The 72,089-nt window shown below is 34.7% G+C and overlaps 2 protein-coding genes across 2 annotated transcripts in view; both read right to left on the bottom strand.

Annotated features, from left to right (window-relative positions):
* LOC123006616 (hemicentin-2-like) overlaps positions 1–13,895 on the bottom strand; it is a 191,327-nt gene extending 177,432 nt beyond the window's left edge. Inside the window, exons 1-2 of the mRNA XM_044401230.1 lie at positions 13,686–13,895; positions 12,533–13,094 (exon numbers count right to left, since the gene is read on the bottom strand). Coding sequence (XP_044257165.1) covers positions 12,533–12,620 — 88 coding nt within the window. The 5' untranslated portion in view covers positions 12,621–13,094; positions 13,686–13,895. The remainder of the gene's footprint in view (positions 1–12,532; positions 13,095–13,685) is intronic.
* A 7,817-nt stretch (positions 13,896–21,712) lies between these two features.
* Positions 21,713–55,628, bottom strand: LOC123006170 (PDZ domain-containing RING finger protein 4). Its single transcript, XM_044400445.1, has 7 exons — positions 55,450–55,628; positions 25,571–25,798; positions 23,570–23,836; positions 22,778–23,424; positions 22,373–22,730; positions 22,123–22,314; positions 21,713–22,073 (listed from the first exon to the last, which is right to left on the bottom strand). Exons 1-7 carry the CDS (start codon positions 55,468–55,470, stop codon positions 21,747–21,749), a joined length of 2,040 nt encoding a protein of 679 aa, XP_044256380.1. The 5' UTR covers positions 55,471–55,628; the 3' UTR covers positions 21,713–21,746.
* Positions 55,629–72,089: the final 16,461 nt, after the last annotated feature.

Genomic DNA, 72,089 nt, shown 5'->3' with positions numbered 1-72,089 from the left:
ACAATTTAATGCCTATCACCCTTTCACAATACCAACTTTAGTGTAATGAGCAGAAATGGTGGATGTGCCGGATAGGTGATCCAAGTCAAATAAAAGCATCATCGATCTCAGCATAGAACAAGATGGAATTTCATTTGGTTGTAGATTTATTGCTTAGGACAGCAAATAAACAGAATAAATAACGATTAAGCTTTGAAAAACGTGTAATTGATTTATTTCCCTATTAATTTAAGGAAACTGTTTATTGAGTTTGCGCTTGGCTTGTTTACCGAATTCCTTAAGATTTTAAGCATGTACCGTAAGCGTACAAAGTGTTTTTTAGAGGAGCTTATCAAAATTGAGTTTTTCACGATTATGGTTTTGTTATAAATTGGGGAAGTGTAAACGAATTAATATTAAGTACGTAATTATGCAGAGCTTTGTCAGGGAATTATCTCAGTTTACGTTTAAAGCGATGCATGTACACGTAAATATGAATGATTTGCAAATAGGGGAGCTAATGAGGCACGTGATAGCATTTAGCAGGTCTTAGAGAAGTACGCCGTAATAAGTGGTGCCTTCAAAAGCATTACAGCGAAAGCCGTGAACAAGTTAACAGTACCAATACGTGACAACTTATAACGAACTACACGTGCGTTACAAGGGCACGTCCACAACTCTCCCCCGATAAAAATTAAACACACTCATTCATCGATTATATTATTTTTGTATCATTCATCTTATTCAAGCACACTCGCCGTACTTGTCATTAATTATAATTAAAAAGTCGTTGTTTCAAATCTTGTGCAACAAACCCACACCAAAAATAAACAAATAAAATAAAAAGCGGCTTAATGCAGTGTTCGTTTTTATTTAAGTGAAATATTTATCAGTGATTAAAATGATTCATGAAAAGGAGTTTGATAAATCAGCGCCAATAAGTTTTATCAGGTTGGGCGAAAGTGAGGGGTCGGAGGCGGCGGCTATGTAATGATAAATTCGATGCATTAATCTCTGGGCCTTGTCTAGAATCTAGCATGTCCCTTAACTCGGCACCACTACATTTTAATTAATCCAACAGCAGCTTGGAAAAAGTAATTAGTAGATCGAGATATGTATCTGCTGGCCTGGGGTTGAGCTAGTCGAACACTTAGTCGCTGCTTCACGGTATAGGCATGATTTATTCGTGAACATTTGGTGCCATGTTCTTTTTAGCTCCCCAAAAGACAAAGGAAAAGAATTGTCCGATGGCGCGATCATTTCACCCAAGATATATTTAAAATTACGGCTCCCGAAGGAACGCATCTCTTCTCATAATATGCATGTTTATAATTTGTCATAAATAAAAGTCTTCTAAACTTTTTGCGCTTTGCATTTTCCCATTTATTAAGCCAGTCCTCGCGACCCACTCTGCTAAAAATTGCAAAAACAACTCTTTTAAAAATTTTATTTTATTCATCATACGTCAAAGTCTAACTTAAAGACGTCCTAAGACCATTTAGTACTCTTCCCTAACTTCTTAAATAACTTCACAAACTTCGTTAATATGAAAGACCTTTTAATTGTAAGTCAGTTAAAATGATTAATTTTTTTCTATATTTTGCTGTTTAATCAAACTTAGACAAGTCTTCAAGCAAATACAAAATCTCAACTTCGATTTGGCTTGTTTGAATTTTTTCAAATGTAAATTATAAGGCAACAGTCTTAGCTCAGCAAATTTATGGAGACTTGCCCTTTTAAACCACAAGAGGGAAAGAGTTCACTTTTTGCTCTTTTCAGCTCATCTAATTAATACGTCAACAATACGCAGCTAATTTACGGTTGTTATAATTAAAGCAAACACAATTTCTTATCAAAGTCATTTATTAATGAACATAATAATAATTAAAATCAAAAAATTTATTACATTCTGTATTACATTGCCACATTCTCTAGACGCTAATAACTTAATTGCCACTTTTTTATAGCAAGTAAGTAAATTTTGTCTTAATAACATACCGTGTGGCCTGAAACGGAAATCATACATAAACACACACTTAATTAGCACAGTTTTCCAACGTAATTAGTCATTTAACTACAATTACTAAATTAACGCTGGCGTGTCACATCGCAATTATCATAAATATTTATGCCCCTTATGTTTAAATACAGTAAACACTTTAACTAGAGGTGATTTCAAGCAAAGCATATTGAAAAACAATGCTATTATTATCCTATTTAAAACTATTCTAAGTCAATTAAACGATAAAATTGTTAATGTAGCGTGAATCGAGACCAAGGCCAAAAGTCTAATATCGACCCGCAAAAATCCTCATAAACCTAAATACAATAAAATAGTAGAAACAAAATGCATGGAAACTCTTTTGTATGTCTTGCATTTTTTATTCAAACCATTACTTATTTCCAATAAAAAGAAATAATAGAATTCATATAATATTTAATTTAAAAATGTCACGGACTCTTGATACGTCACAAACCAAAACCTACATCTCATTCAAAATAAATCTTTTTGTACTCAACGATTTCACATTAATTCATGTTCGTGTAGATAATACTTTTCACAAATTAAATGACTTTAAAAGAGGAGGTATTTTGTTTGCGTGAGTGTTTTATCATTTACAGAAATCACTTGCGTCAACTCAAGTGCATGATATTAATTTAAAATAGACAAATCACAAACTTTTCAAAAAAAATAAACAATTTGTCCGCTTCGTAATATTTCGCAAAAAGTAAAGCAAAGCACAGATGATTAATTGATAGTACAATAATCAGTGACTGAGTAATCACGTCCTTACTAGCGTCAAAGCTTTAATTGTGTTGACACAATTTTAAGTTTCTTGTATTTTATTACGATATCTGCTACTTGCAGTTGTTGTTTACAAGCAATTACTGTAATTGAGATTAATGGATAAAGTTTCATTTATTGTTCCAGCAAGTATACTACAATCAATCCTTCAACCGAAAGAAAAAAACTCGTATTCAGTCTTTAAAATTTTAATTAATAATAAAGACAAATAACCCGTATAGTACAACTACTGATCACAAGTCACAAGAGTTAATTATGAGTAAAAAATAAAACATTAAAAATGCTTTAAACTCACATTGTGGACACATTTAATTCGCTTCAATTCTCCAGTTTCTGCAAAGTAATGTAGGTATTATAAATTGTAACTTATTCGGAAAAATATAACAATACAAGCTCGTAACATTCAAATAGTCTGATGAGTTGGGGAATCGAACCAAATTAATTGTTTCCAATATCCGACTATCGTAGTTGTGCTATTTGTTGTTCATCATTTTCAAATGTTTATTATTAGTTAATTATAGAGTACTGATCAGTGGATATACAATAACTCCAGTGTGTTATGCATGACTCGAAACCCGCTATGAAACCAGAGGTTTGTTTGTGTTGTATGCAGCACTACTAATTACATAAAATCAAACCCTTTGCAATTGTCTCTATGTATAGTACAAACAAAAAATACATCGATTAATTAGTAGAAATTGGATATTCAGAAACTCAAAAGATTTATGCATTGTATCTTTGTATAAAACACAATGATACTGATAATTAAAGTTGTAATTTGCAGCAGTGCTTTCGTTACTTATAAATAAAACAAACATTAAATTTTCATTACTAAACAAAATTTACTAAAAATGAGTACCTTGCATTTTATATAAAAAAAAAACTATCAAAACACTAGTATTATTACGATTAGTATTATTATTAGTTACTTTTTCCTACAATTGTCTCGGCTGTTTTGGTGTTATGAAGTATAGTTTTTGATTAGTCTAAAACATATGAGCCATTTTAGGTGGGTATTTGTGGGCAAATAAAAAACATTATAGTTCCAAAATAGAATATTTTCAGAGAAAAAATATTATACTTAAAGTAATAAGAAAAATTTATTAATAGAAATATTAATAAAGATGTTTTTCTGCGAAAATTTCTTACAAGTCCGCAAACTTTCCAAAGTAATTTTCAAATAAATGTAAAAATCGTAATCAAATCTCCTAGTAAAGTTAATAAAACTTGTAATTTTGTCCTCTATTAATAAACAAGATACAAACCTGGAGAGTTTCAGTCAAGCCATCCTGTGTACTAAAAAAAGGAGATGAAATGTATTCCCTGTGCAACTATTGTATTGAATTGTTTATTAGCGAATCTGTAATTACATTACCTAGTGCAGATATCGAAAACAGATATTGTGGCAGTTATAGAGCTTCTCTGCGGTAAATAATTCCTAGTGATTGATAATTGATCTGAGTGTTTTATTTGAAGTGGCTTGGGTTTTAGGGTGAAAGAGTGGGTTTGGTATAGCAAATGGCAGATGAAGGCGACTATGTGTTAGCGTGTTAGTTCAGATAAAGCACGGCAAGTACTAGGTCAGAACATCAAGGCAAGCAGAGCAGGATATTGCGATTGAATATGAATGAGCCCCTACCTAGTTCCGCACGGGCGCGACACTGAACCTGCGTAACACGATTCATCTCCGGCAATACAGCACTCTCACCTCCACTTGATATCTTATAATGCAAGATACATTTAATCTACGCCGAAATTATACTATTGCAAACGTGCAATCGACAGTTTAAATTGATTCCGCATATCAATGAGGCCTTGCTTGTAAATGCTTCTACAATTCGAATCATTAGTTATGATCCATGAATACTTGAATTTCAGGAAGGGTCGCCGTATTCAAAAGCCGACTACTCCAGTGACCTTTGTCCCTCTCTCAAATAAACTAAAACCATCCACATCTCGCCCCATCTACTCGAAACAATCCGTTCAGCTTCAGACCTTCTCATATGAATTTTGGCAACGAACCAACATGTCCATTGCTCAAAAGAAAACAAAGATTAATACATATAATGATAATAAACCACTCACACATCCCATACACATTTAAATTTCCAATACAGCTACTCAAGAAATTGAAAATCAACATTTACAATAAACTATGCAAACAACTCTCTACATTATTCTATATTCAAATTCCATGCATACTTTTTCACGTTTTTATTACTGCGAACCCGACTATAAAACTCAATTCGAATCTTTCCAAAAGCATATTTTTCATTTTTACCCGACAATCAAGAGACCAAATTTTACGACCAGAAAAAATTTGACCCTACTAGATTATTTTTAAACTAACAAATAACACAACTTATTGTCAACCTTTATTGTAACTTAAAGAAAATAAAAAATAAAATAAAGTTTGTTTGAAAATGGTAGATGCGCCGGGCGAGAGTGCAAAACAACCAAGGATTAAGTAAGTTTTATTTCGAAATAATTTCTGGAATTTTGTGTTTAACAATCGTAGCGTTTAATTCGTCTTGCATTCCGGGCACTGAGAGCAAACAATTAGTGCAACTGGTGTTGGGAGATAATGTCAAAGGTGCGCCGGTGGCTGTATCTATTTTTGCGATGGATTATTTTTTACCGTTTCCATGCCTCAAGTATGAGTTTAGAGAGATGTGGGAGCACTGCTAAAGCGACATTCAGTGACTTTGCCCGTATCACAATAGCCCGAGAGACAAACATTTGATAATGGGAGTAAAAGAAATCCCTTTGTGACTGCGCGTCATCTGCAACAAAACCTGCAAAACGCAACCGGGCGTTGAATATCCGAACAAACTGTTAAAAATCGCTTGCGCAAAGTTAGCGCAACTTCCTGGGGGCTTTTCAGATGTTGTACGTTGTACAAGTTTCCGAATAGATCACTAACTCTGCGCGCAAAAATAAATAATTTTTTGAAACAGATAAAGTCGCGAAGTTTTATTGGATCGAGTTAATCATAGTAGAAATGGATATGGAAATACGTAGTTTACGGCGACCTCAAAATTCCCCAATCCCACCGCTATGGAAAACCTTGGGGACTTCCGGAGATCCGGAAATGGTATGAGGATACATGCCTTAGGAATACAGTAATAATGCAATAAACAGGGCACAAGAGTACACTCAACTCGAACGAAACGGTCACCTCTGTCTTACACAAATTTCGACACAATTACAACTAATTTTTCCTAATAGCTGAGAACAGTTGGAGATTACGTGGTTTGGCAAAACAATCAAAAGGAAAAAAAAAACGTAGACTTTACCGTAAATAACGAATCTAGTTTATTTACTACCCCTGTGAAAAAAGTTTATAGCTCATGAAATGGCTATACAGAAATCAGTTTTAGTATACTTTACAAGTTTAATAACTTATGAACGTATTCTTTTCGTTTTTTATTCTTATGATCAATGTTTAAAAAAGACACTGAATAGACTTTTGAAAAGTTTGCAAGTCATCTCTTTCAACATACCACTGTGTAAAGAAAGTTACAGAATCTTTTAAGAAGTTCAACTAATCCTGTGATGGTCAACACAATAGATGTGTCCCTTTAATATACGAATGCTTGAATAGACACAACAGTCAAATCCCTGAATGTTCTTTGAAGTTTAAAAATTCCTAAAACTGATGGTCTAGACAAGAAACAACGATATATTCCCTTATCAGTTTTGTAAAGTATTACAAATTTATCGACAACATACATTCATGAAAAAGCTATCAATATAAAGGATTTGTTGACTCAGCCCTTCTTGCTGACGTTTTAATTTTGCTTACAATGCGTTTTTTTCCTTTTATCTAACGTAGCGTAAGTAAACAACAATCTATACAAATTTTGTACACAAAACATCAAACAAAATCCACTCAAATTTCAAAAACAAAAATAGACTTTTTATATATTGTTCGTTTACATATAAATACCAAGCAAATTTTATCTATTAGTAGCTAAAAAAACAACTTGCGTAGTTCACGCCTATTACTTTGAATACGGCGGGCGGTGAAAAAATAAGACGTAATAAAATTTCGACCTGTAGAAAAGAAATATGGAAATAAAATTACTTTTTAAAGCAAAACTAATTGCATAAAATTCGTCGATATCCGTTTATTGAATTCTAAAGTCCCTAATATTAAATCATTGGAATGTCAAAAGTTCGTCGTAATTAGCATTTATTTAAAAGAAAAAGTTCGGAAATAAATTTATCTGCTTGAAGATTCAGTGTATGGGTGAATGCAGAGCTTGGAAGGATAGCTACATATCAAAGCCCGAATTTATAGGGGTGAATATTAATTCATAACGGGGGTGTCTACACGTGTAATTCGGTTTGTTCAACTGCACTCCAGACCCGACAGGGTAGAAAGAAAAAATTATTGCAGACAGGCGTTTAATATTATCTCATTTCTCCTAACACAAACCCTCGTAATGTATTTATTAGATTAATTATTTACAGAAATTATAATAACACGTGCACGCAAATGCTTCGATGAATTTCTCTATTCCAAGGATTACAGAAATTGTTCCACTATATAATGGAAATTACTTAATAATGAAAATTAGACAGTTATTTTACAAACAAAAAAAGGAAATTATATGAATTAAACAAAGAGGTGATCGATTTTGACACACTGGACAAATTTCCGAAAACCATAACTTTCCTATCTTTTTAGTATTCTGACCGCTAGAATAATTATTAACATAGTGTCACACCGCCGCCATTGTAATGTGGAATTATCCAACGAAGCCAATATAATTTCATAACTAGGGTCACATTACAAAGTAGTTTACTATCCGTAATTAATCGGCATTATTTTGAAAAATACTACAAATACACATACAGGGTCGCTAAAAAGTATGGATATAGCTAAACAGTTTATTTATTTTTTGGTCAAAGTTCAGGCTGCAAAAAGCCAACGATCGGTAAAGACAACGTTTCCAAGGCCAAAAAAAAATAACATTTTTCAAAATTTAATTAGCTCAATAATTTTCGATTAAAATAGGGTATGCATGGTGTTACATCAAAGACTCAGAAAAAATGCTCTTTTTAAAAATATTAAATTTGGCCCTTCTTGCCATTAAAAAAAAAGTTAGCCTTGTACCTTTTAAGCATACACCAAATTTCAATAAGTTTTGATGAATAGTTTTTATAATGTGTAACTGTATCCATACTTTTTTCGCAACCCTGTATATGTAGATCAATACCAGGGACAAAAAGCTGCTTTGTAATTCAATATCAAATAAAAAACCAAAAGCCTTTCTTTTGAGAAAGCAGAAAGTTTCAGGTTGCAGGAACGCTGATTTTAAAATTCAGTGTACTACGATAGGTAATACGTAACGTACACATAGTTGATATGTACATACATAATTGTATTTCCTGCACTAATTTGGTCTTGAAACCAAATACTTGGTAATTGCGGTGCAATTATCACACATAACTCGCACAGAGTGAAGGTAATTTTAGCATTAACTTGTAAGTAATCCTAGAACTTTGCTAGTTTTAGCTTAAAGACAATCGTCAGGGTTCTGATGACGAAGCAGTTTGAATAGTTTGGCAATCCTGTTAGTTTGAAAGAAAATGTTCAATTTTGAATGAGTAACTGCCCTCATTTTGTATGGTAATACCTAAAATTGAATGAATTTTCCCCCTAATTTGCATACATATCTGCTCTTCTGAAAATGTTTGATTATACATCATTTTGAGTAAACGATTTTCTCGGCTTCTTCTATAACAATTCCTAAATTATCAAAGAAATTTAGATACGAATTTAGGAGTTGTTCGAAAATATGAACATTGTTTACCTACATGCTAACAAATTGAATTTATAACGCCAAATAGAAAGTAAATGTAATATTAGCCTTCCTTTTTTCGGATAATTTGCAATTCTTCACCTCGATATTAAATTTTTTTAAGGGTTCGTCAATTAAAACTTTTCCACATTTTCACGTTTTCTTAATAACTCAAAAAAGCTAACTGAACAGTAGAAATTAAGAAAATAATGTTCCATTTCCAAGTTTAGAAACTTGACTAAAATATTTTATGTTACTCTTTCAGACAGTTTTTATAAAAACATTCCCAAGTCAAGATATTTTATGCCTTAAAACATTGTAAGAAAAATAATTGATAAATTTTGTGTGTAAAAATGGTGAATGCGCCGGGTTAAAGTACTATCAAAACCATGTAACAAAATTTAAAAATTTGAGTTTCGATTAAAATGATTTACTTTTGTGCACTTAAATGGTAACAAATGGCTTGCAAAATTCATTTTTCCAAAATAGCTTCTTAAGTAAATGGCGGCAACTGAATAGTATAATAGAAATTAAAGCGAAAAGCTGAAAGTTTTGGCATTGTAAGCTGGCTGTAGTTTTATCGCTGCAACTTAGTCAAACAATTCTTTTTAAGTAATTTGTTATCGCTCGTCTCAACTCGGTAAAAACTTGTTTTAATCATATTTCAAGTAAATTCCACTTACAGTTTTGAGTAATACAAGATGATGAATTGCGATCTTATCAAAGTTGCCGCAGAAAGAATAGACGTTTAGGTATCTCAGTTGGTAAGAAGAATTCAAGTTTTGTTAATTGGCGCAAGTTGAAAAGAAAGTCTTGTTTAACTGAGTCTTCAATGCCATTTATAAATGGCTATTAAAAGAAGAAGTTCAAGACTTACAAATACGTTTGTATATCTTTATAAGTTTGTTTTAAAAATATGGTAAATATTTCGGTGTTTCTCCAATTAAAGTTTTATCGAACTGACACTGATTAAGTTCAAATACATTTTTGTGACTACTAAGTTTTTATGATTTTGTTTTATGGAGAAGATTTTATTGTGATGGTCCATTCGATTTAATAATGAGAATCTGAAAGTTTATTGAGATGGCTGTTAACATGTTATAAGAACCCTGATAAATAAGTTTAGCAAGTAAAGACCTTTTTAGACGCAGTTTAAGTGTTGGCAATAAATGAACGTCAAATCGATTTTTATCGGAAAGTAGGTGCCATTTGTACGAGATTTCGCAAGGAAATGAAGAAAAATGAGTACAGTTCGCAGCAATTATTCCAACAAATCCATTATTCGATTCTTAGTCGTACTTGTTAACTTACTGTCAACGCTCATTCGGAAATTCTTTTGTTGATGAATAGTTTTCTTCCTCTTGAAATCTAAAAGCATTCACTCCATTGGTCTATTCCTTTCAATCCAATTTCAGAAATTGACACCTTTACAGTCACTGAATACGTAATTATCTACACTTACGGCAATTTAACAAAATCAATTTAATCCTTTGCGAAGCTTCCAACTCAACATTTTAAATTTCACAGAACGATGAATGAAACAACATCTTGCTAATCACTCTTGCATCATACTTTGTCCCACCTAATAAACAACTTTAGCCTTTCTTTACAACGAATTAAAAGCGTGTTCTACAAATTATCTTTCAAAAAGGATTTCCTACAGCATAAATCTCCTAACAAGCACACCAACAATAAAGAAAAGAAAATCTGCTACAAAAACACAGGAAATAAGATATTACTTTAAAAAAAGCCACTCTGAATGAATAATTAGTATTCAGGAACCGGCAACTCTTGCGCGCAGACAGAAAATCGCGACTTATAATTACTTGAAATTGATGAAATTGATGAAGTGTATATAACTAAAATGAAATTTGGTTGATTAATAATTAATTACTGGAATTGTCTCAAATCGCTGCTTAATTATTGACAATGCATGTTTCTCAATTTAATTAAAAAAAATTAAAGCTGGAACTGGAATTATCATCGTGTGTAAACAAGACATTAAGTGTAGCGTGGTAATTATAAAATCAACATTTATCATAAATGCGTGTTTATTATATGCTAAAAAATGAAAGCACCGAAATGAATTAGTTCTTAACACAACAAGAAAAAATATGATTCACTCCATTAACACAGGTCACGACCAAGGGTAAAGCAAGGGTTGCTGTACACCTAATAGCCCTCGTTTAAAAAAAAAAATTACCAAGTACATAATTTCATCACTTTCGCCACTTTAACATTTTATATATTAGAGCGAATCGACAAGCGCAAACATTTCGCTAAATTTCATCCTCCGGTTTGCATAAAGTGGCTTGACTTAATAATGTTTGTGCAAGTTTTATGCACCGGAGATCACGACGCATTTTCAATTTTCGTTACAACAGATCGGCTGAAAAGTCATAAAATTATAATTGGTTCGTGAAAATGTTACACGAATTTTACAACATTTCACATTTTATCGAAAAATATTCTTTTCTGATACGTTTACTCAATGGCTAGATGGCAGTTTTCGATTGGTTTTATCCATCATCTCATATGTCATATTAGTAAGAGAATATGCATCCCTTCTTTAGTTCCCAGATTTATCTGTACAAAGAAAGGTCAACAGAATCGATACGGCTATCGGACTAACTGACAAGAATATTCATCAAACTTAAAACCTTGACATTTACGTGTAAATATTTTTATATATTCCAAACTTATTCAAGCTATTTATTTAAGAGCTCAATACTTACCACCTCCCCCTGAACTCTATTTACACTAATGCACACCACACTATTTATAAACGTTGGCAAATAAATTGTAAAATATTTTTACCACGATTTGTTATCGCTGTCAAAATCAACTGCAATATAAAACTTACATACGTGTACCTTCAACAATTTGATAGATAATTATTTTAGGCACCATTTAGAAAATTGTGGTGATAAATAAATAACAGAGTATACAAAATAGCCAAAATAAACGAATCTGGAAGTTTTACTAGACAGTTAGAATGACTTTTTTCTTTCTAACCATTTGCTAAAGCAATTTTCCGTCTTTAGCTACCAAATACGCATTTTAAAAATTTGCTCTCTATTTGATTTGAAATAAAATACATATATCGTTGATAAATATTTTAAATATTCAAATACTAATTTAATCAACTAAATATATTACCTATTGATTTTTTTGAAACTAGTTAATTTTAATAGAGGTACAACTGCATTTAAATTCATAATATGCTTTGTTATTTCCCATTTAATAAATATTGAATCAAATTTTTTAAGTTTTATATAATATTTTGTACGTAGGTGTTTATTAAAAGATGCTTATTAAAAAAAAAGATGCTATTAAAATAAGTATAGACAGCAGTAATAAAGACAAATTAAGTCAAAATGTGCGTAGCTTGCGATAAAAATAAAATTTAAGGGCCTCTTTTTTCGTATTACAAATTCTGAGAAGTGAGTTTTTATATAAATCTCAATATTTTAACAATAATCAATAAAATTAATTTATGAGAAAGCATCAGTAAGTCTGTAAATGTCATTATAAATAATAATAATAATGAAGATAAAATATTTTTTTGTAAAATAAGCGTACGGGCGGTTTCTCTCAATTAAGCCGTCGTTTGTGGAACCTTTATAGCGTTGTAATTGGAGGCGATTGAAGTGGATGTACGAGGTTAAGTTAAAAAGTCAGAGTATCGTTTTAAATTTAAGGTGGTAATAGGGTATTTAATTAAGGATCAGTGACATTCATTACATAAACGTAATTTAATTTTGGATGCTAGAAGTGAGTTTAACGCGGGGGTTATTGCTGGAACACTAGTGTGTTTGTGTTAGGGAAGAATCCAGGAAAAGGTCGGGAAAATTTGGGTAATTTGTAGTAGCGGGCAGTCATTTCGTTAACGAAGGGTGACACTGAGATGTGGTGAAAGAAAGTAAAAGAGACAAACCTGTGCAAAGTTCTAGGAGGATGAGGATCCACGATGTCAGCACAAGCAGTCCTGAAGAGGTCCTCGGCGATGGAGTGAGAGTTTTCATGTTGATGTTGACCGTATCGAAAAACACTACAAAATCACTGCACCACACACGACTCGGATAATTTAGACATTTTAATCTTATCGCCCGAGGTTATCAACTTACATGTCCACAATTATTAAAGCTTTTCTCCGCTCAACCACTTTAATGCCTCGGTATCTGGGGCATTAAATATCTATCCAGATACCAGCGCTGTAGTGCGCGGAGTTAGTCTTTTTAAATCGAGAAAACCGATCCTCTTTTAGCGCAGTTATGACGAACCATGCTAGAATAGCGAACGATCTTCTCGCTTATTAAATTACACTAGCGGAACAGAATTAAATTAAGTTCACAATCATAAAGGAAATGTTCACACCTTAACTGTGGAGCAAAGCTAATGTTATTTGCTGCTGGGAACGCAATAACGTCTTCCAGAAACAACTTACGTAAAGTTCACTTTCAATTAAAACACCCTGATTCCAAATCCGTCAGTTCAACCTGAAACAAATCGAACCGGTAGTAGGTAGACATACTCATCTACAACAAACACTTGTCAACACTTCAACTTCTATAACAACCTACTTCAAACCTTTAAAACCCTTCCTTCTACACACGAAATTATTAATATACCAATCATATATTTTTATAACAAGAATTAATCACAAGCTACAATCGATTTAGTATTAACAAAACTAATCGCTTTGCTTTCCGATCCTTGTACTGGTAACCGTTTGACAGTAACACGACATTCAGGTTTTTAAACCGTTGATTGGAAAAGTTTAATATAGCTTCAATTTTTCCTCAGTCGTAAAAACACGAACCCAAACATTTTTCATTCAACATATTTTTTAGTAGAAAACAAGAAAAATAAAATTTAAATCTTTTATCAAAAATATCCGGAAAAATGTCGGAAATCTTATCAATTAGCTTGAACAAGCGAAATAGGGGTAGATCTGAGAATTGGAAAATCCGACTTTGTAACAAGAGAGAAAAACAAATAATGTTCCAATGAAATTTTGTTTTGAGCGGTAAATTATTTTTGCGCAAAATTTGGTTTGATGATAGAGTCGTTGGTCTAATTCATATTACCTGCGGTTTCGCGGATTGTTGAAATCCGGAAATGACAACACTTAATAATTAAGGAAGATGTAAAGTATCCGAGAAGAGCAAACGTGAGGTAATATTAGGCGGCAAATCCACAGCGCCAACTGACACTTGTCATATGACAAATGAATAAAGACAGTCGCGTCACATGCCAGCACGCGCCGTTTGCACAGACAGTGTGTTCGTGGCTTAACTTGTGCGAAGACACTGTACTACTGGCCCGGCTTGAATCCGGCGACACGGCGCAGACGCTTTAAGGGCGCAAGCGTCGCGGTGCATTTTCTCATCCATTATTTTAATGTGATTGCTATAGAATGCTAAATGCCCTTCGATAATCATCTTCAAAGTGTCGACAAGAGGAGTGATATCTCAGTTTTTTCGCGAAACACCTCCGCTAATTTAAAGCATAGCGACTAATTGCTGGGATCAGCTTCCACATCCGCCCTTATAATTTAATCCTTTATCAAAGTCGCGATTGCAATTAGTGCCTTCAAAAATAAACGGCCAGCCCTCCTAATTCTAATGCCAATTCTAATTTCAACACCGCTTTCAAGCCGGCGAACTAATTCAAAGAGGGACGACACAAAATAATTCCCGTTACATAATTAACTAAAGATATTTGGAAAGGCGCATATATGTGCAAAAGTCGCATTTGAATAAACAAAAGAATAAATATAAAACAACAAAATGCATACGAGAACAATTTTATTAAGCAAATCCATTAAACTATCTGTAAACTATCATGTATTTTTATTTCACATTGCACATAATTACAGCTCTTGGACTTTTACTAAGTCTTTGAGGGAATGAAAGGCGATCTCAAACTAATTCAAAATTTCTCAAGACTGACCTTTCATTTACATTTCAAAGGGTCTCAAAGAGCAAGCGAAGTTAAACTGTCATAAACAAACTATCAGAAAGCCGATGTTTTGTGTAAACTGGTAACAATGCTACAATTTGTCAGATAATGCAAAAAATTCGGTCAAAATTTGTTTTTCTTTTCTAATTAATAACATTAGTTTCACAACCAATTGTTACGTCGTCTTGGTTTGTACTATGGACGTGAATCCCATTAATCACACGTGACCTTTGTTCAACTGAAACAATGAATTTTTTAGGAGCCACTACGAGCATGTTGCATTTCTCATTCATATGGAGAGATGTAAACGTGCAAGCCCGACATGGGCACACATGTTAACCGCATTTTAACTTAAAAACTATATCTCTGGGTATTAATTTGAATAAAGTCGCTTTTATTCAGAGCTGAAAACTAGTTAACTGCTAGTGTTTAAATAGCTTTTTTCCGATGTAAATAAACCTATTCATAAGTTTTGCACACTTTATTGCACCATAATTACAAGCGCAAATGCGAACCCAAATTGTTTTCAGAAAAACACGTTCAATTTTTGTCTCTTATAACAAATGTATGTTCAATAAAACAATTTTCTGGTTAAGTTGATAGAAAAACATTTTTTGCGATGTAAACAAAGCTTAAAGTTTGAAACAACCTTCACTATTAAACTACTAAAGTTGCTTCCACTGTCTGATCGAGACTAAAAATAAAAGTTGAAAAAACTTTAAATTAAATTTTCCTTCATTTCGCTTCTTTTAATATTTTAATAAATTTTCTTCTATAAAACGCCTAATCAAATAATGAATTGTTTTTATGTGGGAAATACTCATGATTTTAAAACTATGTAAGTTGGTATTTCTTTGATGTACACTGAATATTGTGTAGCATTATTAATTGAACGACCTTCAAAAGCTTAATCAAAATTTGCTATAATGAAAATTCTCTACGAAGATATAAGAAAATTAATAAACCGGCATATTGCTATAATTACTTCTATAGTGATTTTTTATTGTTGGCATTAATAAACGTGACACAAGATCAAATTCTATAAATATGAGTATTAATATAATAATTTGTACATATTTGATGTAAACACGAAAATATGTTTTTAATTTATTTAAGCTTGTGCTTTCCGGCTTTCGTGTGTCTCCCGACTCCAACCCTAACTTTGTTTCAAATCCTACAAAACGTAATTTTTTTATTCAAATATTTATACAAATATAAATATTTCACATTGTTTATTCAACTCAAAACCACCTTCTATATACATTTTCTCCTTGTTTTCGGTTGAAAATGCCTGACATATTCGGTTTTAAAAAGAAAACAAGCGTTATTGACATTTAATTTTTTTCAGTACATCACTATCATATCTGGACATATCGCATTTATGCTTTCTGCTTTTTTCATTTCTCAGTCTGCTAATATGCTCCTAATCTCTACCTTATATTTAAATTCAGCTCTTAAACAAGCCTATCGTCATGGATCTTTGCTTCCCTTTCATATGTGTGTCTTTTACTGCCACTTACACAATTCTGAAGGCACATCCAACTACACAAAAGCAACAAAGTGCCTGAAAATGTTGGCGTCTTCAGATGGAGTTCGCTAATCCTCCATTTTGTTTCTCTGTAGTCACATTAACATTATAGAAATATTCAACAAAGTAACAGTAGTCTAGTATTTAGTGGAATTAATAATATAACCGTTGATATTTTTGCCAAAATCTGTTCTAAGGACAAATGGGGAGAAAGTGAGCTACAAATATTCCGCTAGAGTTGCCGCCTGGCGTAGGTAATTACCTGTAAGTAGTTCCAGGATGGATTCAGTCCTCCTTAATGGAGATTTTCACATAAACCTGGAGCAGAAACTTCTCTGCCAAAGTTTGAAACAAATTGTGTATGAAGCAATTTATAATTTGATAAAAAAGCACACTTTTCACACATAGCTTTAGTAGGCAAAGACCGATTTTATCCAAGCCGTTACTCCATTTATCCGAGATTAAGAATTATTTCCATAGTAAATGGAGGATTTTCCAGATATTTTACTGGATATTTTACAGAAAGTAAATTCGCTAATCGACAGGAATTTAATAAGTTCAACTTGGATGACGTTGCAACAAATTCTTATAAACGAGTGCATTTTCTCTTGCAGTTTTACTGCAAATGTATCTTCTAGAATAAACGGAACAAAATATCCACTTTGTCTCAAACATTACTCTTTCACTCGATCTTTACTGCACTCTACTATACCAGACTTAATCATAATTATTCAAATACTCTAAAATCAGAGACTCCATTAAAACTATTGATTTTAAAAGTGAAGTAGGGTCAGGTTATAACATCACACGGTACTCGTAAAGAGAGGATCCTTTCCTGATTATCTTGTGAGTAGGTGTAATTAATTTTAATAAGTTGTGGGAGAAGTATCGATTAAATTTGAGCTTGAAAAAGTAGTTTATAATTTTCGAAATTTATAATAAAGTACTTTAGTTAGAGAATTCTGTTATTATAGAAAAGCAATAGTATTATCGGTAAAATAATATTTTTACATTGGTAGTTTTTTCGCTTTTGAAATCAACAATAAATAATAAATTAAATATTTTTTTAACACACGAGTATTACTTTAATCTTCACTTTAATGCTAAAACTCAATTTCCTAAAATTATAGTAGAAAATAAAATAGTATCATAAACATAATTACATATAATAGTCAGGTCTGCCTTTAATATTTGCTGTATCATTATTTTTTATCAAATGTTTAAGGGCTGACAGTAAAACCGAAACACGTAGTATAATAAAAGTAAATATAAAATGTAAATATAAAAAATATTCTTTTTTTTGTAACTACAAATTAAAGATTACCTACATGTAATTAAAAAATAAAAAACAAAATAAAAAAACATGTTTTTTTCTGTCAAAATTGGAATCGGGAAAGGAAGTTGCGAAACAGGGGTATAATAACAAAACAATACCTCAGTGTGAATACTTTGCAAAGATTCTTATTGTAATTAAATGTTGTCAACAATTTTGGCGTAACGGAATTTGAAGTGGTATGCGCAAGATAAATACATAAATCTACCCTCGGCTATCGTTAAAGTTGAATAATAAGGGACGGTTCTTAGATTTCATGGTTGAGATCACACACGTTAAAGTTACTTTGTTTCCAAATATTTACTACCTTAAACGCTCCAAGCGGAGATGCCTCGGGCTCAACTCAAAGAAGGGAAGCGCTTTACATAGCGCCATCTTACGACATGTTTGAAACATATTTAGTGTAGTGTATACGAACAAAAAGTATCACCTTGAATCCCGAATTTTGAGCTTACTTTCGGCAAACTGTGTTGTAGCGGTTTATTTTTGGTTGTGGTACATTGTGTTGGTGTCAAAAATTAATATTGCGCGAGTACATACAATGGCTTAGTTTGGACGTGTTTTCATTTAAACATGTTCTCTGTATTTTATATTTTAAAGTTGTAAAGTTAAGTAACGTAGGAAAGGAAGTTAGCAGTTCCGCAACAAGTATTCCAAATGCACAGCAAGTTTACGTTAATTTCTAAAAGTTGACGAGCTTAACTAATCTATGCATAGCACGGCTAGAACCCTACCCTTGAGACGTTTTTTCATGGATGCGACTGAAAAGTTGCGGAAATATCAAGGGAGTGGGAATTAACAATTAAGAAATTAAATTATTGTTAATGTAGAGTAAATAAAATTATCAATTACCGCAATTCGGTATTCGGTTCGTGGCTAGGTACCCTGGAAATATGCTTCACCCTGAGGCCCAGCACTTTGCGCTGAAAATAAAATACTGGACAATGTTTGCCGCCTTTACGTTCAATTTGTATGTTGGACACGGATATTTTGGGTCAAGGGGTAAAAAGAGAAAGGATTGCTTGAAATGTTTTTTCTATTTTTGTTATACTATGCAGTTTTTTATTGGTCACTCTGACCAGTACTTTGCATTTTGGGGATACGGACGCGCTTCGTCCTCATGAGATTATTCGAGCTCGTTGGATTTGTTCGTGTTGTTTCTGGATTTACGAATACTACAATTTGTTTTTACGAACGTCTCTTCATATTATTCCATCAAAACTTTTACAATTACGCGTTTATACAAACAACATTTATTCTTCCTTTTATCAACAACTCCAATTTTTAACTAGCCAACAAAAGTCACTACCGGGAACACTGCTCCAAATTATGCGACACAACATCTAACTAATTCACTACCACCACCTAACACTGATTACAAAATAACACAAACCAAACACGTATCAAAAGATTAACAAAGATTACGCCAGCATTGACAATTTTGTTACATTATTAACGTCACAAAATTCTACCAACCGCACTTGGCCAAGTCTCAATATTTTCATTTTTTACGAATTAGTCAAAAAAATATATATTTTTTTTTTTCTAAAAATTAATGTTTTTTTTATGATCTAAAAGCACAATCTTTCTTTTTTGCAATGCGATTTAAGATTTAAGCAAGCTTTCAATAGTTTCAATGTTTGCAATGCGTTTTAACAATAAAAATGTGGCATTTTTACAATGTGCCGATTATAGTAAATCCGCATAAACTACATAACTGACATCATAATCAGTTAAACTTTTATGAGTTCGTGCGTTAATAAAAACGTTTACTTTGTTGTTTGACTATGTATCGGGGGTTTATATCAGAATTTACATTGAGGCCAACAATTTTAAATGAAAAGGTTTGCGTGAAATAGATTTGGTGGGACGCAGTCTTGTGTATTTCCAATTTTTACAATAGGTTGATTTTTGAGAAACTGTTAGATTTGACGTATATATGCAATATTTTATCGGTATGGCATGCGATATATGACATGTACGTGTATATCGATTTTACACTTGACTAGGCTTTCAACACGCGGCATTAGCTTCGAGAGCCCCTCAAAATGTTTTCCAAAAAACCTCTAATTACACTCTCCTGTTGATAAAAAAAATCACTTAACAATATCTTATTAATTAACCAAGGACAAACACAGAAATAATCTAAAATCATCAACCTTTAATTATGGTGCGGAAAATGGGGAATATTTTAGTTGAGTCAGATTTGTGAGGATTTGTTTTATTTCTGTCAGAATTAGTTTTGATTTCCATTGCGTGATATTCAACAATATGACGTGAAAAGCTAAATATTTATGAGTAATTCCTACATACTCGTGTTGTCGAAATTTCGATTAGTTCATACCTTTTGCATAAAACATATTTACATAATATGAGAAAACATAAAAGGGTGGTGCAGGGATACTTGGTTGTTGAATTGAGTAAGATTAAATTTAAACAAAATAAAATGGTTCAATATTTCCGGTTGTCAGTGCAATAAATTGTCTTGGCCATCTTTGAAATATTTCTCATTGTAGGTATATATATTTATATATTGATTTGTGCGGTATAGAGGCTTCGCCTATCATTTGAAAATTTCTATGACGTCATATATCAATATAATGTTAGCCAAGTCTATTACACAATGACATTACCATCAACTTTCATAACAACCTATTTAACATTTGAATAACTTTTGGATCATTTCACAAACTTTTATAGTTCATGTATTCGGCTTGGAGAATTTGCTGTATTAACGACCCATTAATAAGCCTAAAAAGGGGTTTCTCTTGGAAACCAGTTATGTAATATACCCTACAAGATATTTTGATGATGAAGCTTGTACTTTCCAAAGTTGTTAACTTCTTCTGAAGCAGCAGGGATCAAATAGTTTACAATTAATTGCTTTCACTCTTCGCTGAGCTTATAAACTTCATTGAAAGTATTCATACCAGAACGCGTGTGTTTTTCGTAGACAAAAAACATCAGATAAGCTCTAATTAATCCACAAATAGATACACTTTTAACAAAACTCCGTGTGTGGCTTCACTAAATGAACAAGAAAGCCTCTTCATGTAGTATTTGTGATCCGAATGACAGAGATCTGCAATACGATATCTACCACGGTGTCGGAATGGAACTATTGTTCACACACTAATCGCACAAAAGCTGTCTTATGTGCTGCTATTACAGATGTCTGAGCACAAACAACTCTTTTCTCTTAGACGCTTTAATGGACTTTTATAACTTTCCAAATGAATTGGTCAAAGACATACTGTCTTTACATCAAATGAAATGTATTGTCGAAAATATTTAGTTATTTGCTGTTTTGTTTCGTATAATGGAAACCGAGAAAACACAAACAACCTGTCTTTCATTTATAGTCTTTGCAGCTGTTAATTTTCGTATATGGATCGAAATTGCTCCCGATTGCCGGAGATTACAAGAAATTGGGACAAACGGTCGCTTGGTTATAATTATATCGATTTAATTTTCGGAGTTCTCGGCTATACTCTTCCTTCTAGCCAAACTATTTACATTCGATATTGTAACATTCTTACATTCATTAATAAATTATTAAAAGATTATTATCTCCCTAGCAAAAAGTGTTAGTTATAGTAGACATTATTAAGACCTAGCAAATTACTCCTAATGATAGATCATTTATCAAATCGTTCATTCGTTTTTTACCGAGCTGCTTCAGCGGATTGGAATGAAATAAATTTCTCTGGAAACTCAATGGAGCTGCCACCTACCAGCCAGGGGAAGATTCACTAGTAACTCTGCTAGAAATTTCTTTATTTAAGACACTTGAAAAAGGTGTGGGTGTAGTCGAAGTTCTAAAGTGTAGTACAATCGCGATTCGGGATAGCTCTTATGATTCGATTTTAGAATCGATATATTAACAGTTCCGGGTATTAGGAGAGCAGAGGGCGGAGTTAATTCTTTTGCCTAGAGTTGTTCATTAGTATTGTGATTATTGCTACTATTGTTAAGTTTTTATTCATAATTCATACGCTCCTGTTACTTTGTGTGTGGATAGGATTGAGGATAAAAGAGACAGCATTTAACGTTGGTTATAATAATATTTATTTACACACACGTATTTAAACATTCTAAACATCTAAATAGGTAATAGTTATGAAATATATTTGTTGTAATTTATTTGATATGTACACTAAATTAGAAACATCACAATGGGATACTATAGGCAACAAATTTCTCACATAAAATCATCGAATTGATTCACTCATTATTTGGTAAATATTTGAAAAATTGGAATTAGCGTAAATTTGCCTAAGTAAAGCAATAAGTGGATATAAAAGCAAGCTTTATTAACGAGTTAAATTAAACCGTTGTCACAGAAAGTAGACCCATCATCTTGCCACTAGTGGGAACTTTGGGTCCGTGCACAATCATTTCTTGCACTGTTGGAAAATTATCATATCCTTCTTTATGGACCCTTTTACTTTTATGTTTTTTCACAGTATTATCTAAATTGTTTGCCGCTTTCTTCGAAGAAAACGAATGAACTTTTTCGATGGGTTTATGTATAACTAATTCGCCGTTTTCCTCGATGTTCCTCGACGCTAACAATATCTCTTGCCTCTGTTTCCTCTCCTTCGACTTTTCTAAATGTTTTTTACGTTCCTCTTTCGTCCAGTACCGCCCAATCTGTAATAAAACGTCATCAACAAAAGAACGTACAGCTGCAAAAGCTTACTTTAAGTTCCGACACAGTGTCGTCTTCCGTCGTTAATCCTGCCCTTTCTTCCGATATTTTGATCGCTCTATTTTTAAGTATCCTATTTCGAACTGGTCGCCTTGCAATGTACCTAGTACCGTCAGGTCTGCGCTTGACTTTCCATTCCATCATAGTTTCTAAAGTGGCTGTTTCGGGTTGGGTAGTGTAAGTCTAAAAATAATAGGGAATTGGAAACTAATAATCTCTGATTTGAAATGCATATACATACCTGTGAGCTACTGACAAACTGGTACTGACTTAAGCTAGGCGACGTGAAGCTTGTCGTAGGTTTCGACACTATGTCAATATTATTTTGAACTAAAGCTTGTCTAAACAGTTGCTGCTGCAGAAGCATAGTTTGTTGCAAATTAGCTACGTTTGTATACATGGTGTCAGAGAGCAGATGTGCTGGAGTTGCTCCAACTCCTATTCTAGTCGTGGGAGAAGACGGACTATTCGTTTTTGACGTTGACTTAGATTTCTTTTTGGAAGTTGCTTGTTGTTTGCAAGCATCGCACGTTTCCGTCTGGTCTTTTTCCTTAGTAGTGTCTTCCTTCTCCACAGGGGGGCACAGGATTAATGTAGATCTGTAAAAATCCACTTTTAGTTCAGTTTCAAATATGTTCGGCCATACCTATATGTATCCTTTTGTTTCGAATCCTGACTACAGGCTAGCTCGAAAGTTAAAGGATTACTGTTACAAGATCCTCCCGTGTTATAAGCACTGGAGCTATTTTCATGTTCCTCACCACTGCTGTTGCTTTTCGATGACTTGCATCTTTGTTTCTTGTTATCTTTCGGTGTCGCATCTTTATTTTGCGGGTTCCATCCTTGGTCTTGCAATTTGAGCCATTGTTCTACCATACTTTGGTCGTCGGCTTCGTACGGGCAAGAATAAATCGGTTCCATTTCAGAATCTACTGACTCTGGGATTGTTTCATATATGTGTTCAGTGTCGGATTCTTGAGGTGCTGGGATGTGTGGTAACTGTGGCGGTTTTCTTTTGTCGATTTTTACTAATTGGATATTTTGCATGCGATGATCTAATTCGGAAATTTCATGATTTATTGAATCCATTTTCGAACGTACTAAACTATTGGTGAGATTAAGTCGGTCTTGTATAAAATGAGGAGGAACTTTGGGAGCTGTGTCATTTCTAGGGGAATGCTGAGATTCTGTTTGCTGTTGTACTAATTGTTCTATAAGACTGTTCTGGTAAGCGGCACTACGGCCCCCTGGTGAAATTGCGTCGATTGGTTCCGCATCTAGATATTCTTCGCTCTGGAAAATAAAGTTTGTTCGAATATTAATGCTGCCATCTATTTACAGGGGTAAGGAAATAGGGAGAGTTCGATAATGGGGTCTGCAAATTTTCCTAAATGGCTCAAGGAGTAGTTTGAAAATGAAACGAGAAGTCGGGACTTACCCTGTTATAACATCTGCTAACCAATAATGTGACAGCTTTTCTATTTTCAGCGAAGAGGGATTCAGTTTCTTCTTTATTAGCGACGTCTTTTCCATTGACTTGTAAAATTTGATCGCCTTGTCGTAATCTGCCATCCCTGTCGGCAACACTTTGGGGCGCTATATCTCTAATATACACTTCCGTGCAAGTGTCAGCTTCAGAACCGGAGCTGTAGCAAACTGTTAAACCTAACTTCTCGTCGCTACTACATTTTCGTAGTGTCACTTCCTGTAATAAGAAAATAAGACATGTAAATTATATCAAAAAATTGAACTAGAAAAGAAAGCGTCTCAATGAGATGATTGAAATTACGTTCGGGTCAGCGACGCAAAGTCTTTAAGCGCTTATTTATAAAAAACTTTAAAGGGGATAATTCTCGAGATTGTTTCCTTAAGACACTTTTCCCTTAAGTAAGCCAGATTGAAGGAAGAAACCAAGAAACTGTAAAAAACTCGCCTTCATTCATGCGTGGGACTAGGTTTTTTGACGAATTAAATGAGGACTTCTTATGTTCAATTCCCGTTTAATAAAAAAGACGGTCTGGAAATGCAAAATTTCCATAAAAGTGATTGAGTTGGGGAGCCTTGAATGCGTTGCTGATGCTGATTTATTTATCGTATTACATGGCTATTCTTGATTTACAGCACCCGTCTTAGGTTCATTATGCGACATGAGGACCGGATTAAAATTTTTATCAAACCGACGAAACTTTATTTGATTACTCAATCGATTCGTAATTACAGTATTTTCAATTGACCTTAACTCGCGGTATATAACAGGCCGCTATTCCATTCCACCTCCTATAATTCRTCAGAGGCGGCTCCAAAACCTTGGCCATAATCAAAACCGTTGAAAGATCAAAATTAAATCCCTTCTTAAGATGAGGGGTCGAATGAATGGATCTTTTTTCACCTCCAACGAGCAGTCAAATCACACGTCAGTGACCATAATTTAGTTCCCAAATGTCGCATAACGTTTTTATTTATAGGTGCAGTTAATGTTAATAAGTTGGCACCTTGTTTGCAGTGATGGGGACTGGAAAAGCTTTCGTGAGTTCGATKACATTTTTATCCGATCAGAACTTGGGGTGGAATCATTTCCAATTTCCACACCTGTAATTTGTTTCTTTGAAACAGATACTTGTGATTCTTGGGATGCCTGGGATGTAATTTAGTTTCCGTGCGTTAGTTGATAGAATTTGTGGAATGGTGTGAAAGAAATGATCGAGATGCATTTTGTAGGCATCTTTTGAATAGTTGATGGCCCCGACACATTAGGCACGTGACAAGACGCTGGCAGCCACAGTATCAATCCGATGTCAATGTTAGAACCATTTGATTTCCCATAGGGCCCGAGGGCTGCGTCCAGACTGTTGATATTCATGATGTCTGCATGCTACATTTCAGATTGTGTGCATCAGGCGCGTACGTGTTGAGATTTATTCACGTCATAATCACAACAAAACTCATCTCTTGTCACTCAATATGTCAGTTTAATCAAACTGTAGTAATTGTAATGTTGTTTCAATCACCCACACTTCCTCCATTTCCGATTTACGCTGCAATAATAACTGTATTGTTATTACTGCATTATCACAGAATCGTAAAAAGTACCAGGAATTGACTCTTGTTAATATTAAATCATCAAGCATTTAGAATATTTCGCACCTAGCACATGTACACGACATGGGACATGTTCGTTGATAATTAAAGCTAATTATTAGAAACAATTTTCGTAGTACTTGTTTCAGATAAGCACAATTAAGTTAACAACTATGATGAAGATGGACATTTTATTTACAAACAGAAACGAAATTAGTTACAGCTTAAGACGAATGACCTTTTAAATGTAATAAAATCCAACATAAAGTTTACGTCCTACGTTACAACACACTCAAATAATTATGTGTTCCAACACTAACTACCGGCCCTCACTCGTTGTGACGATCAAAAACGCACCCACCTCCAAGTCTATATCATGTGTCAAACAATCCAAAGAGTTATCTTCCAGCCATGTCAATCCCGAAAGTTCTGTTTGGCAACCTGTTGAGATCAGTTTAGAAGTGGGAGGTTTTTCTTGTGGCGACTCTGATATTCTTCTCTTAACTTCAACAACAATAGGCTCTTGTGCGGTGAGAAATGCTCTAACTGCATCTTCGTGTGGGAAGCTGCTTACGTCAGTCCCATTGACCTGTAACCAAAGACAATACTCTCACTCACTGTTTAACCTACATAACTGCTATTTATCGTAACTAACCATTCGCTTAAAAGAAATGTTAAAGCAAATCGGCGATTATTATTGCGTTACTTGACGTTATCTCCACTTATTCCGTCCCCGAGGAGATGGAGTAGTCTTTGCTTTAACATCACTTGCTTAGAGGGAGCAGAAAAACCTGATAGAATCGATCGGATTCAAAAAATTGCTTCCGACATCTAAAGTAATTAATTTGGCTTCAGTCTAATACACGACCATATTTGTTTTGTTTTATTCAATTCGAGAAAAAAACTTAAATTTCATTCTCTCGGTACGAAATTAAACTGTAGGTAATTGCTCTGAAAAGACACTTAACAAAATGATGAACTTGGTAATTACGTAATTAAATCAGGAGAATCACTAAATGAAGCTTTCGAGCAGCATAGCAAAACTTGTTCGGAAGTTTTCATAAATAAAAACGTAAGCCAGAGTTTTGTTTATTTTGTATTTCTTCTCAAGATGCCAGAAGCGAGCTTAATGAGATTAGTTTTCACACGTTGAAAAAACGGATCGGAAACCGTGTTCGAAATTTTAGTAAATCCATTTTCGATGTGTAAATTGAACCAATCGTAAATTATCAGAAATCATTTGTCGCACATAATTCCCAGCTTTTGTTTTCAACTAAAGCGAAACTTTCGCCGAGGATACTGAATACAATTGCATTGTTTTGCTCTGTCAGTTAGCTGTTGGAGATCGCGATAAACAAGTTTTATTTCCGTTTCATTTGAGCGCCTAGCTGAATCTCATTTGGGGGATATTTTTTACAATACATTTAATTGCGATGGTATTTTTTCAAGGGATCACACTCAACATTTTTGTTTACCCACACGAACAAATATGGAAGAGACAAATAAAATCTCATAGATTAAAAATAAATTGCATATCTCTATAAAAAATCCAATTTCTAGTTGCTACAACAGAAAAAAAAGGATATAAAATATGATAGGAAATTGGAAAAAAAACAGAAGGTCTGGAGATTGGAAAAGGGATAAGCAATACAAAAATATTAAGAAAAGATTTATATAAAAATCTAAAGAGAGAGAGAGAAGTGTCGGTCATAATTTAAACTCCGGTAGAAGCATAAAAGTATCTTAAGATTTCGGTAGACTGAGGGTGCGTAATGATTCTTTTTGCATGTAAATTGGATAAAAAGTGTAAATAAAAAGTGTAAATGATGTTGTTGAACTAATGTGTGAGCTAATTGCTCTATGATATTTGAAAATTATTTTTGAAACGAGTTAGCGGGCGGAAATGGCCGTGATATGCCCAGGGATATTAAAGTACGATGTTTGACCATGCATGATATCAATATTAGAGCGTAGAAATATAAAAAGGTTCTAAAAATACGCTTCACCTGTTGTGGTCGAGTAATTCAAAATTGGCTGTCCAGAGTAAGTGAAGTAAAGAAGGGGTCCAGGGTCTTCGAAATCGTGATTTGTATCGATTCCCCATGTCAACGTTATCAGTTTTATAAATGAGTTGCGATCTCATCGTTGTACGTATTCAACCGAAATAAAAATCGTATTTGGTTTGGAAGATGGTGCTTTTTCAACGGTCTCGCCGTCATTTCAAATGTATCAACTTATAAAATACCGAGAGTGACCGAATCAACACGTAACAATATACGCTGATAAACCGACTCTAGAACTCTGCGAAACTTGGCTGAAATAGGATATCAATTCCTCGGTCAGTGTCAGAAATATCATTCTCATTCTCTCCTTATTGTGTTTTTCTATGATGTTGAAAGTAAACGTCGAAAGTTAAATTTGACGCTCATGAAACCATTCTCTTTCTGATAATTAATAGTCTTTGTTCCTCACTTTATTATGTAGGAATTACAATATACCACAAGAAATTAAATTAAGTTTGTGCGCATATTGTTCAAAATTTGATTGTATACGAGTTTATGTTAAGGTTTACTCATTTCTATGTCCAATTAAGACACAAGGCTCTGGTATAACTTCCAACTTCTTCCTGGCAGCCGAAAAACATTTTTACACATGAAAAACTTTCTCCCACACTAACAAAAAATACACTCCTACGAGACTAAAAGAATCTTAATTAATTGTTAAGTTTTTTGTTTCGAGATTATCGTCCTTTGGCTTGAAAATTATCAATTGCCTCATTATCGATTTACTATTGTTATGACTTCCACTTTCCACTGCTTCACTGCTACATTAAATCGGATCGTGAAGACCTGACATCACAAGCAGGTATTAATTTTCATTCGTTGTCCTCAGGAGTGGTGACAGTCCATTACGCGAACGGCTATGCTTCCAAATGGGAATTCCACCGGTTTTTGTCTCAACTTATCTAAACGTTAAATCTCCATTGACGACTCGTCAACCGGGCAACAAATGAGCAAACACAATCAAGATTCGAAATGGCTTCACTCGTAGGTGACCTTATCAAAAAACACAATATTACTAGAGCGAAACGAGCGCCAAACACTTTGTCATCCAACAAATTACATATCCTAGATCCTAGACTTGTCGAAATAATTATTAGATTACAAGGCAGTCGAGGTCTTTATGTCGCTGCATAATTAAGACAAAGTTGAAATCACTCTAAGTCGAATTAGAGCAGTTATACGAAACCGCAACCGCAACTGTCCATCGATCAGTAAATTTTGAAAAATAAACTACTTTGATACAAAAATAATCTTTTATACCAAAAATCACAATTATTATCTCATTTCACTTTGTTAATTAACAAAAAGCAGATTTCTGTCTGTGATATTATGTTGAGGAATTGGGTGTTTTCATAGCCCTAATATGTAGTAACATGTAGAAGGTTTTGGCTATTGGTTACAACTTATAGGACTAGACTTTGACTGACTGTCTCCCTCAGCTTTTATAAATATTTTATTCAAATTTTAATTTGTTCATATCGTTTGAAAACCTTGAAAGTCGGCGCCCATGGTGCAACACGACACGAAGTGCATTGTTGTCAAGACAGCGCACTATTATAGACCAAAATTGGGCAATAAAAGCTCCATAATTAACGGAATTTACATTTAAATGAAATAATTAAGTTTTTCATTGTTCTATCTGAATTAGCATTTGATTGTGCTGACCACGAACCGCTACTGCATCTCTCGGGGCATCAGGATCGCATTTGATCAGCGACAAATTGACTTAGAGCCATTGTCTAAAAGTCAGTTCAGTTGGGAAGACAATACAGCTATGAGAATGAGAACGAACAATTGTGTTTTGTACGAGGTGTTAGTATAATTATGTAAGTTAACAGGTTAAAAGCTTTGTTAAAAGGAGGTCGAGTGGAGTGGTGTTTTTCGAATTTTATTTTTCAGTCTCTGTGCGCAACATAACAGAACTCCTCGAATATTTTCAAGGCGGATTAATTGAGTAGCGCATGTACATTTTCAAATTGAGTGGCGGCTGTCTCGGTGTTTCAATGAACTGACTTAATGATAGCAGTGTACATTACATACTGCTGGGTTTATATACAGAAGAGCACGTGCGCTTTAACCGTTCGCTCACACGCAACAAAACCAAATGGAGACAGTAAATAAAATCTGTTCGACATGATTTATATTTTAATTTATGCGGTAAGACGGATTTATGCTGTAACCAAATGTACTCGCTTCCATCTTTTGAAAAAATCGTGAAATATTTTAACACCTACTCATCACTTGTGGCACCTTTTTGCAACAACAACCCGAAACAGGGAAATTTTAAAAATTGTCTCGTTGAACATAATTGATAGAAGTGAGTCACGCAATGAGAGACAATGAAAGTTGCACTTTAGCTGACTTGAAACCCCTCCTGTATCCTCGAAATCGTCAATATCGGCACAATAGTCAAAGCATAGTAGATGTTTTTCGCACAGGAAGCCGTAAGCGGGTCGATGAAATGAAACCATTCAATAAATCAAGGTGGTCTAACACCTTTTGTCGATGAAATGAAGTCCAATATCCGGCTCGGGTAACATGCAGGGATGACCATGCATCCATTAGCAATGAGGCTTAAACTTCTGTATCGCATTAATGCTTCTCTCTGTATCACACTAGTATATTGACGAGGATACGTGAATTAATGGAGAACATTGAGCAAGACTGACGTGGAAAAGGTTGTCGGTTGTTCGCCCCCTAATTTACAACAAGCGGTCATCTAGGGGGATTCTCGATGAGGATCAAATTATACACACCAAAATTGATACAGTAATAATTTAGTTGGCGCGGTGTATCATTGCGTTTTTAATTATAGACATTTATTACGAGCGATTATTAATTAGTTCGGCTCCTGAGAGACAAGCCGAAATTCATAAAGAAAATTACTTGCCAACCCTTGCCAAGTCGTAAAATCTGCGAATTGTACTTGGGGAATGTACGCGTTTTACGGCGCCGCTAATGTCGGACTAATTTTTTAAAAAACATGTAGCTGTCTGGATCAGAATTTCGTTAAAAGCGCAATTTTTTACTCGACTTTTCTATACTTAAGAAGAAAAGATTTGCCTGTGAATGGGATTTATGTTTTCAAACATCAAATGAGAGCAATAGAATTGGAAATTCAGTACACAAAGTAATTCTAAAAGGGATATGTCCCTCATTTTCTCTTTTTCTTTGGAATAATTCGAGACAATTCGCAGTGGAAGAGCAAAAGAGATCCATCTGAAGATAGAAAAACAAGATGACTATTTGAATTGCAAGCGCACGCTAGCATATAAACGCAATCTAGAAGAGGAGTTAAAAGATATTAATTGAACACTCTGGTGGGTACAAAGGGCATTAAATCTCTTAGAGATATATCTCGCACCTTTTGCACTTTTTCCGCTTTAAACTGCATTCTATCTTTACAGAACGAATGACAACATTCATTCCTGTGTCAGTCTTTGCGAATGTATACCTTCGTACACCTTTTCATGTTCTTCATTCAAACGTGCGTTTTTCCGATGTTGCTGACATCAATGCTTAATATTTTACATCTTTAGTATTTTACATCAATAAAAACATTTCGTAAGACTATTACCACCATTCCCGTTTGATTTTATAATTAAAAAAACTTTACTAATGACTCGTTTCATTCTCACCCCCATTTTGTATAACTTACTTCTCCTACAACTTGCCTCATCCTCATAGTTTCAATTATTTTATTATTATCTTTTAAACCAATAATAAATAAAACAAATCAACAAACAAAAAACCGCTAGTAATATTTTATACTCGATTTACTCAGGATTTATCAATGTCAGCAGTATTAGCTAAAACAACTTTAATCAGGAAAAATTATGCATTTGCTGCTGAAATTTATATCTTGTTTTTCTACTTTTATGAGAATTTATGAGAAATATATTATTCATGCAAAACATTTTAAGTTTATAATATGTATTTAAATTGCGTTTAACCGAATCTTTGACATTAATAATAATAAAATAATAACAAGTTTATTGTTTTATAAGGATTCTTTGTCATAGCATTATTAATGTATGTATTAAGAAAAAAAATGTGACGTTTATGACCGGTAATTGTATATAATTAAGTTTGTCGGGGCAATTTCGTAATGTCCAGGTGCCGTATCGGCATATTAAATTCGTAATGTATCGATAAATTGATCTATAATTGAGCTTTAATGTCGTCCACCCCTGTGAAAGCTGCGCCGCTGTCGCAAGCTCGACTTATATGGTAAATTGGATTCACTATGATACTTGTAAAGTAAGTGAATTGAGGAAAGACCATTTACACTCGAACTGCGACAAACAATATATTTCATTTGAAGTTAGGATCTAAATGTAAAATCCAATATGTGAGTTCTAGACGGCATTTTATCTGTCAAACACAGAACTCTAACTAGATCCGTAAGTTGGAATCCGTCTTTCTCGAACGCGTCGACCAAGAATGTGGCCACGACACGCATGCAGAGTGAATTCAGAGAAGGCATCAGTCATCCCTTTGTTAGACTAGGTTCAGAATGTTCAGATGCGTCAGTGCTCCCGCGAGACGCACTCCAGCTATATGTGAACACGTTACACTAAATTACACGCTCCTATATTTCTGTTTTCTCACTGTTAACAGGTACAAGCAAGAACGAGACGGGATGCTGTCACACAACACTTGCGGACAGATTTAACGGACCATATTTTGACAGGCTCTATTGCTCATGTATTAATCATAACGCGCAACAAAATAACCTTTTATTTAGGTTTTAGTACCACCTTTATTTTTGGACACGACCCTGCCATAAATCCGCTACCAAACATCGCAATAATTACCCCCGCAGCCATTCAATTATCCATCAACTTGACACAACATTTAATCTTATTACCCGTAATACTGTCAAATGATGGCAGCGCATCCGCATCCATCATGTTCGACGAAATACCCAAACCTGGCGAACATCCCGCCTATATTAATTATTTTATACACAAAATTTCTTCATCGCACAAGTCATTAATTTTTTATGATCACTTTAAATTATCCCAAACGTGAAAATGTTAGACTTCTTATTCACGACTGAACTAATTAATAAGTGTCGACTTGTTACTTACAGAATATGTCCTATCGATTGTTTTCTTAATAAGATGTCACCATTACATTTTCATTTTTTTACGTAGTTGTAATTTGTAATTAATTCTCCAAGCACAAGTAAGACACATTGTAAGTACACGTTTTAATTGAATGTTAAAATACATACCACAACCTTAAAATAGACGTTGATCGTTGCACAAACGATTTGGGTTAACAGATTCGCAAGAAAAAAGAAAGAAACGAGAAAAGTTTTTTCTAATTATGCAGATTATACAACCAGAAAGTCGGAATAATATAGCACAAAACGAAAAGATCTACGGGGTTAAAACCCTAGAATAGACAAGAAATTGCCTGAAGCATTGAATGAATAGGGGTTTAGGGAAAAAAAGAAGGCAGCTAGAAATTGATTTAACTTTTTTTCTTTCGACTGTATCGATTGTATTTTGGAAAATGCTGTTTGATTGTAACCATAAGGGACTGATTAAAAAAAACTAAATAAAATAAGATTTGGAACCCTAAAGACATCGGTAACGACATACTTAGAGAAAATTCCCTTTAAATCCCTATTTAATATCCTAAGTAGTTCCTTAATGTTGCATTTTGAGACAATTTCCGGAAAAGCAAACTAACGAGGGCTTAGATCGCAGATAAGTGAAATTTATGCACCAGCCACTACATTAAGGTTATTTTATTAATTAAAAGAATGACAGGTTTAGTGAGGCATATAACGTTTCTCAAGTATTCTCCTGTAATAAGGGAGGGTTCATCGCTCATTAGGCAATTACGTTTGGTGCCAAAACGTTATGTTTTGATGTGTGTTACGACACGGAAGCAATATTCTCAAGTAAATAACACAAATTAATTTACATCACGGTGAATGTTGGTTCTATAAATGACAGTAGTCGAATGCGTATTCAGATTTTCTCGCCTCCTCACATATTAAAAATTTAAGTGTGCTTCTGTCAAACCACCTTGCTAAAGTTTTATTTACTTTTATAACGTCGACGCAGCTGTAAAATTTTATTTATGGCAATAAAAGTCTGTATTCAATATAGGGAAGTTAGTAAAATCCTGCTAAATACCCCTAATTACAAGAATGTAAGTCATGTGAAATGAAACTGCGAATCGCAATTCATTCCATTCATGCCCTAAATCTGTATTCCCAATCACGGCATAAGGCAATGAATTTTAATTAAAATTAATTACAAGGATAACAATGACAAAAAACTGCACTTTTTCATTCATTGAAAATCCATTCCCACTTTGCAAAACATCAAATTGATGAGTTTCTCATTAATTCGAATTTGTTTGTGCTACCAAATCTATAAACACAGCCCCTAAATCACTATATATGTCTTGGCATTTTCAAACTTCCCAACTTTACAAAAACTTTATGAGACTAAATCGTTTCCATTTATTTACTAACATCCAGCGACCCTAAGAAACGACAACTTTCTCCCCAGTAAATCACTCATGGTTTGACCACTTTCTTTCATTGATTGCAGATATTCCAGAAAATTGGTTTTAAATCACCGACACGTGCGATAGACCCAAAACAAATCCTACACGGCTTTATATACTACGACGAACACGATGACGGATTAACCCCTTTAACTCAATAAACACATACATTTTACCCCTTTAAAATACACCGACAAGCAACGTCTAATTACACGTGCCACTCTAAGCATTTTTAAAACATAACTCTAACTTGGACCGCCTTTAATTAAAACCTCCGCAAGACGCAAATCTGCCACCCTCTGTGAACATCTTTCTAGAAATAAAAAATTAAGAATCAGAATGGCGCTACAGGGCTATAAAAACTAAAAAGTTTAAGTCCATTAAATCCAAAATCAAAAAAGTCTTCCTGATGTGAGAGAATTATTTTTATCGTATGTGTAAGTAATATAATTGTTGCTCGGTTGGATGCAAAGTGATAATCTGGTTCACAGAGTGATTAGATTTCGATTTGTGTCGATTTAGATGTTCTATTCGTTTTGTGCCAATTTAATGTAGCATCAACGCTTATTCAAGGAATCGTTTACGGGTAAGTGACTCAAATGGGGCTATTTAAACGGTGTTAGTGACAAGAATGCAATTTATGTAAAATTTATGGTGCGTAACAAGAGTCCATTTGCGAGTGACATTTGTAGTAATAGAAAGTGGTCACACATCGATTGGTGTTGAAAAAAATCGTGTCGTGTCGTCTTCGGAGATTTTGGCGGCAAAGCGACGCGTAATTATCAACTAGATAAGAAAAGCAAGCTAGTGGTGGAGCAAATGTAATAATAGAAGTCGGTGCGACAAAAAGTCTTTGAGGGTGGGCAGCCTGGAAAGATAACAGATCCGGAAGGTTTAAGTGATAGCGACCGTTGACGAACTCAGTATCTTGATTAAATACGTGCAATCGTAGTGAATGAATCTAATTGCAACCCGCTGGCTCTTTCGTTTCATGGTTGGAAGCCGCTGACAATAGTTATTGACGAGACGATCTAGTTCCGCAAGAATCTCGTCCATTCGATGTGGACGTCAAACCATATATTCTGTACGTTGCAAAAATGCAAGAGTGCGCTTGCAGAGTCACAAAAACAATTTGATTGATGGATTTTCCATCAAAGCTCGACCATTTTTATGTCTCAATAGAATAAAGTCATCAGTTTTCGTTCGGCTTCCAAGGGCTTTTTATATTAAAAGAAGACGAAACGACTTCGTTAATCAAATGCATGCATATTTCTGCATAATGGATGGAGAGAAAAGCCCCCTGTTGCGCGCCGCCACTGAGAAAGATAAGCCGAATATATCTTCACGGTAACTGACACGAGAAAAGAAGTTCAAAAAACTACAGCAAAGCATCAAAGGCTTTCGTGCTTTCTACACTATTTGAAATTTACATACAAAGCTCGTATTTGTCTTTTAGCCTGTTTACATAACACCTCATGACACAGTTTTTGTGTTAGATAAATATAATAAGCTCGAGGTCAGCGATGACCAAGCTACGATAAATCCATAACGTGCGAGAAGTTTACAATTTTGCTTGTGCACGGAGTTTAAAGCTCAGCCGTAAATATGTCAATTGAAACAGTTAAGAAAAATACATTTATTCCTGTAACAAGATGTGGAAATTTATAGCTGCTCTTTGAAGAAATAAATTATTGTAATAAAAGCACAAGTTCCTACATGCGTCTAGTGGCATTTTTATTTGCCTCTCATTTTCACTAAACGCTTCAAAATAAAAGGCTTCTTTCTATTATTGACTCCAGTCAAAACGCTTCTCATAAAAAAACTCGCTCCATTATTTGTTACACAAACGTTTTAATTGATTCCAATCTTGTTTTTCAAAAAGTCATTTTGTCGCTTTTCCTTTATAATGCTATTTAATTAAAAACTAAGACACCTTACAATTCTGTTATTTGAAAGGATTTAACCAACAAAATTACATTTTCGTAACGACACTTCATTAGATCCAACACACTGAAGTCTCTACTAATCTAAATCTGCGAACGCATACATCTGTCTGCATTCGCTCTTCTAAATATAACTCAGTGAAAAGTATAAATCGACACTTGATTATTATAAGAAAATTGCTTACTGAAAAAACAATAAATAAATAATAAGAACAGCTTGTCGGAATCAAAAACACCCCAAGATAATTGAATTCTGCTGACAGTTATATTTCACTCCTAAAATCTATTTTTGGAAAGTGAAGAGAGTCCAGGATGCAAAAGTTGCTGATTCGGTTCGCAGGGGAGTAGTTTTCTAAATTATTACAAAATAAATTAACCACCATTTACGAGAAAACAAGCTAAATCACAGAGCCATAAAGGGATTATTATTTAATGATTCACTAATTTTTTCTTCGTGTGTTATTAAGATTATCGAGTCGTAAACGTTGCTATTTTATGGTGGCTATAAATTTATAATATTAGAGCTGTTGTTGTGTTTTCCTCGTGTTGGCTTAGTGTATTTTTACAAAACCGACATCTTTCAAATTTCCCAATAGATACACAAAGGAGCGGAATCGTTAGAGCTTGCTAAACGGAACGCCACCACACTTTAATGTAAATCAAAGTGAGGTGGTGTTCAATCTTGTTGAAAGATTTAGGAAGGCGGCTACCACATTCGAACGCTTTAAAAGTGCTCTATAAGGATTATAGACCTATGGCGTCACACCTGCTTCAATAATACTAAAATATGTTCCCAAAAAAAAAAAAAGATTCAATTCGAAAAGTAATACACCTATGAAATAATCCTAATGGAACTGAAAACTTTTGTACGGTTAATCCAAAAAGACCGAGTTCAAATAGACAATACGTTTACAAAACTGAGTTATACCTTACTTGTTAATATCAACAAAAGCACCAAAAAGCAACAATGGAACCAAACTGGGGAATATACTTCAGCAAATGGTTTAAATTTCAGAAGATTATCTTAACTCAGGTTTAGTACAACGTCTCTTGTACTTTATTTAAGTTCTTGGAATCATGTCAATGTAAGTAATTATGCTAAAAAGCAAAAACGTGCCTTTGTCGCCTAAACCGCTAACTAGAGTTTTCAACTGGAAACATTTTATTAGTGGTGACAAGCAGATTTTGTAAACATTATACAAAATGTTCGGTTTTATTTTGTCGGTTAAAATTTAATTTTATAAAACGTTTTTTTCTTTTGGCGTGAACGTATTTTACAGGTGAGCCTTTTTCGCTGATACACTGTTAAAATCACGCAATGAGTTTGAGTTGTTAGCGTGTAATTAATTATGTACTCATTAAACTAATTCCATTAATTAATTTCAGACTGCAAAACTAAATCGGACCATTGATCTCTTGCAGTTAATTAATAATAATTAAGTAACGATTCGCGATCATCGAAGTGAAGAAATTTGAAAAGTTCAATAGAAATTGAGCGAAGTTTGTGTTATATTAAAATATCCATAATTACGCATAATATATTGTAATTGAGTTGTAATTTATTTAGTAATTTCGATTAGAGTTAATTAGTCGTTGTTATAAATCAAGAGCGGTTTACCTTCGGCGCAACCTTTTTTCGGTTAAATGGATGGAGCAACTTATCAGGGGTAATGTAGAGGATCACGGAACGTTATTCTGAAAAATAAAGTATCTGTAACGAGGCAAAGTTTCTTAAATTAATTTAGTGTGAATTAAAGGCGTTTTTGTGCGAATCCCGTCACTTAATGATTGTTAAAATTCCCTCAACGCTTCACGCATTCGGTTGTAAACCTCGTATGAAGGTCGCAGAGGAACGGCAATAAAATTATGAGTTGTAACTGGTGAAAATAAATGATAAGTAAAACAAGTCGTGGGTTGCAGTTTGCTTGTAGAAATTAGGGTGGAAGAGAGTAATTTCGCGGGAGCGTAGGCTTCGGATTCCCCATATATTTCAAGATAAATAAAGCGATCGCGTCTCAAAAAAAGTTAAATTTACAATGCCGAGATTGTTATATTAGAGCACGTAAAATTTGGCATGCCTGAGAGACCCCGTGCGAATAAGAAGTACAGGGAGGAACACATTTAGAGAAGTGGAAGATATTTCTCTTTCCGGGAACGGAACGGTTACCGCTTCCATACGGAAACTTGAAATGACAAGTAATAAGTAACCACACTCGCTAGGTGTCAGGTGGACTATATAGCATCTCCGAAGTGCTAAAGTACTTCCTAAGTTCCCCATCGATCGATCGAAATGAAAACTACACCTGCTGTGATCTTAACGGGTTTCAATGGTGCACGCTAACTTCACACGTTTGGGTGTCTCAGCTTTTGTCCCCTATCTTCCTAGCCAACAAATATGATTATTGCTTCAAAGTATCGCCTTTGCTCCAACTTGATAATAGTTTTTGCAAAGGAGGGAGCCATCGTCGAGGTGTTTTCGTGAAGCAAATTCAATTCCGTCAGAAGCTAAATTTTCAAAGTGTTTTCTTTTAACACTTCTATGTCTATTTCCAAACATCGACACAAAATTGAATTACCTTAAAATTCATTTACGACATCATTCGCAAAAATCTTGACATGGATTGCTCGGCCAAGATACTTTCACGTTTTATTTCAGGCTTTATACTTTAATCGGATTAAACACTAAAAATAAAGTCACATAATCACACTTTGAAGCTACAGCTCCCTCCTCAGGATTTGTGCCGAAAGATTGTTAAATAACACTCACAAATGCAAATAACTTTCTCCTCCTTACAACAACAAATACACTAGGTTTGAAAAAACATTTTATTTACAAAACACAAAGAAGTTTGCGGACTTTCCTTAAGCTATAATACCAGATTCTAGATTTGCAGTTAGACCGAACTTTTCGTTAACGAAAAGTCAATGTAGAGTTAAAACTTAAGTCTGGAATACGTTACATACGTTATTCATAAATAATACGTCGTGTGCAGGTGTCGCCCCGCTCTGTCGAATGCTAATTTCACAAGTATAATTGCATTGTACGCTATGCATAAGGTTGAATAATTTACTACAGAGCAGTGGACGTAGTTGGCGCTAAAAATACCACAACGTTTGTTGATAGGAAAGAGAGTAGTGCAATGTTTACATTTATATCTTCAGTTGTAGTAAACATCTTACAATATATGAACTGGAGGACAATGTTTATACGAATCAAGACATGGCTCCGGTAATCCCTGCGCTAGCCTGGAAAATCACACTATCCCAGGTATCGTCTTTAGGACCCGACGTAAAATTGAATCACACTTAGGCGTGTGTGTGAACAGATGGAGCTCGACCTACTGAAATTTTACGAGAAAAGAGAATGGTCACGTTAACGAAAATCCCTTGCATGTTGGTGATTTCGAAAAAATCGTATTTATGGAAATAAGATACCACGGGATATTTGATTTTTAAAGAGATATGAGCCCCAAAATCGTTTAGTTTGGGGATACGGCTGCTACAAAATTATGAGATCATTTCAATAGAAGTATTTATTAGGGTTCGGTCGTAAACAAGACTGGAGATTCCAAAAGACACAAACAGGAAAATATCTATGCAATAAACTAATTCAGGTGCAGCCCCCCCAAAAAGTTGGTCAAGTTGATGTGTTCAAGCTAAGGCATTGTTGTTGAGATTCCAATTGGTGCATGTCTTCACACGGCTGTAAATAAGTTTTTGTGTTTTGTCTGGTCTTGCTCTGGCAGTGTGGTAGAAAAAGGTGCGTTTTCGTTCCTGGCAGTAGCTCGTTTCCTTTAAACAAAATATCGAAGGTTGCCACCAGCATGTTTTTACTTAATTTGGATTGTTTGGTGGAAAATGTTGCCGAGTATCGGAGCGAATTGACAAGAACATTTCGTTTATGTGTTGAAAGACGTTTGTAGGATGGCGAAGAGGGTACAGCCATGAGCGATTGCCATGCATTCGGTTCATTAGACACCGGCGTTGTGACGAAGACGCATTGGCGGAGAATTACGAAGGGCTTCCGACCATATTCAATGACAAATCATCCGGGAAATGCTTCTCGGAAGATGCTGGTCTATTAAATGCACACTTACATCTAATCTAAGAATTCTCGATTACATATAAGAGGAAGAAGTAACAGAATGGATAAAAATAATAAGGTGGTGTCCTTGGGAACAAGGGAAATAAGCACGATATGCGATAGCATTTAACGTAGCTGCTCGTGCATGTGTGGAGGAGATCTCTCAGTCCCGTGATACTGAATTGATGAGGAAGAGCGACGGGGTTTGCTAAAAATACGCGAGATAACGTGGAGATATTCCCTTTAAATCTGGTGGGGAATTTATATTAGGCATTAGAGTTTAATATCAAAACAGATAGGAGAGAACCGTGTCGAAGTTGGGCCAAAGAGTGTCATTCCAACTTCGCTACCTAGTTTGCATGAGTATTTTTTACGCTGACTTCTATTTAAGCCGATAATGTGAAACTTAACGGCATTGAGAAGCCGAGTCGAAAATCGATACCATTAATCTAGAACTTGAGGGCCACGACCTTCATTAAATGTCTCGTTTTATTGATAAAAATTAAATTTCTTATCCTTTGAGTTTTGCAGATAAAAGCTTCAATCGTTCTATCACTTTACTCTCAAAGGTAGACGCTACGCTAGCAAATTGAACGGCCAACTCATTCATTGAATTATCCATTAAAGTAAGAAGTATTCACGTTGTACCTGATGGCTCTGAAGGTACTATGACTTCAACACCTTAGATCGATACAAGGGCGCAAAACACTACACCACCTCTTGGACGCAAACAATACACTCTTGTGGCAAAAGCGACACACTTTCGCGTATAAACAACAGTGGCTTGCAACAATACACCAGCCGACAAATCGATGATTTATTCTCTTCCTTCTTAGTAAACAAAGAAGTCGTAAAGTAAAACTATGAATTTAAACAACGACTTTATATTATAGCAAAATCTTAGTCTCAAGACGACATTTCGGAAAGATAAAATTTGTGCTTTTGCTTGGAAATCGTGAAACTATAATACATTTGATTTATTGTCGCCAAGTCACGGAGAGTTTTTCCTCGGAAAATACACATTAAAAGAACATCATAAATAATTTTAAGCACAACTGGGAGAACGAACCCATTACAGAAGTGCCGTTTTTAGGATTAAAAACTGTATAAATATGTTTAAAACAGCCACAAATCTTAACTGTCCTAGACTCCAATTTCACTTTATTAATCCACCTCCACTTAAATTTAATAACTGATCGTGCTCCTACATTATCCCCAAAGACTCCCCGTCATGTTCCTCCAATAGCACAAATTATTTTCAAACTGTTCGGTTTGCATAGGTAAACTACCACTACTGCATTATTCTCACGTACTAAATTCGCTTGATTAATGCGACGATAGAAGCGACAAATTCGAACTCAATACACAAATAGCTACTTAAACCTCAGAACTAAACTAACACCTAAATGCACGTCTAATTAATCCATCCCCACAAGTTCATCAACCTCCAAGTTTCACACTTTTAACTGTTTCTTTGGTTTTTACTCGCTAACCGCAAAGCGACTTCCGTTAGGAAAAAATCTGCAACGTTTTGATTTTTTGACTAAATCTCAATGTGTGCTATTAAATTCGACGATTTCAACGCGAAACAATTTGCTAAATCACGTCTAAGCTCTACAAAGTCTACCTATTCAGCTTTTTTCCGACAATGCCGGCTTTACTTTTTTGCCAAAAATTGACTCTTCTTCTCACTGCCACTATAAAGTGTCGTCGAGTATTTAATATTGCTCCATTGTAAGAGGAAAAAAGAAATTGTTAAAAAATATCCAACCGTCGCAAAGCCACCGAGATTCGATTATTACTAAAAGTATTTCTCTCATTGGAATGAAACTTCCGGAAGTTAAACTAACTAATTTGAATAAATCGTAATGTGTGAGGTTCTATGGTGCGAAAACTTATCTTGTGCAGTAAAATGCGGAAGAGAAATAGGATGAATATGATTCTTTCGGAATTTCGTACAAAGATAATTACTTAGGCATTCATACTACTTTGAAAAAGTGTAATTATTAGGTTACTTTGCTAGTGGGTATCTGACTGAAATAAATTAATATTTACAATATTGTGTACAAAGCGAGTTTGTTAACAATATTTAGCAAATGAGGGGATGAATGTCTGCGTAATGAATTAGGTGGAATAATTTATGGTTTATGATTGATTCGAGTATTTTGCGTGAAGAACAATTAACTACAACAGTTAATTTGTTGTAAATTAATAGGTGGAAATGAAATCGCGCATGCAGAATTATTTAATTAATATAAAGAAAAAGAAACGTTAATTATCCTAGACCGGGACAGAAATTAATCAATTTAAAAAAGACCAAATTGCTGAGTCAATAAGAAATCTGTATTAATTAAATTCGTGCACGTCTTAACTCCGGGAAAGAATCTGTAATTTTATGCATAAAAATCTCATTTTCATCACATTTTCTTTCGCTTGTCATCAACGGTGTAAGCTTGTAAGCGCAGAAAATTTGAGTACGTTTAATTTCATTTTCTTTCCAAACAAGACAGCAGAAAAACTTTTTGAGGTAATAGAATAATATTGCGGTGTAAATATAATGACTTATTCATCTTCCAGCTTATATTACAGTAGCTAATCGAATCGTTTTAATCGGCCAAGTCAGACCTAATAAAAATTCCCTGTAAAATTTAATTTTCATCTTACTGAAGTAAACAGGAAGTTTAAACTTCGTCCCCTGTTATAATAGAGAAAAAAACCTAATCATTTTTCGGCTGCAACCCAAGAAATCGCGCTTGGATTTCAAACAAATCGATTTTTCTTTGACGGCGACATTATTAAATTACCAGAACATGTCATGCTTTGATTTCTAATATGCATCCACAAATATTTATCACCATAAAAAGGTTGCACCTCTTTTTGTATTTCAACAGCAAAGAAAATCGCTAAATCTGGTGCTAATTGTCCTATAAACGTATTATCTCATTTAACATGCACGGTTATGACTTTAATGACTAAACCCAAACTGACCTAAACATATTCTATCGTAATAACAACATTCCTATACTGTGAGAGGAATAATAGATGACTTCTGCGTTACTGTTTCAAAAACAATAAATATAAACGACATTCATTATCTATTATTATTGCAGCAAGCGGTTCGAGATTTGACATTACAATTAAATTTTTCAGTTAGGTATTTGTAAATAATTTTAATGGTGCGTAAATTCATGTTTAACGGCACTCTTCATCCGTGAAAAATTTAGGACATGTCGTAGCTTACTCCCTCCCGACAAGTAATATTAACAATCACATGTTAACAATAAACTGGGTCGCATATGTCAATTGCATTCCATTAGAACTCACAGCAATCAACTACAAGAATATTAAAAGCTCATTTGCCTTCCTCAATGAATTTTTCCCCTCTTGTGGCCGTTTTGACACTGACACAATAAAGACATCAGTTCAGCAGGAACTCTGTACAGCACATGTTTATGTATTTTGAGCATTTGCAACAGTGTAAATACAATAGTAGTGAGCCATATGGTCTTTCAAGTAACCGCAGGGTGTCGCTTATCTAGGTGGTCCAAACCAAAGCTGTACTGAATCTGAGATATATATCATCCGATGTCACATAAACCGACATAGCTTTGCCGGCTGCAGCTTATGCTAAATTGTGATGTCTCATCCTCACCACTATTTGTTTACTTTGGTGTTATTGGCTATCAAAAAAATAGCCGACGATTGCATCGCTTTGGAAACGTTCTAAAATAGGTATGAATGTATTTTTAAAAGCACGTGTACGGTTAAATGCTAAATAAACCATCTACGTAAACAAGATCGGAGTTTCTTTGATACAAAAGTCAGCTAGATCATTATTAAAGTACAGCTTGCCTGGTTTAATAAAAATTAAAACCGAAAAAAAGATAAACCAACCGTTTATATGCAATTTACGTCTACTATCTAGATTAATTAAATCATAATGCAACATAGATTTATTGGCTGGAACATTATCATCGAATTATATATGTCGGTTGTTACTCTGAATACAATTTCTAGGACTGCTTTACAGCACCTGCATGACGTAGACTCTAATCGCATCATTCATTTGGCTTCATAAAGGATCCTTGTTGACAAATCAAACATTTTTTTTTTGTTAGGCACGAAGGGTGCAACTTAATTAATCCATTTATAGTTGGATATTCATTGTCGCCCTTTCATATCAAGTCTTGAATTTCCGTCTTCCATTCTAAATGAGCCCCTGTGAAAAAAGAGTGGGTACTTATTAAACGAAGTGTTTTTTCGTCGAATTATTCCTGGGCTATTGGTTGCACGTTTTATTTTTTGATGAGTTTTGTATCGGGAAACACAGTGAAAAGAAAAATCCGCATTTTAATAAATTCCTAATTTGTACTTAAAGGAGCCTTTTGCTTGTGAGAAGTATTCCAAATGAAAAGAAACGATTTATTTGCGAAACCTTTACAACTCTCCACTTATTTGTATAGGCGAATAATTAAAAGGAAAATAAAACGTGATTTGATCCAACGCAAATCCAATTATACTTATGCAAGTTAAGAGAAGTGCGTATTTGGGGTAGATGAGAAAATTTGGGGTGTCGAAATGCAGAATTAGGACGTAGGGTAGGTTGTTAGATTTCGCTGTAATGTTTTGAGTCGGAAGCTTGTTGGTTTGGCAACCGAAGTGAACGTTAGAAATGCCTCCGGGTCTACATTTCTAAATGAACCATTGCCGTCCCTGCAAGGAGTCGAGATAAACCCCATTCCACAAAGCTCAATTTTGCGTTTATTATTTAAACAGCTAAAGTTTCTATTACTATTTTTGTTCACAACAGCCATAACCCCGAACGACACAAACTTTTCACAATTCATCAGAGACCACCGTCTATTTTCTCGTCTAGAATGATCCGAGAACACCTAATTCATCAAAACGTATGTACACAGCGACAGGTATCTGATACTATTTTAATGTACCAAATGGAAAGAGTTCAAAGAGGAGCATTTGAAATATCCTCCCGAATGGTTCCACTGTAATTACTCTATCTCATCGAAGTATTTTAAATGAAATTTTATCGATTCTGTTTCGCCAAAGAATTAAAACTTGAAATAAAAACGACCCTTGCATAGATTTAGTCACTGCTAATTGATTTTTTCCAAAACTATTTAACTTCACTTCAAACTTGTAATAATGTTTTTAATTGATTTTCTCTTCTTCCAAAGTATTAACAAAGATTGTCTATTTGGGTCAAATTATCTCTTTCCAAATAAAGAAGTTAAATAACTTGTTGGCTTATCCGAGACTTTAACTCTTGCCAGAAAAAAGTGATCAACGAAAATTTTCCGCGTTTAACCCAAACCAACTTTATTATAGCCAAGTTTTATGTTATTAAAACAAAAAATGACATTTTGAGACAACTGATTTCAGTTCATGTCTGAGCGCTCGACATTGCTCCACTTCCCTTTTCTACACAACACACACAAGTTAAGAATAAATTTATGGCAAAACATAAACATGAAAAGCAGTTATTTAAATGTCTGGTAACACATTCATTGTTGAAAATGTCACATACACAGTGAGTCAGCAAACGTGTTTATTCCTTTGTTTTAAAATTTTACTAATAGGGACTAATTTTTCTGACTGGTGGAAAAATGCACATTTGATATTTTAATTCGCCATAATATACCGCAAGTAATAATCGTTTAGATGTAATCTATGCATAACGGTAATTTCATTTTTGTCGTAATATTTCTAAACAAATTTATGTTGGCAATAAATAATATTTACTTGATTTAATTAACTGAGCGTTACCTTCAAAGGTTTTTTGAAAACTGGTGTAGAGACAAAGAAACTTCCTTCTATTACCTTCATTTATTAATATCTAACGACTTTTGTAAAATCAATTAAAATAGTGTTAAAACTGGATGTTCGATAGAGCTTTCCAGCAAATCACAGTATTGCACACCCCTGGAAATAATCTTTATCGTTATCTCTTTGGTAACGCTGTAGTCAGGTTTCCACTTACGGAAGTCCGATTAGTGGAAACAATTAACTCAGAGCTTGTAGTTTTACAAGTACAATTCTGTGGTTTCAGTTAACACCCAGATGGACCTTCATCAACTTAATACAATGCACCAAGTTTGTAAAAGAAAATTGTCTTTAATCTGACTTGACTTTAATTACTGAAAGAGCACCTGGGTCTAAAAAAGTCGTTTGTAAAAAGTATTTGGAATATTGGAAAGCCAACGCGAAACAAACAGTTTAGAAAATACGCGCAACGAGCTTAGAGATAGAGTGTTATGTCATTTTAATTAGAATGTGAGGGCATTTTGGCGTAAATCAGAATTCGGCAGTTCCTTCTGTAATCATTGACCGTGTAATTCTATGGGGAACAGAGAGAATGCTAATCCGTCGATTAATATTCCAGAGTGTAAAATTATTAACAGAACTTATATAACTAGTTTGGTTATGACAATATGAATTATGAAACTCAAATAAGTCGATTAGACGAGAAAACCGCAACTTGAAGTTAGCCTTCCAAGTTTTTCAGTAGAACTTGGAGATTTAATAAGTTCGAAAGGCGAGAGTTTCGCGAACTGTTAACGAAAGTTGGTGGTGTAAGTGTAATATCTAGTGCGAGTTGCACTAGTACTAGCGCTTAGCCAGTTTATAACGGTAATGTAATTTCCGTCGCTAGGTAAATCAATGTGAATTGGAGGAGACATTCGAGTTTTGCCATAACTTCCGTTTTCGGCGACGAGAGGGAAGCTGGTGGCACTTCCGCTAACTTACTTTGTATTCGACGTTGGAAGATCGTGGCGGCGGACAGACGTGCTAACAATGCACCCTCCATGTTTCGCCAAGCCTTCAGACTTTTTAACAAACCTACGAAAATACTGCCAGTGCCGCCCTCACATTTTCTAAACAATGCCAGACAAACTCTTCGCTACTTCACAATTCACGACACAAGCTTCAGTTAAAAGATTACGCATTTACTAGACGGGGCCTCTAATCTCACCCTTTTTTCAAGTTCAATTTGGCGATGTTTCTGTACAGTTTATATTATATACAGATATTCCGAAAGGACTTGCGGAGAAAGAGAGAGCAGCTGCAGATAATGTAAGGATAATGCACTTTGTCGCTTAGCCATGTAAAACTCAACTCTCAAGAGTTGATAATTTTATTACTATCACAAAATGCAACTCTGTTAACCTTGTTACTTTATATCACATAAAATTGTCGACTGCTATAAACATTAAGCTAGAAGTTTTAATGTCGGCTCTCAAGAACAATCGAGGTGTCACTCGAAATTCTCAGTGAGTCATCGTTTTTTGGGGACTGACCCCATCAATTCAATTACCCATCAAGCCGACTCAAATCACAGCAAAATCACGAATTACGCGCAATGTTGATACAACGATTACTGAATGCAAAATCAAAAAATCGATCACAGCAATTGGAGCGAGGGTGCAGCCTAATTGTGGTCTTGATAGATCCGCAATTATGGATATGTTGCAGTGGTTCCGGGCAAAATGGAAATAATGGAGGGGACAGGCGCCATAATCCGCTGTCAGCCTCGTGGCTAGCAACTGGAGCATTAGACATTCTTGTTCTCTGGAGACCCGATATACGACACACGTTCGTCCAAGTCGACAACAGATGCCAACCAACAATGCACGCACATCGATGCTTCTTTAAAAAAATGCCGAACGTTGTTTGGCTTATAAATTGCCTGATTTGAATCATAACAAACACTTTGACGACAAAAATTGTGTACATAGGCGACGGGAATTTTATAAATATACTTATAAAGTTAAATTTTAGGTCAAACATCCATCATAAAAGCGACATTTTCAACTGTGTACGAAAGAGGGAAAACACGGAAAAAATTTAATTATCCGGCCTCCAAATCATCAATAAAACAACATCATATATCGACAAAACGAAATTTGATAAATTCATCGTTTGCATCCCCTGTCCCAGAAGAGGACTGAACGATATAATATAATTTTTTTAATAAAATAACTTTAATTGGAAATTTAAATTGATAACAAAGGTCGTAATTTAAGCCTAACCACGAGAAAATTGGTCTCTTGGACAATTTACGTTTCACACTCTTGGGTGAAATAATTTTTTTTCATCATGAAACTTTACAAAATTAAATGTGTTGTGCCATTCGAGGGCGCTACTCGGAATAATTTAGCACGCTAACAATATCACTATCGAATGCAAAACTGTCGTGTATACTTGACCATTTCCATGTAAATTTTTATTGCTAGAATTTTATTACTTGAATAAAGAAAGCAACTTCCTACAACTCAGTTGTTGTTGTTACCGTCTTGAGATTACATTCTACAACATGCAGAAAGTATCACTCTGCTACAATCCCTACTGTACGGAATATTTTTTAATTTCAACAAGCATATTCCACGTATGCCACATCAGTTTAGAATATTGCAGAGATAGCACTTTCTTGAATGACATTTCAAATTAATTTTATATGTTGGTACATACATCCGGTGAATATTCGTGGCATATGCGGCAAGTATATTTGTAGTACGTACATGGAATATTAGACAAGTTGCAAGTTTCGTAAAAGATTGAGCATTTTATTGATCATATGTCTTATTCATGGCGCGATTGTACCAACAGTTTAATGTAAAAATGATTTCCGTCTTGTGTGAGCTATAAATGGAAGTCATTACTTCTGCATAGTTAGCGGTTGTAGTACAAATGATTGGAACGAGCTTTAACGTGCGTCTGAGTTGGAGAGTTCAACTCCTCAATAGTTCTGGGATCAACTCTATATTGAATGAGTCGAAGATAAAGAGCCAAGGGAGTACAATTTATTTTTCTTTAAAAACCTGTAAGATGTATGAGGCATTTGCGCATTTTTGGAACACTCTCACTCATTTATAATGGGAACCACGTCAACCTATAAATACAATGTCAACTAGCAATAATTTATCGGGCGTTCAAGTTTTGCGAAAAATTAATTAGAAAGCCGGGTCTACTTCCACAGTGAAAGAAAAAATAAGCGATCACATTGAGAGATTATTGACGCACCTAGACTATCGACGGAATGTAATTGAGGAAGCGGGTTTTATTTATGGTTTTACAGGTATCGGGGAATTAGTGGTACGTGGAGGCGCATTTGAGTAAAACAAACGCATTTAAATTCTAGTGAGCCGTCTAAATTGACGAGATTTATGGGAATTGCTTCATTGTTCAAATTACAGATGCTAAGTCAGGAGCGTTGTAATTATGGGAATGTTTGTGACAATGATGGAAACAGTAATAAATTCCGAAAATGATGATGGAAAAAAATAGCAGTCTGAAAATCCGCGATTCAGGTGTCGCGACCATTAATTCGAGTGTTGTGGAGACAACGCATGTTAGGCCAGCTAAGCTCTAAATTTATCGGGAGCTGATTTATGTGCCAGAAGAGCGTCGATGTTGAATTTGTCTTGCAATCGGAACCTAAAAGGGGGGTTCGAGCTGGCCTCCTACTCGATCCGACTCTTATTGAGTCTTCACCGGTTCACATTCGCATGCACAGACACGTTAACTAGATTTGATTCCATTGTTCCTCAATTCTCGACTGCCGCCAACTAAACCAAACATTTGGTTTAGCCGAACGGGACCGTTGCTGTCAAAACTCATAAGTTTTGATAAAATTTAGCAAACTTGAAGGAGTTTCGCTTTGACCGTGCTAATTACTGATTTGCTAATAAATTAAAGGGTAAACTTTATAATGTCGTTACTGATATATGACGTACTCGACCACATGCAACCACTTAGGAGCTTTGCATGTTTCTACACACTTATTAGCCATGAAATCGAATCTGACAATTTGTGTTCGATCCATTCCCGTGTCACAAACACAAAGGTACCCTTCTATATCAATTCCGACTAATTAGCAACATTACGACTTTAAACTACGCATTTTAAGCTATCGACATTTGTCACAGAACACAACGCCTATTGTGGGATAAACAATGCTCGCCCACAAATGATACATTTTATCTTTGCCATTCTTACAATTCTCTGTTTATGTTAGTGTCGCGACACCCTCACAAATCCGAGGCCGTTTCATTCAATCTAACACAACGATGGAATAACAACGGAATGATTTAACCATAAGATCTACGTCCTAAATAATAAAGTTTCTCCAGCAAATATTTTATTGATGGAAATGTAATTTTGATGCGGCCTCCTGCCAGTAAGTTAAAAATTCTTTTGTCTCATTCCATGTCGACGACAGTAATAAAATAAATTTCGAACTCGCTCCGCGAACTCTCTTTACAACAAGAAATACTTTTGTTTTCTTTTTAACAAACCCGAAATTCCTACTAAACTATTTTTCAACACCGTTTACGTTCAAACTTCCATTCAAGCGTCGCATCATACATGCAGGACAGATCAATCACTTAGTCACCACTCTTCAAAAATTGATCAATCCTCTTAAACTACGGCAAACACTTGGAAAAATTTAATATTATGAATATTCAGCGCGAAAGAACTATAGCGATAAAATCTGAATACGAAATATTTTAAATGAAGCCACAGTCAATTTGCAATAAGTTAAATTTCAGTTTCTCGCGAAATTCCTTCTCGGCTATAGTTTTATTCAACAGTTGGTGAGTTGGTGTATTAGAATAACTTTACACAATTCAAACAAATGTGGTCACGTCAACTCATCCATCTATGGAAGTCATAATGATAATAACACGCAAAACAAAATCAGAAGCTATTGTATGCAAGCATTCTATTAACACGTGTCAGGATTATGCATAAAGACGTACCTTAAGGTTCAATGTAACGACCACGAGTAGTTCACTATCAACAATTATCTTGATTTATATTTTATTTATAGCGCATTGTGCTGGGAAATTGAAAATCGCTTAGTTTTTGGCTGTGATATGAAACGGAGAAGTGGTCCCATGCGAGTCGGTTAAATGGAGTATAAGAGGGGTTCTACGCAATCTTTGCATCATTGTGCAGATCCGAGCAATAAAAATGAGCGGAAAACGAGGAATATTTTGTTTTAATTTAAATGCTTACACGTTTAATAACTCATAAAACGTCGAGTAAAAATTCCACATCACGATCTAAATGTTCTTAAAAGTCGTGCCATCTCGCATTTCCTAATAAAAAAAGCAATTTCCACTTAAGTGAAGTTAATAATAGCACGTAACCTTAAAATCGAGGCTTAGTTTTTGTGTAAATGTCGAAAAGGGAGAGAAAAACAAATTCTCAAGACCCTTTCTTGCGGCATCGACAACTCATAAAATGTTGAATTGTGAAAATACTTTCGGACATGTGAGATGTGTTAACGCTTCAACTCGTTCTAAAACGGCTCTATCATGCAGATCTTGTCTGAGTTTTTCAGAGTTTTGCGTCTAGTGATAATGCGATGATGTTAAAAGAGTGTGCCAAATCGAATCAGTCGAGTGCATATTTAAATCATACCGTACTCCCTCCCTGAGGATTTTTCGCTTGATAGACAACAATACAATGTATGAGCATACTTTTAAGATTTAAATTCTTACCCTGAAATGTGAATGCAATATGATTCGATTCGTCACTGTAAAGGGGAAACCATCGAGGGAAGAATCGAAAAATATGCAGATGCGAAGATTTCCACATGACTCAAGCCAAACGAATTACCGACATTATACCAACAAAAAATATTTCACGTTTTAATTTCGCCAAGATGACACAAAATTTTGTTGAAGCTTAAAACAATGATAAATTGTTTAACAGTATGCCACTCTGGTTGCTTAATCGCTTATGCCGCGTCTTGATTATAATCTCTCACCACGTCGTTTTCACTAAGCGGTTTCAATGTTATCGAAATTCGTCCCTAAATTAGAATATTTAGGTCACCACCCTTACCCGAAGGGTAACCAATAATAATGCGGAAAAACAACCAAAATATCTGTCCGCTCATTTACACACCAACACCACAACACAAAAGACAATTTCCAAACATCTCTCCTAAATTCATTTACATTCAATTGCCACAATTAGGCCCCAAGTCAACAACCATTTTACATTTCACTGTCATTACTCAGATTGCTATTTCTTGTCGTGGGCGACCTGGAAATGGATCAAAAGCAGTTTCCAAAAACTAAATCACGTGATTTTTTTTTAACTATATTCTCCTTTTCGCACGACAACTACCCGATAAATACTCCGATGAGTGCAAAAAATCCGATAATTATCATTTAATTAAAACTATGGGGTCCATAACGGATTTTTAAATTATTAGACATAAAAGCGCTTTTCCCAAAGCGACACAAACTCAATTTCAAACAAATTGGTTTAAATTTGAAATTTATACGAATCGGACGAGCTTCGATTCTGTCGATTTCTATCGCGATCTTGTGCCCACTGAAATAATCGCTACAAGATCGCTCCCAATTTACTCAACACTTTATTCCCACATAAATCAAACAAAAGAAAACGACACATTATCATTAATTATTATTATTGGTGCGATAAGAATCAAATAGTCGGAACGTTTGGTAGATTTATTGTGTTTATAATCGTCGGTATTATTATTCGTTCGTGTTCAGGGAGCAAACGAAGTGAAAAGTGTCTGGCAAGTTCCGTGAAGTATTTCCCAAGAAATCTGCTTTAAATAGCGAAACATTAGTTTTTTATACCGGTGAGGTGCGGATTTAATGGGAGATCTTATCTCACTCTTAAGGTGTCACCAAGTACCCCTGAAACAGATAGCTAACATAACCGATGCATGAATGCATAATGCACACCCCAAGATTAAAATCTACAAAGCGAAAATCGTGCCACATCCACTATAAAAGGTGCTTCTAATCCTCAGGCGTGTCTTTAAAGCGCCGAGTTGCTACGCTTATTTACAACACCACTATCAGGTTTCTAAGGAGAAATTAGATAATTAATTCGGCCACCAAAACTAATTAACCACAACATGCACTGGTCGCTATAGAGTTTTCAAGTCAATCTTGATATTTGTATTCGGGAAAATTTTTATTACATTTAATTGGCAACTCAAAGTGGTTTAAACTTTAGCAAAGGGATTCAAACCCTACTTTAATCAAATATTATACAGAAAGGGACCAAGTAAAAAGTTACACTCAACCTAATCAAAGCAAAAAATCAACTAAATCAAGGCAATACATTACACGACTAATGCTGCTAATTCGATATGGTAAAGCTCCCTCTTAATGGACATTCTTTTATTTCACTACTTCTTTGTTTGGAGAGCTGTGACAAACTTTATGTATCATGTTTCTATCAACTACCTACATCCCGTATCAGTTTCGTATCAAAAAATATTTTTTTTTTGGTAATATTTCTTGGAACTGGCCAACTTGTGATGACAGGTGGAACTGATAATAATTTGGTAGTAATAATTCAATTTTGAAAAAACCAGTGAATATCACAGCCAATGTTTAAAACAAATGTTATGACACAAATATCAATATGATGATAAACAAAACAAGTGTGTTTATGTATTCACAACTACGTAAACAGTAAAATACAAACACGAGATAAATGACAAGATTTTAATAAAATCTTTAATACAGCTTGGGAATGAATACTCAGATAATGCTTGCAATTTTTATTGGTGCAAGGAATATTAGAGAGACAATATGAAAATTTAATATTTAGTAAATTATGAAAACGCGCAAAAATGCAAAGTGGAAGTAAATTTAAGTGCGGCACTTTTACATGCTTGTCGAGAGCACGTTCACCCAATCTTGAAACAATAAACAATCGAAACTACCGTCTTGATCAAACATAGCATTACCTATTGTGTAAAATAATATCAACAGAGTATAAAGTGCAATTTTACAACGTCTATTTCATTGGATACTTCTGAGTAAACTATCGGATAGTTGTAAAGATATTAGCGGTTGAAAAGGTGAAATATTTTCTACCTGACCAGTTCCATTTTTGAACAATAGCAGGTAATGAATAAATAAAACGGGTCAAAACAGACGAGTAAGGTTAAGTAAGTTATTGCTGTAGCGCTTTTAAATTATTCTTCAGTTGTTTAAAAAATGAGACTAATTTTTAACAAAATTCATTAAAAAGCCATATAATCTTAATTATTAAAACAATTAAAGTGTGAAAATCAAAAAAGTTAAGTAAAAAGAGTGACACTAATTGAGCTATAAAATTTTCCGTAGCATTGGCTAAAAAAGGTAATAACATCAACACCTATGATTACCATTTTTATTTTTATGTCTCAGTCAACACCTTATTACACGGAATTTTGACATTTATGTGCTGCAACAGTAATTTTACGATCATTGTTTCCTTTTAATTTTTTTTTGGAAAGGTAATCGATAATGCACATTAACCATCATTTGGTAAATTCAACTCGAAATGAAACATTTTCAATGATTAAATCCCCATTAAACGTACATAGTTGTGGGTGGACTAAATAGTTATACCTATTATACGGCCTTCTATACCTTTCAGTGGTATAGAAAGTTTAATGGGAATAGCTTGGAATATTCACTGGCAAATGGTCTTTAAAATCGAGCCGGCCTTGGTCCATTAAAAATTTAAACAGTTCTGTGGAAAATTAAATGAAACAAATATTGAAATTTCCAAACGAAACAATAGAGATAAACAAAAAAGACGACTAAAGCAAGGCAAGTAAGCGAATCAAGTCAGGAAGTTAGAAATGCATAAACTTGTCATCTTTAATCCGCATTCAAGTAATCAAAAGCATTCTGTGACATTTCACTCCGGGGATCCACCTGAATTTCCCACTCGAAAGGGAATCGAATCGAGGCCGACTAAAGTTTATTTGTTTGAAATCCTCCCACAAATCCTTGTCTCAAGACTGGATCCCAACTTCTATATTTTTAACGATATCGACTGACACTTCTGTAAAACTACCACGAAACTAAACCTAACCACCATACCGCCGCCCGTCACGGAGCTTTTACCTTATTATTAAAAATGAGAAGTTTTTTAACTCTGCCACAATGGCGCGTAATTAATCTCTGACTAACTGAGATTGAATCAATCATAAGTTTTAATTTCAAAATGTTTCCGACAATTCGCAAAATAAATGAAATAGATAAACGCAGTTTGTATAATGAAATGACGAATCTGATAAGCTTCGTTCAAAGTAAAGCACGATTTGAATTTTTGGTTATTTAAAATAACAAATCAAGGGTATCACTCAACTTACATACTCCTAATTGCTTCCATTACAATTTTTAAAAGCACTAATTGCCGATTTTACACGTGCTTAATAACACTGCAGAAACGCAATTAAGCAAATAAATGTCAATTAAAACACAGCTAACTGTACAATTTTGCCCAACACATGTGATTAGTTACAAAAAAATTTCAAGTCAATTTAATAATTTCTGATTGAAAGTGATTAAGTCAAGCGAGGGTCTTTTAATCCGCTTTTAATCACCGAAAGTCGACTTTAGCTATTTCTGCAGGATCGACAATCTATACAGGTGGTGGTTTAAAATGCTTTGAAAAAAAGCTGCCTTGAAAGCAAGTTTGTGGAAGTTTCTCGTGGTTGCAGAAACAATGCAAATGTGTGCGAAGTTTCACTTTTGGTCAAAGCCCGAAGTATCCATAAAGTTGCGCGAAAGTTGCGGTGCTCTGAGGCACTTACCTTAAGTATGATAAAATCCATGTATGTTGCGTTCAATTGCAAGCACAAGTCGATCGCATCGGAACGAGAGGCACCGAGACAACGCGTGTGTTGGAGTTCGTGGAGTCGTCCGTGAAGAGCGAGCGCATTGCGAGCACTGAGGCCACTGAACGGCTGCAGCCACCCAAGCTGAGGCACGGATTCCAACTGAGTAACGCCGTGGTTGCGACTCCGTGCTGTACTTGTGCTGCAGTCTGCACCCCAGCGCCCCCCTGCTCTTCATCAGGAATACGCGTTCATTATCTTATATTGTTGATAGCTATGGCAAGGTTCAGGGGCTGGCCGGTCGCATTCCGGATGCCGCGACACGTTTAATTCAATTAGAACTTTTTCGGACCCGTGCCCCTGGACCTCAGAAGCAATTAACGCACACAATGCCTCACCACCAATCAACATATCAACACACCCAATTTCAAATGTTCGACACCGGGACCACCGGCACAAGCACAACAATAACTCAGACCCTTCACTTCCGAGAGAACACCGAAATCAACAACACGCCAATAAAACCAACTAAACAACCGGACTATTGCCACAGGGCACCTGGACAACTTGCACTTCGGACTCAGAGTGCCGAAATTAATTTATAGGCTAAGTGTTTGAACACATAAAAACGTCAAATGTGATGGATTCTTAAGCGCCGACAATGTGGGTGTCCCGCCATACACTCGAAAACGATCCCAAAAGCACCATTTTCGAACAGGATTCTCCATTTAAGTGGAGGAGGTCCTGCACTTTGTCGTCAACGCTAATTAAAAACACAATCTGCTTACATACCAGGTGAATAAAAAGTATGGAACCAAACGTTTTTTGCTTAAAGTATTTATTTTTCGAAAAAATTAACTGATGAATGTTAAAGTACTACAAAAATGTGATGTTTTATCATGAATAAAAATTTTCGAATTTTTTTGTTTTTGAGTACTACAAAAAAATATTTTTTAAAAACTCAACCCACTATATAACCATTTTTTTCATGAAGGTTATGATCTAAGGATTACAACTATCTACTTCATATTTAATTAAAAAAAAATTGACATAAATTGCAATTTTGACAAAAAATCCCATAACTCAAAAACACAACAAAAGTTCGTACTCAAAATACGATTACATTTTTTTTTTTATTTCTTTAATTTATACTAATTATTATTTTCTGGAGGCAAATGATTAAAAGTACCGCTTGGTTCCATACTTCCTTTATATTCACCCAGTATATAATACAATAAATCGATAAAAAAGTAAATAATATGAACTCTAATACTACGTGAGAATGGGACACCATGTATAATATCCGTCTTAAAAATAGACGATTTTTAACAACACCATCATGAAGCAATGAACTCAAGACAATTTTTATTGTTCCTGCAAATACTGTGAATGTTGTATACAAAGTTAGATGTTCTATTGGCTTGCAATTAATTAGGACATATTATAACACTTCACTTGATTATATTTTCACGCCAATTTGAAATGCTATTTTCCACATTGAAGCTTTATTATCGATTGCAAGTTTTCTTTGTGGCATAATAAATATAGTGATAACAGAGGGTAGATGTTGTTACAGTTTACATATCAGCAGAATATTGCTTATCGAAACCCTTGTTTTAATGGCTGTTAAATTGTCAGGATTTCATCGAGACGATGGACGTTTATAGGATGGTTAAGACAGTAAAAGTAATTATACATCTAAATCGACTTAAAATTCAATTGTTCTCACTGTGATGTTTAATTAGTTGTCTTTTCAATATAACCAACGTTGTAAATGATGTTAAAACCGAATTGAAATATATTTTCCTTTCTACTATAATTGCCAACTGTCAATATATTTTCTTTTTTTAAATTGTGTTGTGTTGTGGTCTATACTTTGCATAATTAAAGAATGATGAATAGATTTTCGTTGCATTCTTTCTTTGCCATATCGACCGACAGTCACAACATGCTTTGAATTATAATAAATAGACTAAACCGGGCTGAATTCCGACTAAAAACCTTCTAGAAAACTGTTTTTACACTATACTTTTTATTTCTTTGGTAAAGAATATCGGGACAAGAGCGAGTTAAATAAATAAAAAGGATCCACAGTTACGCTAGCACAATATTTTTGATTTATTTCGGATAGTGTGTAATTTTGAGCTGATTGTATTTGTTTAACTAGTCGAAGACATCTGTTCACTTGAGTAGACTGGAGTTGTTTGGTGTTGATTTATTGATGTGAAGTGTGAAAAATAATGTACGTACCGTTCTTGGGAGGTAACCCTGACAAAAAACTACAGTTTAAAAATTGTTCGAATTGAAGTAGGTCACAGAAGGTCACAATGTCTTCTCCGAAAAGTCAGTTAGATGTGAAAACTGCCGATAGGTAATCAATAAGTCAACCGCGGTGCTTATCAGTACGAACAATTCAATTATCACCTGTTTCTTATTCTTCACAGATGGTAACACGCACTTAGTATGTCTCCGTAAATAAAACATTTACATTTAGAAATGATTACCACAATGGAAATAGCAATAAAGTTTGACAGGTTGACGTATGTTACATGTATAATTCAAGATACAAAACAACTCTTTTATAGAATCTACTATTTTTCTGAAACATAAGTTTATCTTCTGTCTTATCGCGATTTATTCCCGGTCAGTGTACGAAAAGGGTTGATTATTTTTCACTTCGGAAATATGCATGCGATGTTAAAGATCCACATATCGTCTAAAATTAACCTCGCCCTATAATGGTGCACAAATTGTGCCATTTCCTGTAGCTGTCTGTCTTTATTAAGTTAGTGACAATACTGAATCTGGGCTGGGCCAGAGTTAAAGTCTCTCTATAATGCACCAAAAAATAGGAGGAAAACTTTACTAAATAAGAAGTTCATTGTTTTGGAAGTGTCTTCTGGAGTCTGATTTCCAAGTCTAACTTTGTTAATGTTAATAATGTCATAAAACTTATTATTGTATGTTACGACCAATTCGGAGATTATGTTTATTTATTCTTGTAGACAGACCTTGAAAATGTTCATTATGCACCAGACATGACAGATGAACAAGATGCTACTGCATGACCAAACATGGACGACGATTTCTCTAAAACACATAGTTTTAAATCAAAGAAAAATCCGAAAGCTAGACTCATATTGATTTATGAAACTTAATTAAAACCTTCGCTAACGTCTAATTTATTTATCCCGCGTCTAACTATCTGTAACTAATTTTCAATCACGTGAATGCGCCGCTTTAGATGCAATCTACACGATAAGCTCATTTGATTAAAAAATCATTAGAATTAATTTGTATTTTGTTTCCTGATCTTGCTGTTCTCATGAATTTATTATCATCTCCATGTAATTTATCTTTGTTTACGGTTTTTTTTCAAACCGTATTGAAAAATAAAATAAAATCAACAGTCACAATCAAATTACTCTAACGACGCTGCCTATAAATAAGAACAAAAACATTAAACTGTTGATCTTACTCTGCTTTCAACGTACAAACAAGATGGGAAAAACTCCATTCATTTGTTTTCTACATTCCTTCTTCTCACGATGAACTCGTTCGATGAATATGTAAAATTCATAGATGATATGATAAAGTGAAGTGGCTAATCCTTTCCACGCGTTTTAATAATTAGGATAAATATTAATCCAATCTAAATCGGTGTACGAGAGCTCAGTTGGTTATAAAAAATTAATAATGCATAACAGTTTCCATTTGTTTGTATCCTGTAATGGTGAACCTACTCTACGTTTTCGCTTTATTAGATTTGATGCAGATTGTAAATCAACAAACTGTGGTTATTCACCAATAATTACTAATAATGTGATGGTTTTTGATGTGATTATTACAATTTACATTCGCAAATTGAGCCAAAGTTTTTTTTGCCAATTATTCATACAATAAATCACCTCTCCAGAATCGGTAAAATTTGATTTTAATCCCTTTCTGTTTCAGTTCAAAATGAAATCTCCTCGGTCACGCATCGAACCTATTGTAGTTCAAACATGAAACAAATATTAAAGTCGTTGATTCATAAATTTAAAAGAAACCGAAATATTTTATAACGTTACCACTGAAAGCTCTCGCTGAAAATTAGTTTTTCCGAACTATTTCCTCTAACGAACGGAAGACTTTAATCATAGTTTTATGATCGCCGAGATAGTTTATAGATGTTTTGGTAAGTTAGTAGACATTTTATTGGTGAACGTTTCGAACACTGTCACAGTTTTATGAAATTGTTATTATCGACACATAAAGTTCAATAAATCGCAAATTATCGCTAACTGTAAAGACACACCAGCTGCTGCTCAACCGTTCTATCGTAATGAAGAGCAAAGTGCAATTATTTTATTAAAATAAAACCTAAAGACCTTTATCAAGTTTAAATTGAAAGTTTACAGCTGCGATAATAATAAAAGTTCCGACTTCCATAATTAGTTCTTCTTGTTCTTGATTGCGCAATCTTATTTCAAATATTTTATTAAGAATTCACTCCGAGAATTTGTGGAGCACCTGAAACAAGGCGATGCCACATAATTAGTAATTTCAGATGCACCGAACGCTTATTACGAATTGTGAACTAGGTGGTTCCCGATAGCCGTTAATTTCTATAAGAGCCGAATTGGTTCACAACACTTGTGTAAATATTTAAATAAATATTTTTTTCACCAGTAGTAAAATACATTTGTTAAATTTTATTTAAAGAATTTTTTTAAGAAAAATTTCCGAATAGTATTTTTTGCATCCAATACATTATTGCACAAAACAGAACACTTATTGTGTGAATCGTATTTCACTAAAAGAAAACACTATTAATTTCAAAAAAATAATACAATTTATTTATTTAAATTATAGTATAGGTAATACGTATACAATTTTTAAATCAAGAACGAATGACGTTTTCTTCATTATTCTACTTGTTATTCTTAAAATGCCTTGAACAAAAGCAAAGCGCATAAAAACCCACGGTCGCCGCTTAAAATTGCATTTCTCTTTTCTTTATATTTATTTTAATTCGCTTAGCTGACCTACCTGGAATCAATTCGACCATGACTGGGAACCAACTCGTTGTTTACAGAATTTTGAAATCAAATTCGACTCTTCTCCCTTATTATATTACAACCCCAATAAAGAGTTTTTTAGCCGGTTTAAAAATTTGCAGCGAAACAGCTGATCCAAATTGAGAAAGACAGACAAAGTATACGATTGTATAATAAAGTCATAAACAAAATCTCTACACATTTTCAACAAAGCTCGCCGCATTGACCTGCAAACTTACAGCGACCCTTACTATCTTCTTTGAATGACATATCGTAAAACGAATCCCTTCAACCGTTGCAAATCAAGAATGTAATGAGTTCGTTTACAGCAAATGAAACAAATCCAGAGTTTCGAGTTTCCATTTTTCGCGCAATAAAAATATGTTTTAAGTAAACAGAGCGTAAAAATACGAAAGCGTAATTGGGAAATATTTTTTTTAATCCACTCAAACTGAAAGTTTACTTTAATTTTTAATATTGTAAAAACATTTTTTAATACCTGTAGTCAGGTAATAAACCATATGTCAGCCAACCGCGTATTTTTTCAAGCGAATTACGTACATGTTGCCACGCTTTGGACTCTGTCAGGCTATTATTACACAAACCTCCTATCAGATATTCAGGTGTGAAAATTTGTGATTGTTTAATCGTTTCATTTGGCAAAGACTACTCATTGTCAACTTAGAACGACAAAAATGTTGTTTGATTTGGTTTGTGCGGCTCGGGAGTCTGGAGTTCTCTTTGGTTGTCACCTGGAACACATATAAACATCTGGTGTGTGCAAATATTATGATATGAAGGACATTTGGCACTGTTACGATTCAAGTTCGTTCCTAACGATCATTGTAATTTGCAATAGTTACAAATTCACTTTTGAAATTACAATGTAGACTGTAGTACCTGGAGAGAGCCGTCTGAATTTGCGGCATGTAGACAGAGCGGAGCAGACAAGTACAAGTCGAGACCGGCATAACAGCAATCCAGCATAGAGTCCATTGGACATAGCTGTCAGAGTTAACTAAACCATGCGGCCCCCGCAGTCCCTGTTAACTAATGATTTATGAAGACCGAGCATGTAACGAGACTGTGGATTTATTAACACCATTCTCTGTAATCACGTGCTCCAGGTATTTAATCATTTATCAATAACAATCGAGCACTGGTTTTAAATAAATATAAACGAGGATAAAAATGCCAGTAGGAATTTTATTAGCCCGCATATTTTTGTAAAACCACTACAATAGGCTTTAATTACCATTCGAGTCATGGTAATTCCGCAAATAGCAAATTTTCACGGAAAATTCTCATGTTTTCCTTTCACTGAACTAAATGGCTCATGAAATTCAAGCAAACACAACCATTTTTGTATGGCAATTTCAGTGGAGTGTGCAACGCGATATTCTTTGCTCCAACGATTCCTCTTCTACGCACACCAATATTGTTTAATTTACTCATTAAAATGAATTAACACAATAGTATAGAATTTCAAATCCGTGTCACTCATTAGCAAACAATCACCTTTTTCCATGGATTTTTCAAACACATCACGCCCCCCAATCTCAAATTAAAACTAGACGCAATAGTTATGCTGTCGGAAGAAATACGCAGTTGAGTAGGGATTTAATTTATCTTCGTGCGAGATATAGGTATAATACAAAACAATTTATTGGGGATTAGGCTCATAGATCATGGCTAGTCCGCCCGCAATACTTAATTTGGAGCAGTGGTCGAGTCGAGATTTGAAATTCTCTTTCGTGTATTTTTTCTTGATATCCCATATTTCTCCGCCTTTGAAATGAATACATCGAGTCTAATAACTGGAAATAACAGTAACTGTGTGTTGGTGCTTAGGTATGCCCTTTGTCCAGAGGTTTGTTTAGCATGTTGACTTTTTCTTATGTTTATTTCTTGAGACGTAATGAAAAAAAGTAGCTTCCTTTCATGTAGTTTTCAAATAACGTAACTTTTCAAAATTACAAGTGAAACCTGTAAAACATATATTTCGAAGTTACTTTACGAATTTTCCGAAGTAAGTTGATATATTGCTTGAGAAGAGACTTGTTTGTAGTAGAACTGACACGAAACTGCCATATCATGCATAACTTTATAATTAATGACCAAAATATATTGATTTTCGATTCGGTGCTTCTAAAGAAAGTTGACTGAAAGGATCTGAAAGATAATCAGATGGTCAGATGAGCAATTCGTATTTGTTGCAGTCGATGGCGTATTGTATTGATATAAGAGAAAGAGCAGATATGACGCGATGGTGTATCCGGTGAACAGTAAGGGATGAACTTCTATTTGCATACGAAGTCTGGCACACAAGTGCGCCATGAAAAGCTTCGAACTGACACCTCGGGCCAGAAGACCCACTTATTAGCATGTTGCCAGCTACCGGTGTATCGCTTACTGGTTCCCCGAAGCAATTGCCGACACAGACGTCCGCTCTAATTTGAAATTGATGAAATTTTTAAACCACTACCCGATTCTAACACTTTTACACGCAACAAATTTACTGGCTTTTTATACAAAAAGCCTTTAATTAAATTTTTAAATAGTTTCAAAGACAAAAGTTCAACTTTTTTTAGATACGCAACGGTAGAATACTAGGTATATCGACGTCTTAAAAACTTCTCTCGCTTATCCACAAATAGAAAATTAGAAGAGGCACGAGTTATATTGAGTTTTTGGTTGAAAAAAAAAAGGTTATCTTCATATAACATTTCTGTATTGCCGTATTCTTGTCGTATCAGCGTGAATCTGTCTAGTATGATCCTGGATTAGATCTACGTCTGTACACAGCCGCAAACGCTGCAGAATCTACACCCTCTGGCTTAAAATCAGTTAAAAATCAATAGTTATTGCTGTGAACAAACAAGAAAGCAATTTCTGAGTTCGATAATAGAGATGGCACAGCCACAAGACCGTTCACTTGTATCTACAACTATGAACCTGGTTAGGACTAAAATCGGTAATCAGTTTTAAACAAAGTTGAAATCTCGTTTCTGGTCGGTATTTTGTTGCAAAGATTCGCGGTAGTAATGTAATAATAAATTGTTTAAAGCGACGTCAGACCTGTCTGTTGGTCGTAAATTGAGCGGTGGACGTTTTTTTCGCTTATTTTTCGTTAAAAATTATGTAAATTGGATTTTGTTGAATAGAAGCGTTATGTAACAAACGCTTCTATTAACCGGATGATAAATGCAAGCGATTTTAGTGATAATTTATGTACATAAAATATGACATTAAAACTGTAACGGTTTAGTAAAACATAATGAAAGTGCGGGTTTGAGTTTATTGAAACGTTGAAGCGTTGTTGCATATGCAGTTCAAATAACTCATATGATAACTAGATCCCTATGTGGGGTTCCGGCTACGGGGAGTAATTCGAAACAATGGTAGGCGAAGTGTCATCAGGCAACGCGTCAAATGTGACACGTGTCTGGATCACCCGCATTTTCGATTCCCACCAGCTCCAACTCACATCTAAAACATTGACAAATCCATAGATTTATTACTGTTCGAAACAGCATTTTCCTTGGCTTGCGGACACTAACATCAATCACTAAACGCGACCACTGGTTGAACGTACAAAAATTAGGCGGATGCAAAGTGTGCCCTTTTCTATGATTTATCGCATGTTTGTAACAAGAAGGGTAAATACCCTTTACATTATTTTCAATGAGAGTCCGCTTTACGAAGGGTGCAACCCACATAGATCTTTGTTTAGACTTCGTGTAATGGAAGATATAGACAATAGATTTTCGCAAAGTTATCGATAGTCGTGGAACAAGCTGGAAATTCTTGGACGCCGTATTTTTAGTTGGGTATTAAATCTTTTTATTGCAGTTTAATGGCACTATAAATGACATCTGCGGCGTGTGAGGAGAGAACATAAAAGAAAGCGCGAACAATAGCGAATTGGACTGGAAGGTAAATTGTTTAGTCCTTATTGAAAGGGATTAAAAAGCAGTAACCGTTTGGTAGTGGTTGTTCCGGAGAGGTTAAAGGAAATAGCTTAGGAGAGTCCTTTGTTTTGGATTAGTCTGATTAGAAGGGCCAAAAGGACCACATGGCTTGAATAATTAGACCAGGCAACTAATCGTCATCACTAATAAGGCAAAAGCGCTCACATGAACTGGACAGCAGATACAGGATACGGTTTTAATTGATCCCATTATTGGGGACGTGATACATACAATGACTACGGTTTAAATTAACTGCTTTCAATCCTGGCTGGTTATGGGTTTTACTCACACATTCCTTTAATGTGTCTCTCTGTTCGAGCTATCATCGACCGTATACCAAACTACCATCCACAGTCCTTCCGATCTACTTCCCAAACTTATTGGAAACACATCGACCGTGCAAAAGCAACAACATTAATTATCACAAGATATCCCAACACCACCTCCCAACCAAACCTATCGCAACCAACTTTTTACAACATTGGCTAACTTAATATCAAAATCGATCAACAAGTGCTACTTAACAATTAAACTTTCCACTGAATTGTAGGTAGTTGTGTTATTCACCATAAAACTTGAACATTTAATGCTCATTAAAAAATAATCAGCTTGCAGTAGTATTCCACAAGTAGACGGCAATTGCTTCAATAAAACTACCAACTTCCATAAATTTAAGAAAACGTTCCTTGGGTTAAGGATTGCGTGAGTCATGTCACTGAACTATTGGTGTAAAGTTGTGTATTTATATTGAAGAGATAGGGAGATTTATGATAACGTTTGATTAAACTTGCAAAGTCGCAAATACAAATTATAGAAATGTGTTTTTTTGTTAGGGAGTAAAACAAAATTCAAATCTCTGAGGAATGACTCAATAAAAGAGGAAGTGATAATATTTTTATATCAATCCTCTTTATCATAAGAAATCTATTATTTCTCGCAAAACCGTGTAAACAAAGTCGTGTGGTTAGAAAAAAAGGGAATGATCAATCTATTTATAGATGACGATTCTTTTTTAACAGGAATTAGGAAGTTTCTTTCTTGACAGCTCGTTAAGGTTTATCCCTTGTTATACGTTGTAATATCCACGATGCATGTCACCCTAAATGGACTGTATATTTGTGTAAATACTACTTTATTCTTTGGAGGTTATCGAAGAATTTACGCTCACATTATTCACGTGTTTGCTCCTACGCTGTCTGCATTCATTCTCCACCAAAGTGTCTTGTCATTTTCTTTTCCTCTTTTAAGATTATAGTTTTACGGGCCATTGTTTTTATTAGTTTTCCCTGATACCACTTAACCACTATCTCAATTACTGTGGGTAATAAAAGTGGCCAACAGGTAAAAGAATTATGAGTTGTGTACCATTTGTTTGAAACTTTTTAAATTACATTGTTTTATGGAATATGTCATTAAATTTAGTCTTGTATTATAAACCTCAAGTTTGCAAACAATAATTAAAACGAGACGGTTTATTTTTACTTGAAACGCCGCCGCGATTTACCAAAATAAAAATTATTATTACCCTACTCATAACGTAATCAAGAAATAAAACTCGAAACCTGATGAGGTTTTATTAGAGGAATAAAATTTTATTTTTGGCAGACGTGACAAGTTTGATTTGGTTGCTCCGAAAGTATAGTAGCTTGACTTGGTGAGGTCCCAAAACCTTTTTATTTTGGCAATTAATTGAAGAAGAAAGAAAAACAGTGGACGTAAACCGGTTCATCATTAACAAGTAAATTAGAAATGGTCCTGTTTGGTGTCAAAAAAAAGATTTAGCACGTTTATAAAATCTTTTTTGTGAGAGTGGGAGAAGGAAAATTGGATGAACTGACAACCGTATTGTTGTTTACGTTTTAGGCCCCATATTTATGTAGGTGTTTTACAAGAATGGCGGGGTTCTTTAAAGAAAATTTAATCTTGTGAAGCAAATGACAGATATATAATGCAATTAATCTTTGGGCAACGGACCACTTCTTGTAAAAAATGTGCCAGTCGTTTACACTGAAATGTAGGGGATGACAGGAGAAACGTCACATAAACTACCCCACTTGAAGTAAGCGACATGCATTGTAGAGCAGCGCAACGGTTTTTGTCGGCGTTTTTGATCGTAACTTCCTTCTAAAAGTGAAATTATTGCATTAAGTACATTTTATTAAACGGAATAAGACATTTCCTGAACGATGGCCGTTTAAATTTTATTATTTCGATAAGAAATCGGTCTGGGGGAACGACTTGTTCCACTAGGCAGTCAAGCGAATAAATTTTTTCATATTTTTGAAACGTATATATGTATTTGATGTTTGTGTTTTTATACTGAATCAATAAGACAAGTTGTTTATATGAACAAATCTCCAAATAATCCGATATGATTTATATACATTGTTCTTTTGTACACCTAACGTTTTCGGGTAGTGCCCCATTATAAGCAAAGCTATTTCGAGACTTCCTTTACCGGGAACTGCGGCAACAAGACTCCAATATTCTCCCCTAGTCATAAAGCACATGTTTTAGATTTGTTTATATGTACGACTAGGTAATTTCTTTATTGGTATTCGCCGGTTTCAAATTCCGACTCGAAACTGCACACGTTTGAAGCGACCGAGCTAAATTGACTCGAACATTTTTTATGATTATTATTAATTTATTCAGTGGGTGCTCGTTAATTCCCAAGTCAGATCTCGGCATGATAAACGTAGAAAAATGATAGAACTTGAGAATAAAATCACAAAAAATTCCTCGCGTGATTCTAAACTATTTGCACATGCTTTTTTATCATTATTAAGCGTTCCCTGACATCCGCATCATTAAAATTGTATTCAGATTGTCTTATGCACTTTTACGGAGGTAGAAACGTTGGTAACAACCAAAATTTTTGGCTTAATATGCGTTGATTGATGCTCCCATTGTGTTAAATTTCACAATGAGTAGCGCTCGTTAATGATGCGTGTTTGTTGTGAAACAACATATTTCACGGTGTAGAGTTTTGGTAAGGATATTAGGAGGCAGTAGGTGTTGAGCTGTCAGTATTATGACCTGGCCGGCCGTTGAAACGTATAATCACTCGCCGTTGTCACTTTCAGGCTGTCTCCGTCAGTGTTGTAGGGGGTTGCCTCCCCCATAAAACTCTCCTAGAGCACTCACCCCTCATGCTAGCTCTCACATATCGACTACATATTATGTGCTTCAAATGTTTCAACCATTACAATTATGTACCAAATCACTAGCAAGATTGCGCTCACTACGTGTGTCATCGCGTTTTCTATTAGCTCGCAATCAGAATTCACATTCAGACATGTTATCAATATTGTTTAACTTATCAATAACATTGAACTTGATGGCACTTCAAGAAACTCATTTTATGAATCATGCCAGCGGGTAGCGCTGCAATTTGTAATCAGACACACTGTCATTTCATTATAATAACAATAATCATACTATTCCAGACTTATCTCGAAGGGTCCATCAAGTACCATTTTCGTCAGACTTTTATCGCCATTCAGAAGTTTACTATTACTATTATTTCAAAGGTGTTAGCTTCGATTCTTATTATTGCGAATTTCAAAACTTTTCTTTTATTTTAAAAGAAAACTTTGTTTTCCGTCTAGCGGAAAATTAATACTTAATGATACATTTTTCAGAAGGAATATTTCAGGCTTGAATATTAGTTGCAGCTCAAACTTTTACAAAAGAAAACTTCAGATGCAACGTTAATTGGATAGAAAGAAGTACTGGTAGACATTAGTGGCAATAGGTTCATTCAAGCAAATTAGTTGTCAAGGAAAGTGTTAAATGGGGTAAAGAAGATTCACGTCGATCATGTTCAAATGAATATAATGCTAATTATGGGATTTCTCAACTGTCTCACGCATTTGGTTGACATACAGAAAGTGACAGTGCAACTGATAGGAAATTGTACTAAGATTGTCAGAAACTCCTCCTAAAACATGAGTAATTTATCAAAAGCCATCTTTAAAGCACAAGATTTATTTGAAAAGTTTGTCCTGAAGTGACCCACATCTATTTCCGAATGATTACAATGTTTGAAAGTTGTCGAAATGCAAAGAGTGCAGTCGAATGCTGATTCGTATTTTTGCAAGGTTTGTCCAGAAGAACCTCTCAAAGTGTTAGAATAATATTTCACACTCAGTTTCTGTCTGAGTTTCTTTTCATGTAGAAAGGGTCAATCGCTATAGGGGAAGTTCCGACATAACAATCATTAAGATTTTTCGATAGCACACGCTTTTATTAATAATTTAAAAGTTGTTGGTGTTTTTATAGTATTCTCTTCCTTATTGAATCGAAGCCAGTTATTGCATCGTAATTAGTGGAATCGTTCGTGCGGTTGGTACAACTGGTTGCATGATTTATGTAATGTTATTATGAGCTGTTGAGGATCTATTAGTGTTGGCGTTTGGCGCATAACTCGTCTTTGTTTCTTATAATGAAATTCTATTATAGGTTCGTTATCACGGAAATTGATAATATTTTTTGACAAGTAAAAAGAGAAATTTCATTTTCGAAAGATTTACACAACGATTTTTAAACCTAATTTGGTGCGGCTCATTTATTTTTCTTCATTTTTCTTGTCTTCCCCTTTGAAATGTAATTTTTTGATAAGAGAAGGTTTGTGAAACGCTTCGCAAGTTTACCCGCCTTAATTAAACGATTTTTAACATTTAGTAGATACAAATAATAATGAAGCGGTTTAGCTGAAAGATCGATAATAGAGTTTTATGGAGGGGAAATATCTTTGGGGTTCTGTGTGAGGTGACGCGCTGGTAATAATTATATCTCACATACGAAAAAGTGTACGCTGCATGAATAATTCATATTTGACCGAGTAATTCACCTATATGAAATGTCACATCTAAACACAATATAACAGCGGGATTCGAGCTGTCTTGGGCCAACCTCCATTGTTACCATTTACTGAGTGAATGCTTCGCAAAGAATAGGCACAAATCACTTTTATATACTCATACAATTGCTCATTCAATTCAGGTTGCACAGCATTAAACATACCCAAGTGCTGCCTACTGTTTACCAGAAATATTCTTGATTGTGTGTGGCAACATTTGATTCTCCAAGCAAGTCGAGTTATAAGCACACAAAACGATTTAGCACCCACATTTATTAATTTTTAAAAGAAATCAAGTATTTTTTCATTCTTGAATTTATGTCATTTACCTGACATTAATTAAAATCTGACTTGATAGTTGGTACAGCTCGATAAAAATGAGAGAAAAACGTCCTTACTTTTGCCAATAATTATGCCAAGTTCGACTCTTAATTGGATTTTTAAGTTTACGGTGAATTATTTGACGAATAGCAAAAACTAGTAATTACTTTTAGTTGGATTCGTTGTCAGAATTCTCAAAAATCCAACAATGCCGTACCGTGAATTTTTCGTGGTGTTTCCTGAAGTAAATTAGCTTTCCATTAAACACGAGCTCTACGAAGGTTTCCTACGGCTTAATAAAGGAAACACTTTATCGAGATACAGACATTCAAACCAGTGCCGTCTTGGAAAAAGAGTCAAGCAAACGGCTCTTGGAAATCCTATTCTTGGAGCGTTTTTCAAATTGTGGTCATAATCGGAAACCAAAATAAGTTGAGACAAAACACGCATTCGCGACAAAGCGGCATCTAAAAATGTCGGCATCGTCGCCTTGACGCGTCTATTATGTATAAGAATGAGGCATTTTTATCGGGCCTTTTGGTTATATATTTCTGCTTTATCATATACGGTTATTATTATTTGTTAAAAGTGAAATGTATTCGTGTGTGGTCTAGTGATTGCGTTGAGTCACCCTATAAGCGGCGTTCTTGATGATGGATTTTGGAGTTGTGTGCAATTGGGAGAATCTAAATTTATCGAGATGACGTTCGATATAGTTATGGATGAAAATATAGCTGTGTAACATTAAAATTCAAGACATTCGATCCTGATGTACAGACATCACTTTACTTAATGGACTTCCTACCGAGCTCTGAACTCTCTAGACGGTCGGGCAAACCACCGCGTGCACATTTCAGTATTTCAATTTCAATACAGTGGTTTCACAACTTACAACGAATTCCGATTTATTTTCAATTGAGGTTTGTATTTATTGTCGACAGTTTTTACGGGCACCACTTTGGCTGTCCGACCTTCCCTTAAGCGTTGTATTTATTTTATGTTTATCGACGTCACATGACACCCAACAGCTTGTGTCTACCGTCTACCGCCTTCTTCCTCCGAAATCTCCTACTAATTGAACGTTATCAGAGGGGTTATATTTAACTGGGGCTGATTTCGTCTAAAATTAGGCAACGCTATTGATATGCATTAATGCCACCGTCAAAGTTGAAATGAGCTTGGTCCTCACAAATTGGTCACGGATGGATTTAAATTTGGCGGCTTAGGTCCGGCCTAACCGAGTTCTTATCACTTATCTGCACGTGCGATGGTCCAATCAATCACTGTCCATGTGCGAAGACATAAACCAGACTGGCAATGACCTCAACTATCATTGGTGCGTTTTTACGATCCATATACGAATGAAATTTGAGTATGCTTTCGTTATTTTCTAGCATAAACTACATGATTTATTGCTTCAAATGACAACGGTGTAAATGTCGCATTTTATCTGGGCACGTTACTGTTTGCGTGAACCAACAATCTACATACACACCGGAGACCTCGTAAATTAACTTATAATCGCTTAATTCGGTACGACTCGTGAACTACTTCATTACACAAACACTTTAAATGCTGCTGCTGTCGAACACCCGAAAGACCCTGTCGTCAACATGGTCAGCCCTCTCCCTCCATCCACCGATCCACCCAAGCATCATCCAAATAAATTAATTGCCTACAATTGGACTCCTGTCATTACAAACCTCTTTTCCAATTCGACCAACTGCGATACTTAAGTTTGCTCAAAAATAACCCTAACGTCACTTAAACCATTTCCACACAATCAATCACAATCACTCCACCAACTTAACCGCACTGATGAGACTTAATAACAACTTACTCTACAATTGTCCTGTCCGGCCTCCACGCCAAATTAATCAATCAGGACAGACAAAAACAACACCCCAACCACAGCCACATAACACCCACACTTGAAAATTTATTTGCAGTTTTATTAACTAGTGGATAAAAATTGCCAATGTCATTTAAAAAAGGTTTTTTTTTAATAACGCAACGGTTTACTATAACTAACTTCTTACTAAAACAAATTTAAATAAAATCACAAGTAAATATAGTTTTACTGTACAAATTATCAATTATTTGCTTTTGGTGCAACTTGTGTAAGGAAAGCTACCGAATAAGTTTCGATTGATATATCACCTAATATAATTTGGTGGCTTCTAAAACGGTGTCACGTCCCAGTCACTAATCTGGATATGGTTGTGCAGTGTTTGCATGCTCCTTAATCTTTCAAAATTATCCGAGCAAACTTAATATCACCTCCTACGCGGATATAATTTATTTATTTGCACACGTAACTCACATTTATTATAACGAAAATACGGTTAAGTTAAACTCGGAAAGTTTTAAAGCTACTGAATTCGAATAACTCAAAGTTGAAAAGGAAGTTAAAGGACACAT

Source organism: Tribolium madens, unplaced genomic scaffold, assembly GCF_015345945.1.
Source record: "Tribolium madens isolate multiple individuals breed KSU strain unplaced genomic scaffold, Tmad_KSU_1.1 Scaffold_2;HRSCAF=44;Tcas5.2_LGX, whole genome shotgun sequence".
In the NCBI taxonomy this organism is placed as follows: domain Eukaryota; kingdom Metazoa; phylum Arthropoda; class Insecta; order Coleoptera; family Tenebrionidae; genus Tribolium; species Tribolium madens.
This window is presented reverse-complemented; position numbering and strand designations above follow the sequence as displayed.

Coding starts and splice junctions, on each gene's coding strand:
- LOC123006170 (XM_044400445.1), bottom strand. CDS start 55,470: ATGGATTTTATCATACTTAAG. Junction 25,799..55,449: donor TGGATTTTATCATACTTAAG/GTAAGTGCCTCA, acceptor CTTTGGTTACAG/GTCAATGGGACTGACGTAAG. Junction 22,731..22,777: donor AAACAAAAGGATACATATAG/GTATGGCCGAAC, acceptor GGATTTTTACAG/ATCTACATTAATCCTGTGCC.